This window comes from Doryrhamphus excisus, chromosome 3 (assembly GCF_030265055.1).
Source record: "Doryrhamphus excisus isolate RoL2022-K1 chromosome 3, RoL_Dexc_1.0, whole genome shotgun sequence".
NCBI lineage: Eukaryota > Metazoa > Chordata > Actinopteri > Syngnathiformes > Syngnathidae > Doryrhamphus > Doryrhamphus excisus.
In genome coordinates, this window is record NC_080468.1 from 3,625,553 (window position 1) to 3,693,548 (window position 67,996).

A 67,996-nucleotide genomic window follows, 5' to 3' on the forward strand; every position below is an offset into this window, starting at 1 on the left:
TCACTCACCTCGCTCCCACGCGAAGATGCATTCAGGTGTCTGTGTCAGCCTCAGTGGGTCAGTTCCTGCAGCTGATCGGTGCGAGAGCATGTGACGTCACAGACGCGCTGTACGTCCCAGACATTGCTAGATCTTTCCGCATCGAGAACCGTTTGCTTTTGTGCTTTCCAACACACGTAACGTTACTGGCATATAAACATGGACATGACTTCCACAAACAACATATTAATAAGGCACCCTGCACAATAATAATTCAATAAACAAGACTAGAAACGTGCACACTTTCATGATATTCATGCTGCACGTCTTAACTATATAATATTGCAGATATACCTATCTATATATATGCATATGCAATATAATCACTCATGTTTCAAGTTCGAGTGACCAACGTATTCGCCAATCTGCTTCTAACCGTGTATAGTTTACATTGTCGCCCCCTGCTGGTTAAAAGGGCAAACATATGTGAAGGTGTCAAATGTGTCAATGACTATAGGGCTTTAATTAAAACTGTACGACAGTACCCTCTAGCGGCCAACAGGCGCGATGGCAGGGCTGTTGTACGGTAAATGTACACTTTGATGAAAAATCTGGATAAGAGTTGTCATGTACACTGTATGAATATGTATTGTTCATCAAGCAATATGAAAATGTTTTTCTTATTAATAGAGCTTAGTTTCTTTAAATATGTGGACTTGTTATATATTCCATTCACTTACAGTATAAGGACTAAGTAAAGAAGGATGTTGAGTTCCTTTGTGTTGCCCTTCCCTGTTTACAACCTTCATATATTTGATTTGCTCAACAGGTGTACGGCTTTCTCTTCTTTTATTGACTTGACACCTGCCGGAAAACATCTCATGTTGTCTTGAAAAATGCTTTCAAATGCGTGTTTTGCTTTCTTTATAGACCTGACCCCAAACCGAGCTGCTGCCACTGCCCCCACTCAACATATGCCTGCTACAACAGAAAGTGCCCGAACAATCAAACACAGTAATTCAGTAATTTGGCAAAGTTCTGCTCTAGAATCAGTGACATAATGAGAAAAACATAATAATAGTTGCTGCTGTGTACTTGTTTTACTTTTTAATATGTATTTTATTTATAATTTTATATGACATATTATTTATTTTTGTGTGTACACTTTATTGTCATTATTGATATAGATTTTTTCCAATCTTATTGATTGCTTAGATAACTTCCGTTATTACATATATTAATTTAAAAGTTGGTATTTGCCGCATCATTTTTGTCGAAGTAATATATACATACTATACACATATATTTTTTTATTTAGTAAAAAATGCAAATGCATTACAAATAATGTATATAAACGTTTGTTATTGTTAATAAGAAGTACTGGCAAACATTCAGCAGCAACATGTTGCTATCACGAGCCTGGGAACGCGACGGCATGCCAATGCGCATGCGCACCGCTTGACATTTTGAAGTGGCTCCTCCGGGGTGTTTGAACAGGAAGGCGGACATGTTGGCCAGCTTATGGAAGAAAATTGGGCATCGTCTACTGTTTCCCTTCAACTATAGCAACTAAAATACATCTTACGTCCAGTTCACAGGAGACAGAGCTGGGGGATAACGCCGTTTTGGACTTGGAAGCTGTCGACAGTCGACGACACCGCAGAAAGGGGCTGCACCAGAACCGTTAAACGGCGTACACACTTGGCGTTTGAACTGAAATTTGCAAGAAGCAGAAGTTTTTTTTCTGCTCCACTTCCACCACTTCTTCTTTTGAGCTGTCAGATTACTTTGTCTCTTTCCCTGCAAAGACCTGGAACAAAAATGGGAACAGGCCTGGACTAACTGTGACGCAAAGTGTGTCTACAAAGTGCGATGTTTTAACTGCATGTTTTGTTTGAATGCAACATTTTATTCGAAGTTGTTGTTATCCCGTGTGGCCATCCTGTGGAGGCTGACGAGTCTGTCGCTGCATTGACAATTTTTGCCCACTCAAGTTTGTTTGCCAGCCACGTTGGGAAGTATCTTTCACACCAAAAAAGCCCCAACAAAAAATGTGGCTTTTGTACATCCAGCGGAACCTCCAACGTTTTATTGTATGTGAACCATCCAGGAGAACGATGTGTTTTCTTTAAGTTGACGCGGAAAAGTTGACACGAAGAAAAAAAAGAACATTTGGCTAGCTAGCTGGCTAGCTAGCTATCCGTTGGCTTGCTAACGCTAGCTAGCCTCGCTAGTGTTGAGCTCCTTGTTGTTTTTTTTTTTTGTTCCCAACAAGACATAATCTGGACTTCGTTCAAAGGCGAAGATGTCTTCCAGGGAAAGTATGGAGGCTCGATTTGAGAAGATCGATGCCATGCTGCAGGACCCCAAGTCGGAAATAAACACGGATTGTCTTCTGGTAAGTTTGTAGCTTGTTAGCCGGTTAAGTGGCTAGCGAGCTGGCCTAACTCTGAGCCTAAAGTCTGTACAGCATGTAACACAATAATGCCATATGAGTCATATATGATTTCCATTAGTATCTTATTTTCTTTTAGCTTTAATCAAAACATCCAGTTGTACTGTTATAGTTAAACAAACACTCGCAGGCAAACATGGCTCATACAAAACTTCCATAAAAAAACAAGCATGATTTTAATGTATTGGTGTCAAAATGCCTCGGTAATATCAACCTAGCAGATGCATGGGTGTTACCTACAGTGGAAAGGCATATAATAGCGTTTGATTGCACATTGGGGAGGAAAAACAAATCACCAGCACTCAATGCTACTAACTGATAGTGCTATGTGATGTCATCATAATGCCCGGAAGCTCTGAAGATGTGGTTGCTATTTTGTCTGTTTTTTCTCCAAACTTTATTTTAAGTGATTCTCATTGATGGAACCTACAAGTTGTGTCACTACACCTGTTGAACTGGCCATTGATGTAAACGTAGAAAGATGATCCGCATGTATCCCACTGTGGACAAGTGGGGAAAAAGGACACTTTCATCAACCCCTTTGAAGTTATGCCTATATTTGGACACTAAAGTATTGCTATGAAGCCACACAATATAACAATGTTATTACAGAGTAGTCAATGTACAGCTTGTAGAGCAGTATTACTATCCACTGAAAATGAGTCAACACAGCCACTGTTGTCTAAACACACAAAACAAGTGAGTACACCTCAAAGTGAACATACCAAAATTGTGTCCGTGGTGTGGATATTAACCGTGAGCACCACTGTTATCTAGCACTGCAATCTTGGGCATGGATTTACCAAATCGACACATGTTGTCACTGGAATCCTCTTCCACTCCTCCATGATGACTTCACTGTTAAGACACCTCACACTCCTCCACCATCTTTCCTTCCTTCCTCCACCTTTTTGGGTTTCGGTCTGGAGGAGACATACTTGTCCACTCCATCACCTTCACCTTCAGCCTCATCATGTTATGGGGTCATTAGCATGTTGAGGACAAGTTTCCCAAGGGACGGGATCATTTTCTGCTTCACAGTGTCACAGTTCATGTTGGAACTTATCTTTCTCATCAGTGAACCACAACTCTCCAGTGTGGGCAGCACTCGTGCAAATCCAAACTGATGCTACGACCACCATGCTTCACTCTATGCAAGACACAGTTATTTTGCCAGATATGTAGAAAAAAATGGCTATGCTGGTTGTGTGTGTGTATGTGTATATACACACTGCTATACAAGCGGCACCCTGACTCCTTTAAAGTACAGTATATTTAAGTTTACTTTCTATAATATTGTCTTTTGAGAACAAATGCTGTCCAATAATGCCTGCTGAAATGTGAGGACTGTACTTTCCTTTTTGATGAAACACAGCTATTGTAGTAGATAGTGTACTTTTGTATGGTTGCACTCATGACAAAGGCTTTAATTATGATTGTAGTGAATGCTTATGTAACCTCTTGAGTTATCACAGACAGTGCAGGTCAATTCTGATTTTTGTGACCTGTATCTGATTTTTTTTTCCATGTCAGTGTGAAGAGCACAATTCAGTCTTTTTTTTCTTCCCCCAAATGCGACTCAAGCTTCATTCAGAAGATACATATCTGATATGCATGCAATGCTACTGCAGTCTGAACGGTTAGTTCGCATATACTGTCATCAAAAGGCGTGTTTTGCTGTGCTTGACGAGACTTGTATAAAGGTACTCTCCAATGAAGGCAAAAGCCCTTTTTGGCAGCCAAAAAAATATTTTTGAAAAGTGTCAGCAAGTGCCTCAACCAAGCTCCGACATCCAATCTACTCCCACTCTCTCGCAGCAGATGTCGCAGCGAGTTCTTCACAAACTGCCATAGCCCAAACTATTGCCCTCTTTGTTCTTAATCTGTTACACAGGATCATTTAGCTAAGAGAATATTGACTCCCATTGCACAAAATCCGCAGGGCATGCTGGAGCCTATCCCAGCTGTCTTCGGGCGAGAGGCGGGGTACACCCTGGACTGGTCGCCAGCCAATCACAGGGCACATATAGACAAACAACCATTCACATTCATACTTATGGACAATTTGGAGTCGCCAATTAACCTAGCATGTTTTTGGAATGTGGGCGGAAACCGGAGTTCCCGGAGAAAACCCACGCATGCACGGGGGAACATGCAAACTCCACACAGAGATGCCAGAGCGGGGAATCAAACCCAGTCTCTCCTAGCTGTGTGGCCTAACCACTCGTACACCGTGCAACCAAAAGCTAAAACAGATTTTAACATAAAATCCAAATTGAGGATCATGCCCCTGCAGTGTGCACATAGCTGCAGTGCCATTGACTCTTCATTGACTGGGCTTAATTAGGCTAATAGTGCCAAGCAGAAGGCACCACAGCAACAACCCGCTGCCCCGCTCACTTGTCTTGCCGTATTGGTGTATGGGTGACTGTAGATGGCAGCCCCACTTAGTCTTGGTGACCTCCCTTCTTGTTGCAGACAGAGTCAATTAAACTCATGTAAAAGTGCACACACACATGCATTTTTAATGGCCCAAACGTTGCGGGGACTGCTCCTGCTGGCAGCCTCATACACACAAGCTTGTTGTTCCTTTTTTCCCCCTCCACCCTCACCACAATCTCCCTTGCCTTGATCAATGAATGGCGGCCTTTTCCCTGAGTCCCCCTCCTCTCGTCTCTTGCCACCACGCGACTCCACCCACCGTTTAATAAAATTCCATCCTAATCAAATAACCTCTTGTCTTTTGACTGGGTTCTCTCGCTCTCTCTTAGCACTGGTGTGTCCCAAAGCTCATTCTGCTGGAGAGAGTTGAGACAATGCAGGCAGCTCTGAGGTAGCAGGGTGTGGGCGCCGCTCTCTTAGCCATAAACCAAAATTATGTGCACTGAAGACTCATGTTTCTGACGGCAGCGAAACAGGACATTAGGCTCATAAAGCAGCCGGCGTAATAGGTTCCATCAGAATGCTCAATGCAAGTGTTTTAGCCTCCCGTGCTTCTTTACCTCGTCTCTTTTTCTCTTGTTCTTCGTGTTTAGACTTTTCCTCTCATTGTATTTTTCTTGCACCTTACCACTGGACTGTGCCTATCAAGGCCTGGATTGCAACCTTGTCAGCCTTTATCTTCTAACCCTCCCCCGTCCCTTAAATAAATCCCACATAGATGGGTGGAAGCCTTATCTGGATGGGCTGCCTGCCCCTCCTCAATCACACTCTGGGCACCCTCCTAAAAGAGAGACAGAATTCCTGACATTGTGATGTGAAAGCGCCCTGACATTAGGGCATCTGATCATTGTCCACTTGTTGCTTTTGGAAACAGCTGATAGCTCGCAACGCAGCTTGTCCAGTGGATTGATGTAGCGCATGACGGCAACACGACAAAATGAGATTTTACTCTGTCCTTTTTGTAAAAAATGTACAGTTGTCAATCATTCAAACATATTTAGGAATAAATGATGCTGTTTTGTGGTTGAATACAGCCTGTTCGTAAAAAAACGCGCATTTGTGTAAATTGTACATGTTTTTTTTTTTGTTACAGAAATTTGTCCCGAATAAAGAGTATAAATGTATAGTCCAGGGTAACGGTAGCATAGGTGTAGCCAACTTACAGCGTTATTAAATCTGCTCTGACAAAAAGGAAGGAGAGGTGAGCTATTTTATGTCACTGCCAATATTTAATTACAGTTTGTTTACAAATTACATCTCCACTCAGTGTGCTCATTAGTCATTAAATACATGTTTGAATAAAACACTACTAAGAGGTGCAACACGTTTTTGGCGGTGCGCTACTATAAAATGTATATATATTTTATATATGTATATAATTTTCTTTTCTCCATTCCCACATAGTATCAGCATTACGGAGCAAACACGAAGTGAGAGAAAAGGTTAAAAATACAATATAGTAATTAAACTGTGTGAATTTCTCTCAGAGAAATAGACGAGAATACAACATTTAGAGGTCAGAAAAGTGGAAAAAAACACAATGTCCCCTTTAACAGAATATTTAAGCGGTGTGTCAGTTCAAATGTTCTATTTCTGAATGAGAAAGAGGTGGAAAAAATCCAACTAATTGATTAATAGACAAAATAATCGACAATCGGTTATTAAAATAATAGCCCTACCCAGAAGTGTTCCCGTGTGGACAGGGCCTAAGAATTTTAATGATGGGAAATTCTCCAAATTTTAATTGCTACCACGTGAATCTTGATGATCAAATTCCAACACCTTCAGGAGATCAGGTTTCTTTTTTAGTGTTGACCCAAATAAGGATTGTTTGTTTTTCTGCTTTGAGTGCCGCCACTCTTGCATTAGAACTGGTTGTACGTGTACCTCATTTGATTGTTATACTGGCTTCATGACACGTCTTTGATCGTGTTCACATTTGTTTTGCATTCTCTTATCTTTTATCCTGTCTTGATGTTCTTTAGACTTTAAAGAGCACATTTATTTTTAAAATGAGTCATATTAGTTAGTTATTAGTTATAACTCAAGTTCTGTACTGAGGAATGCATTTTTGTCGATGTGTCACTGCAGTCGAAAGCACCTGCTTGAAACCTCCACCACATCCTTTGCAGGATTATGCAAGTAATTACAAACTGCCTGATTCTCATTCTGGCTTTTGTAAAAGAGTGTAGCATAATCTAAAAACACCCACCGCCATCACATATGAGCAAAGATTTATGTAACGCAAGATATTTTTGCATACATTTAGGACACTGACTACACACCTTATTATAGTATGCTTTGGAATGTGGCAAAGTATTGTGAGACACTCTGCAAATTAACTTCCACAGTATGACTGGCATAGCTTGTGTGTATATTACCTCCGGGTTAATATCTTTCACAGATATGTGTAGTGGATGCTTATTATTTGCACATGCGTATGACATCGGGTGGATTTGCCCGTGTGAAAATGTTAGTCTCCAGAACTATTTTGCTATGGAAACAGCTACAGCGTTTTTTGTGCATTTTCAATACTCCGTAATTCACAGTCAGATGTTATTGGGATAGTTTGTGTTTTTTTTTATATGAAGTTGTATGTAGGAATGGTCCAACCGATCAATATCAATTTCCTTAAAATAGTTGACAGCTCTAATGATGAAAGTTGGAGACCCCTGTTTTTAAATGTATTTATTTGTATTCATTTTTATTATTCAAGTTGAGTTGATTTTTATAATAAATATATTTAGTTTTATGATTTTATTCTGTCAATTTGTTATCTTGAGCTAAAAATAATTATTCAACAGTTTTATTTCCCCTACTTTGTACTGTGACAAACTTCTTGGCAGTTTTTGGTGTTAAAGGAAGCCATTCCGGTTAGTTGGCTGGGGTCACAAAAGTAGAGCGTTTTGCGTCTCAAAAGTATGTGTTCAATCGTCAATCAATTCAAATCTGATCTGTTAATGATATTGAAGCTGTGAATACGTATCAACTGAAACCGATGGCAGGCTGATATCAGCACAAATCATAGACTTATTTTGTAGTGTGGCGAAAAAGCTTGATCAAGTTATATTACTCTGAGAACAATAATCAGCAACAATAGGTATGAGAATAACTGACGTCTGTGGTATAGTTTAATTTTTTATGTACAAGCGGCTAGGCATTGTTTAGCAAGGTTTGAGATGCTGAATTACTAGTTTAAACCCGACTTTACTCACCACTGAAGGGGTATCTTTTATAGCTAATGAGGTCTTGTTGTCCAGTGAGAATATATCGTCTAACTTTGCTTCAAATGTGCAATTATTTTGGTCGTGTTAAACTTTCCTGGTTCTGTGCCACCATGGGACACTCGTGCATGACAAGTTTTGCACTCAGCTGCAACATAATTTTTGGTATTTAATGGAAAATCTACAAAGCTGACATCACTCCTGCTCTTTGCTGAACACCCCCTAGCACAGGCTGCTGCTGTGAGTATGTGGGCTCTATCCTATAGACGTGCTTTGGTGGAGTTTGGAATAAACTGCTTGTATCGCAGTGCCAATATCCGACATTTTAGATTAAGGCGAATACTTGATATATGATACTTGCTGTTATATGATATCAATATTGGTCAGGATACACTTAGTGTTCAAAAGAGTAAGACATATTCATATTCATTCATTATATTCAACAGTCACTTTGCAATTGATCTTCTATGGTGAAGTGGAGGCGTGGAAAGGGTGTAACTTGAGGCGGAGTTGCATACACACACTTCTCAAGGTGGAATTTATGAACCACAAATTGCGTGAATGTGTGCATACGCCACTTTTTATAGGGCATGTAGGAAAGTAATTGTCCTCACTGAAGTGTGCTCTACACACACAGAGCTGTTGCATCCTCGCCACTTTGGTTCCCACTTTACAGCCAATGGCAAGAAGCCAAAGTTGTCTAATAGCAATCTCTGTGACAGAAAAGATGGACTATATAGAGCCAGTACAATACCATTTATAGATATTTGTAAAGACTGAAACAGGTGATGGAAACAGTTGACAGGTAGAGACGTGCAGTGTGTATTCTTGTGTGTTCTTGTGCGTCTTGTGTGTTCTCTTTATCCATGTCTATCACTCATTTCTATGTTTTCCTGTATGGCTTTTCCGTGTCACTTGTTTCGCTTCTCTTCTCTTTGGTCTGTTTCTGTTCTGTTAAAATACTTTTTAGGTCTTGGTTTGTATTAGAAGCCCACCAGTTGTGTTTGGGTTGTTTTGTGTGTCCGTTCTCACTGTCGTCTGTGTTTAAAGCTGCAACAGTTAATCAAATATATTTATAAAGTGTCCTCTGATTTCAGCCTCTCAGATTATTATTTTTTAATTTCCTTAGTCATCAATGAAAACAAAACTATTATATTTGAGTTTTAGGCGCACAGCTTTGACTGTGGGTAACGGTGATCAACACCTCCAAAAATGTTTTTTCCCAAAACAATTTTTGCGGTGGAGTGGCTAGCACGCAGACCTCACAGCTAGGAGACCAGGGTTCAATTCCACCCTCAGCCATCTGTGTGTGGAGTTTACATGTTCTACCCGTGCATGCATGGGTTTTCTCCGGGTACTCCGGTTTCCTCCCACATTCCAAAAACATGCTAGGTTAATTGGCGACTCCAAATTGTCCGTAGGTATGAATGTGAATGTGAATGGTTGTTTGTCTGTGCCCTGTGATTGGCTGGCGACCAGTCCAGGGTGTACCCCACCTCTCTCCCAAAGACAGTTGAGATAGGCTCCAGCATACCCGCGACCCTAGTGAGGATAAGCAGCATAGAAAATGGATGGATGAAGTTATTTGACAAATATTTAGATTTGTCATTATTTTACCTTAATTTAACAGAATATTCATGCGGCAATCTGGTGTTTGTGCACACAATAAAGAGGAGGCAATTAAAAATGTGGTGTTTTTTATGGAATTTGATTCATTGAAAAAGCAATTGACCGATTAATTGGTTATTAAAAACATTAGTTGCAGCCCTTGTTGCATCTCTTTTTGTGTTTGTGCAAACGGGGCAGTGTGGCCTATATGTGCATCTACGTTTAGCAAGTGTCGCATTTGATGGGGGCCCAAACAATTCATCCACTATGTGTGACTTTCAATAGATCTCTCCAAGTATAAAAAAACACCTATTTGTAGTCTCAGCCAGAGACCTTGCCCCATTTTTTTTTAGTTCAGACTCAGTGCTGTCTGTTGCAAACGGCTCCCTTAAGCCCCTCATGCCTGGGGGGGAAAAACAATTGTCAGAGCAATTTGTCGCTTTGCAGTCCCTCAACTGACCGATGATGTGCAGGAATGCATACTGACATGATAGAGGCTCCCAATAATGGAGCAAATCTTGGCTTGGATTTGCCAAATGAACTTTGAATGGGATAATGTTCAGTCAGATCGACTCTCACTGCACAGACCCCTTGACCTCAATGTCGGGAAGATAGTCAGAGCTAGCAGTGTGATAAGTTGACTATCTGTGTAGAAACACTTGAGAATGGCATGTTCAGTCAGTGCTCTTCCATGTTGGGAGTAGCCAAATTATATTTGGACGTGACAGCGTCTGTGACGGGGATTCTGTCTGGCCAGGAACTCGTAAGGAAAAGGAATGCTCCTGTTTTGCCACCTCTAGTTTCACTGTCACTACTGTTTATCCAGAGTGTAAGCTATGCAGTCTTTTTAGGCAAGCTGGATTTCCGTCAGTTGTTATCATCTGCAGTCTGAGAGTGATTAAACTAAAACCTTATGATTTAGGCGGCTCGTTTATGGGATCTGACTTTACCTGAGACAGACAGACAAGTCTGTGCACCGGCTGACATGTGGAAAACATATTGTCTTGAAGAGGTGGCAGAGAAGGAAGTGACAAGTTGGGCTGGATGCGGAAATGGGATGATGTGGCTGAATCTCTCATGGAAACTTGCACTCAGACTTTTAAATGTCTGGAAAAGAGCTTGCGTTGCGTGTGGATTCTTCCCTCCTGAAGCTTAGAAGAAATAATTACCATATGTAATGTCAACCGCTTAATATTGCATTCTGCGCTGATATTCACATTTTTTGCATCTCACTTTAGCACCACATTGCATTTATGGCAAAATTGTGTTTCTTTTGAAACCATCAAACATTTAATCACCCGAAAAGATGTCGCCTCAAGATGTAGAGAATGGAACAGGGGGTGCTGAAAGCTCTTGGTATGTTTTCCCACAGATGTCTGTGGCCTAGTACTCGATGCTGGTGTAGCGCCAAAGTAAAGCTTGGGTCGCTTTCTTTAACATATCAGTATATGGAGTAAAATTATGGAGCAGATTGAGCAAGGAAGTCAAGCAATGTACCAAAATGAGTCACTTTAAGAAACAGTACGGGCATGTTTAAAGGGGAACTGCCCTTTTCTTTTTCAATTTTGCCCATCATTCACAATTCTTATATGAAACATGAACACATTTTTTTATTTCCCTTTTCTGCGCAATCTAGCACAAGAAAACGAGTTAATGCGAGCTAGCTAACAATGGACGTCAATGCTCGATGTGAAGTATTTATATCAAACGTTAAAAGGCTGTTAAAAGTTTTTTCTTAGAGGGCTTTGTAGTCAAAATGCATTCATCCCAATGACGTGCATTGTTATCTAGTTCATATTAACTTGTTTTCTGGCATTATAATGCACAGAAAAGGGAAATAAATATGTGTTCATGTTTCACATAAGGATTGTGAATGATGGGCAAAATTCCAAAAAAAGGGCAGTTCCCCTTTAAGGTACAATGTGGAAGTAGAATGCTGACAACCATGGTGTGTAATAGCATTATCCATTTATCATTCTGACAAGTGGGTCCACACTGCTGTATGTACTGTACTGCATAGTATGATGTGGATTTTTTGTTAAAAGTGGATCTTTTTATGTAGTCGTTCACAGATGACTGCAGTGTAATTTGTTTGTAATGTGCCTTCAGATTAATCGACGAAGAAAAGGATAATGATAGTGTTTTTTTTGGTGTACATTATTGATTTACTGAAGCTATTTGAGAAACAAATATTTTGTTTTTGAAAACAAAGGTTTTCTTGGGTTATTGAGTCCTTAACTGAGGCAAGTGAGGCCAGCAGTTCTTTTGCTATTGCTGTGGGGTCTTTTGTGACTTCTTGCATGAGTTGTCGCTGTGCTGTTGGGGTAATTTTGGTTCACTGGCCACTCCTGGGAAGGTTCACCACTGTTCCATAACCTTTTCCAGAGTGATAATGGTGGTGACAATATGCGTTACAATTTGAGAGAGTATTTCATTATATGGGTTAAGGTTTGTAGCTTTTCATACAAGACTCTGCTGAATTAAAATTTCATATAGTTTTATATCATATTGTGGTACATCCTTAAAAATATTGTGATGTATACTAAGGTCCATATCGCCCAACCCTACTGCTGAAACAAATGTCCTTAAAAAACTAATGATTGTAGTGACACAAGCCCAACCTAAAGACTTTGAACCACTGCTGCTCAAAGTCTTGAGTCTTTGTGTTATTGGGCAATACTCTCCTCGCAAAATACCTGTTTCTTTAGGCAGTTTCTTTGTTTTTTCCTTCATTTGTTCTCCCACTGGACCCACATACACAGTCCTTTGCTCCCTCCTCTTTTCCGTCGCTGCATTAAAAGCAGTAGTGCTGACTGAAAACAAGCCTCACTATATGCAACTTTTTTCTCTCCCCTTCTTATTCTCCCCTTCCTTCACTTTTTTTGTTGAGAACTTGTTTGGCCACATACCTAAAATAGCTCTCTGACGTGTACAGTCCTGTTATGGAATGTTACTGTGGCTGTCCAGAGTTCTCTGCGGCAGGAAGTTATGCAAACACACTCTGCCGAGCACAGAGCCTTGTGATTAGGCTCCTGAAGGAGGACTTGGTTCTCCTCTTCTATGTCCCCCCCCAAATAATCCAACGTGTACCACATCATGTCATGAGGCTCTTATTGATAATGTGGCTGCTAACATTGCTAACAAGATCATTTTGAGGTACAGTGGAACCTCGGTTAATGTCAGTAATTAGTTCCAGAAGGTCAGAAACGTACACTAACTGAATCAACATTTCCATAAGAAATAACACAAATACGTTTTTGTTATACCTCGCCACATTATGGCTTGAATTTTGCAGCTGCACTTTAACACGTTTTTTCCAAAATAAATTTATTCATAAGCCATGCTGTGTGGTTGAACAGGGCTTATTAGTTAAAAAATGCTAATGTAGGCAAATTGTATGTACTTTTTGCCTAAACTAAGCATTAATTGAGTAAATGATGACAGATACCAATATAAAGCATCAATCCCAGACAAGTATTAAAGAGGAGTCAAAGATCCTGTATATGACAGGAGCGCTGTGCTGTTTTTAGTACTCAAAATGTTTGTCACTACCAACCAATTTGTGGTCCAGGCTAATATGACCTGCAGATTTCCATTTGAATAACCCTGTTCTCTTTACTAAAATGACATTGTTCCGAAATGGTAAATGCCATAGTTTTCAATTGAAGGTGAAAATCTATACTTGATTCACATCTTGTTTCAAATCCATTTTGGTGCTGTTGAAAGGCAATATCTATCATTGTCCATATACTTGTGGGCCAAACTGTATGTTATTTTGCTTGGTGTTGTCCCCACATTTTCCCCATCTTCTTGGGCTCACCTACCCAACCACCCACTTACCCCTCATGCTTGTTTTGTCTCCTAGTGTGGGGGGTATGGGCCTGATCTCCTGTGTGGAGCTATTTAAATGGCTTCCTTGTTTTGTCTGAGCCGCTGGTGCACAGCGGCATCACTGGTTCTCCTCTGTCTTTAAGTCACTTACAGGCTACCAAAATGCAAGATAGTAAGCCCAGATATGACAAATACTTAGTGAAATGTATGCATTTGTCAACGTAGCAGGATGTAGTGCTCCCAAGTGTTGGTGTGCCTACTGTATCTCGTTTCAGTCATTCTGGATTATGGAAGATTAGACTAAATCCCGCCTGTGACATTTATGGTCATGACTCGTCTGAGACAGGATAGCCCTCTTTTTTTTTTTTTTATTTGTGGTGGCCCAAATTATTTCTTTGTTTGTAGTGAGATTGTTCCTAATTATTGTCAGGAAGTGTTGATGTGGGAACAGCTTCTGTAATTCCTCTGTGTCGCAACTCGCTGTTTTACAGTCCATACTGACTGTAATGGCTATTGAGAGCCGCCACCCTGCTAAAATGTACTTAGTTGCTGCTTCACATGCTTTAATTGGAAAATCAAGCCTTGAGTCGTTTTGTTCCCCAATTAATCAGCCACATGATTCTTAATGCATGCATCTATTAAATGTTATCTTCCACCTAGTCATGGGTGTCAACATTTTTGGGCCATCATGCGAGATGACAAATTCCACTGACTGGATTCCATATCCTTTCGGCACTTTTGCTGAATTATGTTTTTAAAGAGGAGTTGCTTCAGATGTCTTGTTAAGTGATGGTCTTGTAATAATAATAAACATTTTATCAAGAACTGTATTGTCTGATAAACCTTTCTCTTCTGCCCCGCAGGACGGTCTGGATGCGCTTGTGTACGACCTGGACTTTCCTGCCCTGAGGAAAAACAAGAGTATTGACAACTTCTTGAATAGATGTGAGTAGTCCTGGTCATGCTTTTTTCTATTAACCACTGATGCTTATATATGTGTACAAGCCCTGGGCTCAGAAAAGAAGGCTGTTTTGGGGTCACTGCTTCTGTGCAGGCTTGGACACAATAGGTGTCTGCTGCTTAGTGTCCCCAACAAAGGGGCTTTCATAAATGGCTGGTGACCCACATGATGCCAGGGATGGCGTGGTCGTGGTGGGGGACTGATAATATTATAACTATGTATTTGTATATTAACTGACCTGCCTTTGCTTAACTCCTTCATTTGTTGATTGACTGCCTCCTCACCACTCTGACAATGTCCGGGTAGTTGTTACCATACAATCTATACCCTTAATGATGGTTGCAACCGTCCAGTGTTGACAGTAATGTAGCTATATATATATATGGTAACCGGTCCATGCCTACTTGAGAACAATGTATGGCGGAAAAATACATTACATGTAGCTCAAGCATAGCTACATTACTGTCAACACTGGACGGTTGCAACCATCATTAAGGGTATAGATTGTATGGTAACAACTACCCGGACATTGTCAGAGTGGCGAGGAGGCAGTCAATCAACAATCTCTTTAATGCCAAAACAAAAGAGGCTACTGTCGGCTGCACCACACCAAAACAACATTGGCGGTCCTCCTGCCCACACACACACACACACACACACACACACACACACACACACAGTAAGGACAGGTCATGTTCAAAGAGATTTGGAAATCACCAAATTCTTGAACACCTCACATAATTTGCAGGTTTCTACAGTGTCTTTGAGCATGAGCAGGACCACATCAATTGCAGAAAGCAATTGCGTTACTGCAAACAGCCTGAACCCATCTCCTCACTCAAAGGCGGAGAGAAGCCCTCACCGGGTTAACGTATAGGCCACGAGCTGGGGTGCAATTGCCACCCCTGCCCGAGTGGTAGAAAGCCTAGCCCCTCTCAAAGACTGGTTCCAGAGCTCTTGCTGTGCATCAAGCTGAGGCTTCTTCTCCCCAGAGGTGACATTCCACGTGCCGAGAGGTATCTTCAGCAGTTGAGGATCGGATCGCTATGGTCCCGATACATTCACAGTATATGTCCAATATTCTTTTATTTGAATTATAAAAAAACAAAATACTGTTTCTGTGTACCACCAGCGGCACTGTATACTGTATAACAGTTTGGGAATGGATGCCTTTACCACAAGACGTCCATCTCATGCCCTTGTGACTATTTTATGAACTCCCATTTGAATATTGAACTAAGATTCTGTAAGCCCTCAGGCAGAAACTGCCATTAGCCATACCACCAGTGCTTCTTACGCCAGCACAGTTGTATGCAGCCGAGTGTACTGGCGGCATCATTCATGGATATGGACTAATGGACTGGTCTTATGAAGCACTGGACTCGGCAGCAGCTGTGTTGCCTAAGGGGTGGCTTTCTTCTATTAACTCCCTTCCTCTTTTTTCCTCACTTATCACATTAGTGTGATTGGTGTATTCAATGCTGTTTTGGCCTTACTGGAAATACCTTTCATTCAACACCACACACACATTGAATGTATTTCCTGTAACACATTCTCAGCATGTTGGTGTTTACCTGCTGGGATTTCACAAACGACGGGAAATGAGTCATTTTAATATATTTTTATATACTGACCGAGACCTTTGTTTTTATATGTATAATGCTCGGATACCTTGCAGCCCAATTTCCATTCATTGCAAGCTGAGACTTATAAAAACGACTTTTCTTCAGCCAACTTGGCTCTACAGTACAAGGCGTTTCTCCTCTTGCAGCTAGCATTTAGCATTGTAAATACATGTCTGCCAGTTTCCCCCATTCTGCTTGATGCCAGCATTTTTTTTTTCCATTTCTGTTGATGCCAATCTTTGCTTCTTTTTCCCAGATAAAGATACTATTAGTAAAATTCGGGACCTGCGTATGAAAGCGGAAGACTATGAAGTGGTCAAGGTCATTGGGAGAGGTGCATTTGGGGAGGTGCAGCTGGTAGGTTTGGACTACATCGTACTAAAATCTGCAGATTTTATTCTGAGCTGATGTTTTTGCCCATCCAAAATGTCACTATTATCTCCACCAGGTGAGACACAAAGCCACAAGCAAAGTGTACGCCATGAAGCTGCTAAGTAAGTTTGAGATGATCAAAAGGTCGGACTCTGCTTTCTTCTGGGAGGAGAGAGACATCATGGCCTTTGCCGACAGCTCCTGGGTGGTCCAGGTAGGTCCGACTTGTACCAGCATCATGGATTTACTGTATACACCTTCATACTCCCAAATACACACCTTTTCATCCTCTTTGCAGCTATTTTTTGCATTTCAAGACGATCGCTACCTCTACATGGTGATGGAGTACATGCCCGGCGGAGACTTAGTCAACCTGATGAGCAATTACGACGTGCCGGAGAAGTGGGCTCGCTTTTACACAGCAGAAGTGGTGCTGGCTCTGGATGGTATCCACGCCATGGGCTTCATTCACAGGTAACAGCCTAGTCACTGTATTGTGTGAATGCGTGCCATTGCACTGACTATTAATACGGCCTTTCTTTGCTGATTGGCTGAGAGAAATGACATGATTCCACTACCTTATAGAGATGCAAGTCGCTTTCATTCTTTCTATAAAGAGTTACTGATGGGAAAATTGAACTTAATTTTCTCCAGAAGGTCTTGTGAAAGGTTTTTTTTTTTTTTACCTTTGCAGGGACGTAAAGCCTGATAACATGTTGCTGGACAAAGCAGGCCACTTAAAACTGGCAGATTTTGGGACCTGCATGAAAATGAACAAGGTACTGCATTCGGTGTCTTTCATCATTCATAAACGTTTTACACATCTTTTATGTGGGGGGTTGTGGTATTAAAAGAGTGACGTAATCTTTTTAGGACGGTATGGTACGATGCGACACAGCAGTGGGAACGCCGGACTACATTTCGCCGGAGGTACTGAAATCCCAAGGAGGGGACGGCTATTATGGCAGAGAGTGCGACTGGTGGTCAGTGGGAGTGTTCCTGTACGAAATGCTAGTTGGTAAGTCTTTCTGTGCCTCTTAGTAGTTATTACCATAATAAACATTGTCAAGTCTTGGTGTCAAATACAAAAGTTAGTATTGTTTGCCTTAATTTGAAAATATAACAATTTTAAAAAGTCACCTGTTGTGAAATTCAGCTCCCTCTTAGAGGACAAGTTGTGCAAAGTGGTCAAATTATAACCTGCGTAGGTACCTCATTTATGGTGGTTAATTGGTTCCAGACCCTACCACGATAAGTGAAATTCCATGAAGTAGGATTCAATCTTATAAGTGGAATGTTATTGTAGCCACAGCATAGAAAATCTTTTTATGACTTCGTAAATATGTTTTTTTCAAACATTATTAGAGCCCTGTAGACATGAAGTAACACCCCTAAACTCAACTATACACTCCTATCTTTTGTTGTTTTTGCCACATTGCACAGGCTACAGGATTACAGCATAGACATAATATATTTACACTCTCCAATTTGCTCATTCCAAGCCTCAGTGTTATAAAAGGAGTGGGAGTGGGGTCTTCACACTGCAGACTACAGTACCTAATGTCATGTCTCATCAATATAACATTACTGACGCCAGTGACCAGTACGCTACACATGTCACTTGTTTTGCAATAGCCATAGAATACAATATTCGGTGTGCCTTGGAAAAAACAGTCGGAATCGTCTAAAATGGCTTGTACTGAAGTGGTTGTCTTTTGAAAAATGGCTGGGATTGAATGAGTACATACATTTTTTGAAACCACAATTGAGCGAGCGATCGATGTGAGGTATAGAAGCGATGTGAGGGCCGACTTGGAGTAATTTGATTCTGGAATTTCACCAAAAATCCCCATATCCCTAACTTGTGCATAGTGTTGAATAGCTCTGCTTTGTATAAAGACCTCACTCTCTGTCGATTGTCCTCAGGCGACACGCCGTTTTATGCTGACTCGCTGGTCGGCACCTACAGCAAAATCATGAACCATAAGAATGCTCTGACCTTTCCCGATGACAGCGACATCTCCAACGACGCCAAGAACCTTATCTGTGCCTTCTTGACGGACAGGTAACATCGCGCCAGGACTCGGGAGTGTTCTGCGACTAATTTTGGACAAATTAAGTGTGTTTTTTCCCCTTCATTCAACAGGGACATCCGCCTGGGTAGGAATGGTGTCGATGAAATCAAGAGGCATCCTTTCTTCAAGAATGATCAGTGGACATGGGAGAACATTAGAGAAAGTAAGAGCTGTGTGTACACTGTTCCTTTAATTGGCTTGCCATTAATATTGATAATTCCAGCTCAGACTGATCCTTGGCAGCACTAAGGCCAACAAAGCGCAGGCAATACGTTAATGCTCCTGGACTGACACCAGAGCAAGCAAGGCGGGCAGGCAGAGATTAGAAATGTGGCAAATCCTGCAGCTATAGTTTGCTCTTAACCGGGTTTATATTTTAATACGTAACTCGGCTAAAGTCAGCACTTTAGTGTGGGCCACTGCTGCACTTCCAAAAGCCTGACCCGGGCTCCGCTCGCTGGCAGCTTTCTTCTCATTCTCAAGGGGATTTTTATCGAGATGTGTGGTCCTGAACAATGTTGTACTGCACTGAAAAAAAAAAAAACTTGTTAAATCTTAGCTCATGTACCTTCATGAAATAAAACATGGTACATGCACTATATATATATTTTTTCTTTCCATCCTCCTAAACCTTCTGTTTTTGTCTCATGCAGCGGCGGCCCCTGTGGTGCCTGAGCTGAGCAGCGACATTGACACCAGTAACTTTGATGACATAGAAGAGGACCGTGGTGAAGAAGAGACATTCCCAATACCAAAGGCCTTTGTGGGCAACCAGCTCCCCTTTGTGGGCTTCACTTACTACAGCAATCAGCAGTAAGTCCACCAGAAACAGCCTCTGGTGTTTATTATCTCCTCTTGCATTGCTGAATTAACACTTGTTTTGTTTTGCAGTCTTTTGCGCAGCTCTACTGCAGCCACAAAGACAAGTGACAAACGTAGCAGTTCAAAAAAGGAGGACAAAAGTCATGTGAGTTGTTCGTCCACATTTGTGACCTCTTGTACTCCCAAATAGAACATACTGTGATTTATTTCTACTATTTTCTGTTTAGCTGGAGAACTTGCAGAAAAGAGTCTACCAGCTGGAGGAGCAGCTTCACAGTGAGATGCAGCAGAAGGATGAGTTGGAACAGAAATGCAGGCATGCAATCAGAATATTTCTCATCCATTATGGCTAATATGGCTAATTGCCAACCCGCTGATGTTTTTGTAATCGTGCTTTCCCCTCAGGACCTCCAACACCAAGATTGAGAAGATTATGAAAGAACTGGATGAAGAGGTTAAATCATGCTGCTTGTTTTCTCAGTGTGCTTTTCGTCAGCTCATTTTCACAAGATTAGCGACTTTGTATTTGTAATTGGACACCGCGATTTGTCTCCTTTCCTTTCCATCATAGCTGCACTTTGTTTTCCACAGGCAAACTTGAGGAAAAGCGTGGAGGCAAGCATGTCTCTGCTGGAGAAGGACAAGATCATGCTGCAGCACAGATTCACAGAGTCCCAAAGAAAAGCTGATCAAGAGGCAGAAAAAAGACGCAATTTGGAAAATGAAGGTGAAGGCAGGGGAAAGTGCATTATGGAGATGTAATGTAGTTGGCATTTGAATCTTAACAGCATTTTCCCCTATCATATTGTGTCTTTTCTAGTGTCCACTTTAAAGGAGCAACTTGAAGACATGAGGAAGATTAGCCAGAACTCGCAGGCTTCAAATGACAAGATTGCACAGCTGCAGAGTCAGGTATTGCACCGCATCTTTGAAGGAGTTTTCCTGCAACAGAAATTTGAGTGCTGATAGTCGAAACTGTCAGGAAAAAACATGTTTAAAATATTGTTTTTTCCCCCCTCTGGTTTTAGTTGGAAGAGGCCAACGACTTGCTCCGGGCAGAGTCGGACACTGCGGCGAGGCTGAGGAAGAACCACACCGAGATGGCAAAGTCCATGAGCCAGCTGGAGAGCTTGAACCGGGAGCTACAGGAGAGGAGCCGCGCTGCTGATGGGGAAAAGGCGCAGTTGGACAAGGAGCTCCTGCTTCTTCAGAGCACATTGGACTCTGAGAGGAGGAACTACAGCCTGGGCTCAGAGGAGATCCGGGACCTGCAAGGTGACCCACTGTGGAAATTACTCAGTCTGTTAACTTGTTGTACACGGTGACTTAAAACTCTATTTAAAACTCTTGTAGCAAGGATGGCAGGACTTCAGGAGGACAACAAAAACTTAAAGCTCACCGTCTCCAAAGTGGAGGCAGAGCGCAAACAGGCCCAGGAGAGAAGCAATAACTTGGAGAAGGTAAACAAGCACCACATAAACTACAGTGGACCCTGTAGTTGAATACATTCCTGTGCTTTGGGGAAGCATGACAGAAAATAATTGAGAACTGCTGACGTAAATGGACTACTTTTTCTTAAAAGTGACCTTTGGGTCTCAAATTTTATGCCAACAAAAGTGGGCGACCATGTATATTGACTTAGACGGGTTCCTCTGCAGAATATTCATAGAATTGTTCCAAATCTGTAATTCCTGAATTTGATTGTTTTGCTTCTCCACCTTGTAGGACAAGAACAACCTGGAAATAGACCTGAACTACAAACTAAAGACCATGCAGCAACGTCTGGAGCAGGAGCAGACTGAGCACGGGGTGACACGTGCACAGTTGACTGACAAATACGAGTCCATCGAAGAGGCTAAATCGGCAGCCATGAATGGTATGACGATTCTAGTGTTGTTATCATTGTCATATGAGGTGGTTGCTTTTCGCTAAATATACTTCTATCACTGGCCCTCAGCTGTCCAGGTGAAGATGTCAGAAGAGAATGGAGCAAGGATGCGAGCAGAGAGTCGCGTGGTGGAGGTGGAGAAGCAGTGCTCCATGTTGGAGTTTGACCTCAAGCAGTCCGTGCAGAAAATGGAACAGCTGATGAAGCAGAAGGAAAGGCTGGAGGATGACGTGAGTGAACGCTCTCTCGACATGGCTCTTTTAATAAGTTGATTTGTGAAAAGTGCCATATCTTTCTGGTTCAGCTGAAGAATCTGAGGATACAAGTGGAGCAGGAGTCCAGCAAGCGCGTCCTGGCCCAGAATGAGCTGAAGACCAGGATGCAGGAGGTCGATCGGCTACGGTGTTCAGAGAAGCAGCTCAAACAGGAGATCAACACGGCGCTGGAAAGCAAACGCTCGCTGGAGTTTCAACTGGCGCAGCTGACAAAGTGAGTGCTCGTAAAGTTTGTTGTCAAATTAGTTGAGAATTCAGGTTATTTACATGTTTTTATATTCTGTTTATACTGCCCTGGCTGTAATGCTCTTTGCAAGTCAAGCTGTCAATTGCCCATTTTTTCCAAATAAATGCTATTATTCCGGTTTAACGTGAAACACCACTAAAGCTGTTCTGCAACAGCATTCACTCCATCAGGATTAGACTTTTTAATCCGAGTGCAGCTACTCTATTGCTAATCCCTTAGCTGCTTTGTGATGCCAGCCTTTAATTGTGACTGTGGCTCACTAATTTAGTTGTGTTAATGTGTTCCCAGACAATACAGAGGCAACGAAGGACAGATGAGGGAGCTGCAGGACCAGCTTGAGGCTGAACAGTATTTTTCTGTGAGTGTCTGCTCCCTCCCACCACTTATTTCTGCGTGGAAAAACCACAAACTGAGCTGTCTCTCCCTGTCTCACACCGCTTCTCTGTCTCTTTTCAATCAGACGCTTTACAAAACTCAGGTTAAAGAGCTGAAAGAGGAAATAGAGGAAAGGAACCGGCAGGTACAAGAAACTCATAAAAAAGTGCAGGAGCTGTGCAGTGAAAGGTAAAGACATCACTCTTATGCTTGGAAACGCTCCCTGATGGTAGTAGAGTAATAAATATTGATTGGTTCTTTCCTGTGCAAAGGGAGTCCCTGTCTGCTCAGCTGGATCTGACCGTGACGAAGGCGGAGTCGGAACAGCTGGCCCGGGCACTTCAGGAGGAGCAGTACTTTGAGCTCAGTCAAGAGAGCAAGAAGACGGTCACGAGACACAAGCAGGAGATTTTAGACAAGGAAGCGACTATTGCAAGAGTAAGCAAACCTGAGTGTTGTTATACTGTGGAAAAGGTGATTTTTACATTTGAATTTCCTTTCAGCTTGAGGATTCCTATAAAACTCTGACCAAAGATGTGGAGAATCTCACCAAAGAGAAGGCAGAGTTAAATGAGAAGCTAAGCACTCAGGAGGAGGGTAATTTTCTTTTCTTATTACCTTAATCTTTTATAGTTGTTTTGTCTCCATTAATTGGCTTTTTCTTTCAGAATATGCAGCTCAGAAGGAGGAGATTGCAAATACAATTAAAGCCAACTATGAGAAGATCCTCAACACAGAGCGCACTCTGAAGACCCAGGTAAGGCTCTACCTTACTGGGTCACCTGCAGTCACTTGCATACTCCCAACACGTTTGCTGACCTTGCTCCTTCAGGCGGTGAACAAGCTGGCCGAGATAATGAACCGAAAGGACATGAAGCTGGACCAGAAGAAAAAGGGCAGCACTGCTGACCTGCGGAAGAAAGAGAAGGAGAACCGAAAGCTGCAGCTGGAGCTCAACCAGGAGAAGGAGAAGTTTAACCACATGGCCATCAAGTATCAGAAGGAGCTGAGTGAGATGCAGGCGGTAAGTTCATATTTTGACCCCGGCTGAATGGAAATGGAACGTTCTACCAGATTGACCATGACACCATAATGTTGTACATTTTTAAAATGCATTTGAATGTGGTTAGATGGCTCACACTCTCCCTGATACCAATAGCAACTGGCAGAGGAGTGCACGTACCGCAACGAGCTTCAGATGCAGCTGGACAGTAAGGAGAGTGACATTGAGCAGCTGCGGGAGAAACTCAACGATCTGCAACAGCGCATGGACAATTCCAGCATCACCAGCCTGCTGACGGATGAGACAGATAGCAACATTGCAGGTATAAACGCAGTGACAAGCTACCTGCCTCTTAGTGCTGCTAATATAAGAAGTGTCATAGATATTGTTTTCAATAACAATTCAGACCTTATCTAGCCTCTTTTACACACAGATTTTGAAAAAAAAAATGGTGCCGCAGAGTAACAGAAAATCGGGCGTTGAAATGGCTATAGTCACAACTCTGTGCATTACACAGTGACACGGCATCACACAATCATAGTTTGAATGTTTAAAGTTGGTGAAATCACTTTCAACACAATGAAACTTTACACCCTTGTTTTCCCTAACACAGGTGACTTCAATACAGGTGGTCCTCAGTTTACGGTGTAGAGAGTTTTGGTGTTTTGTGTTTATATACACAGATAAATGAAAAATAGAATTTTGGGCCATATATATAGTATACGACAAGTAATTCGTTGCAGAAGAATACACTGCACAGTCACACTACTCTCAACAATGCACTTTTGCAGCCATCGTTAATGATTAAAAATAAAATTTTAATGTCATTTTAATTTGGATGTTGGAAGGTTGAAGAGGAGACGACCGGTCAATAAAAACAAAACAGGCTACTGTAAGCACGCCAGAACAATATCAGCAAATTCAACTGTTATCTCTGCATGCACCTGTCCTCCTACTGCACATGTGCACCATCACAGCTGTTAGAAAATCACAAAATGAAGACTAAACATAACTGCCAGGTCGCTACAGTATATTTTTGATACATCCTTTTGATAGCAACAGTAATAACAAGGCAGAATAGTGGTCTTCTTATTGAGATGGATTGGATTTTTGGATTGTATTACTTTTACTGTTACATTTAACTCATATAGTGTTCATTCAATTAAAACAGTTAATGTTAATAATCCTAATATGCTTTCCAATATAATGATGGCATACAGGTCTAATTGGTAATGACAGCTCATATGTTAAATCATTCTCTTTCTATTTCCCCCTCATGTCTAGTCCTTGCTCTTCCGCTCTTTGTAACTTCTCCTATTCCTTTCCCTCTGTGAGTAACCGAGCGGACGAGTTCCTTTTTGCCTGGCCTGTGCTGCAACTGCTGTTCTGTTGTGTTTTTTGGTTTCCCGCGTCTAGTTTTGGGGACACTTTTGATTGACGCCTGATAGTAAAATACATTCTGACCACCAAGCTAAAATAGGTGGGATGTTCCTTTTTAAGTGATAAAGACCGGCACCCATCAGTAAAGTCACCCCGATATTAAGTTCTCTTCAGTATCTTAGACAGCTACCTGGATGAGGCTTGCTGCTGTTCATTTTTTTCAATCAATTGCACTGTGTGTTTCACGCGCTTAACAATATTTTGTTTGCATGCTTGAGCAGAAATGTTGCTTGGACTGGAGGATCTGTGTCACATTGTCACATTTAACAACTAATTCAGCTGCATGCACTTATTTAAAATATGATTTTAACACTTTACCACAGGAGTGATCAAGCCAGTCAAGTGAAATTGTATGCTAATAATAACAAAACTAGCCTTTGTTGCCATGCTGTATCTATGAAGGACTCACTCAATGTCTCATGGAGAATGAAGCATCATCATAGTGTCCTAACGCTTCTTGACACCTCTTCTCAGGCTAAAAGCTCAAGGCTGACCATCACCTGATGGTTCACTCGCTGTGACCTTTTGTTTTGGTTTCTTTTCTTCCCCACTGGTTGGATGTATTCTCTGCATGCCCCCCGCTTCAACTTCACCCCCAATCCACAATTTTGCCAAACTCCTATTTATGCTGGAATTTCTCTTTCATACAGAATCCAGACTGGAGGGCTGGTTGTCCATTCCTAACCGCACTAATATTAAGCGATACGGATGGAAGAAGCAGGTATTTATTATATGGCCTCAGTCCTGTCACTCTCCTGCTCTAATTGTTTCAATGTTTTTTTGCAGTATGTTGTGGTAAGCAGCAAGAAGATCTTGTTCTACAATGATGAGCAAGATAAAGAGCAGTCCAACCCTTCTATGGTACTAGATATCGAGTGAGTATTTTTTTTTGTCAATGAATTGGAAGAATACATGTTAGTTACAACTAGTGTTCTGTTTACATGCTGATCGTGCACCTTCCCTGCAGCAAACTGTTCCACGTGAGACCAGTGACACAAGGAGACGTGTACCGAGCTGAGACTGAAGAGATTCCCAGAATATTCCAGGTTGGAGGCTTTTCTTATATGCAGTCAGTTGTCAACCTGGTCTCTCGCTCCATGACATAACTACGGTCTCCTTTTCAGATCCTGTACGCCAACGAGGGCGAGTGCAGGAAAGAGGCAGACATCGAGGCGGTCCCCCAGGGAGACAAGGCCAACTGTCTCCCACACAAAGGCCACGAGTTTATCCCCACCTTATATCACTTCCCTTCCAACTGTGAGGCCTGCTCCAAGCCGCTGTGGCACGTTTTCAAGCCGCCACCGGCCCTTGAGTGCCGCCGCTGCCATGTCAAGTGCCACAAGGACCACCTGGACAAGAAGGAGGATGTCATCGCTCCTTGCAAAGGTAAGGTGAACAGATACGTTTTGACTGACTTTCATGGTCCTGAAACTGAATGCTTTTGGGGTTTCTCAGTTAACTACGACGTGACCTCTGCCCGGGACATGCTCCTGCTGGCCTTGACCCAAGACGAGCAGAAGAAGTGGATTGGCCATCTTGGAAAGAAGATACCCAAAACCCCTCCCACCACATTTTCGAGAGCCTCACCTCGATCCATGTCCACTCGCCCCGGGCCCAACCAGTCCTTCCGCAAAAACCCTAAAAGCAATACAGCAAAACTGAGGTAACTTTTGGACCTATTTTTAGATGTTTTGTAGATGAATCCACTTTTATGAGCATGATAAATATGAATATAGAATATAGAAAGTACACTATGTTCCCTAATGGTACCAATATTGGACACAAACCAGAATATTTTGATGTATTTCCCCATGTAGTTATTAAGGCCGTTTTGACACCCCATGCAGAGAGTAGGGATAAAGTAGGGTTTTATAGGGATCAACACATTTTATTTGCACAAATAAATATCTATATATTATAATATTACAATATGAATATTTCCAATAATAGTGAAACATTGTATAACTAATGTTAATTACATCCACACATTATAGGAGTGTGTATTTAAGCTGTGACATTTATTCTAATACTCACTCTTGATTGATCAATTAATTGGGGTATGGCGTCTGATAGAGTGGAGGTTTAACTACCCTGTATGTTGGGAAATAATACATTCTACTATCAAAATTAGTAATTGCGGCTAGAGAAAATGTCTAATATATCAATATAATAGCCATGATTCCTTTTTGCTATTGATCATGATGGCTGATCATTACATTGGGGAGGAAATAATACCATATCATTGAAACACCACCAAAATAAATAGCTAGAAAAAATGGATTTCGTCAAGGTCCATAATAGCTTTATGCTATTATTCCTGATCATGATGAATTCAGGGATTTGAATGATCAGGCTCTAGCTATTGCATTGCGCTAGATTCTATGACATAAACTGTTTATATGTATGCATTGGATCAGCGTGTGCTGGGCTGTGATGCGCTGGCCTGTCAGTCACATGACCTGCTGTCTGTCTCCTGTGTTGTAGCAGAGCGCAGTCCAGCCTCCACGCAGCAGACACAACATCCAGCACTTGTTGACAGGAGATGCTTCGTCAGAAAAGTGCTGATGTCTTTTATAGCGTTACCTATTTATTATTATTAACTGGGTGTTTCTAACACGAGACACTTGGTGGCTGGCTGTTTGGTTGTCACGTGGGATTCTTCTCTGGCTAATGTTTTGTTTGGATCCATGACTAACTTACTGTGAAACACACCAAGGGGTTTTCTTATGTCACCTTTGCAGTGATATGCAAAGAGATGTTCAGGGTGTCGCATTTGTCACGTTTCTTCTCGTACGGTCTACTAACCAAGCTCAAGGCATTTGTGTTGTCTCTCTTTCACTGGACACATGTCTTTGTTTCTTTCAGCTAACCGTCTCAACCGTTGGATTTGTTGTTTCTGGACTGTTCCTATACTTTCCCTCCCTCCCCTCCTTCCTCATGCATTGTGTTGAGCACCGTATTAGCAAATAAGCAAGACACAAAGGCGTGATGGACTTTGAGAGAGGCCTGAATAACCCACCCAACCCCAACATCCTGCAAGTCCATCACTGTCTCGCAGCTCTACATTTCTACCAGAAGAGGGCACCATCGTCCTGAAGGCCAAACTTGAATGAAACGTCAAGCTGGACAGGACACGCGGAGACAGTCTTTTTGAAATACCTGACACTTGTGGTGGACAGTTGGACAGAAAGGGGTGTTTGCTGGGACTTTAAGGTACTGTCATCCAGGGATTACAGTGATTGTATCTCAGGGGTGGACAAATGGAATAACACGCCTGACAAGATCCTGGCGTTAAATGCAAACTAACTTCCGTTCAACAAACATGACTGATGCCTTCATCTATAATTCTCTCTCTGGCCTTTTTAAAAAAATTTGTACCACTCTCCAAGTCAAGTTTTTTTCAGATTTGGAACAGAGTATTTGGGACGTGAGTATTAGATGTTTTTTGCGTGAGGAGCATGTAAGATCATCATTTAAATCTATGCATTATTTTATTCTAATTATTTTTATTGCTCCAAGCCATAAATAAGGAAGCTTCCATTGTAATGGCATATAGGAGTCCTAAAACTTCCATCACTTTTTGTTTATTTGGTACATTGTCTTGTGATATGTATTTTTTTTTCATGTTTTTTTTTTTTTGTAATGTATTGCCTTACATTGACTCATAGATAAATGGTTCAAAAAGGAAAGCGTTAAGTTAACAAATGTAAAACTGCACTGTTTGAATTGTAAATTATTTGAAGAAGACTAAACAGGTGTAGCATTTGACCCACCTAGTGCCTTATTAGCCTTTCGGATATTGATTTTACTGCCATATCTTTTTTTTTCTCCCCTCGTCCAAAACGAGACAAATCATAACGCTTCCATCTTGTTACTTTTTTTTTTTTAACTGCCATACATGTGTGGTTTTATTGTAATTTGCTTTCTCTGGTTTGAGTATATAAAATATATATATATATTAGATTACCTCGTTTTGGACACATTGCAATGAAATTATATAATTATAAAAAGGCCCAAGACTCCATTCATATCATGATTAGGGGATGGTCTACTTAAAAAGAAGCCACATTGTCTTTATTAACACGCTAAGGTCCTGTTAATGCAAAACACCCCCTCTGTGTAAATAATGAAAGAGAGAGACATATGGATTATGGGATTTACCTCCACATAAAAAAAAACTTTTTGTTCAGTTAAAAGAGAAGAAAAAAGCACTGGAACTCTGATCTACTCTGGTCTTGGATAATTAAGTTGCATGGTTTATTTGCATTGGAGTCCGCACTGATGGATATGTCAATAAACATATCTTTATCATTCACTGTAGACTCATAGTTTCCATATATGTTCAAAAAAATATGAGGTCCTTAAGCGTTCTGTATCTTATTAGTTTTTAATGTATTTTTAAATATATATTGTATTTTTTTACATTAAATAGTATTTCCAGTCTTACTTTGGTTTTGAATGCTGTCATTAAATGAACACTGACCAGCATGGTGTATGTCATATGCGCCAGGCCTGGCTAGTAAATTTCGGAGCTCATCGATAAGTCCAACGTGTTGTTTGCAGCGTCATTCTATTTGAATGAAGTTCACACTAGTAACAACTAGCCAAGTCATTCGCGCCCCGGTGGACTGAAAACAGGAAGACGCATACAAAAGAGCTTGCCAAATATGCCGGTTTTTTCAGGTATGGGCTCGTTGTTAACGAGGCTTATTTAACGACAATGTGTGAAAGTTTTGTAAGAAGACTGCATTCGTAGGCAGCGCGGTAACGTTGTTTAGCGTGTTAGCTTAATGTGCGGTTAGCGAGCTAACTGTTACTGGCTTGTCTTTTAGCCCTTAGCTTGTCACCTAACGCGTTTATGCAAAAAATTACACCAATCGATAAATGTATACCCGTGTGACGGTTAACTCTTAACATACAATTTTCGCAGAAAGTGACTTTTTAGTCGAGCCGGTCGCTTAGTGTAACTGGCAACCCTGGTAGCCGTTTAAGCTAACTCGGCTAGTTGGGCTAACGGGTGGTTAGTGGTTTTCATTTTTAAAGATGTCGTTCGTCAAAACGAACAAGAGCGTTTTAAGCTTGCTCTTTATATATGACTTCATTGCATCCGAAATAGGACATGTTTAATCTAACATAATGGCCTCACTCTGTTACACAGGTGCAAGCGCTAACAATGCTAGCTAAACCTCGAGTCCACTGCTCTCGGAGGATTTGTTTGCCTATTTGTTTTAAATTACACAAATGCGGAATTGATAACTCAAAAAGCACGTTTAATATGTCACTATCAAAATAAAGGAAAAGCTTGGCATGCACTTTCCTCGCAGTGCACTGTCAACAGCTACCGTTGCTACTTAGCCAGGTAATTTAGCTAACTTTTCTGCTGTGTCATACATTATAGGGGTGCACTTGTGCATGTTTTGGTGATGTTCACATTCTCTTTCGTAGTAAATGTGAAATGGGGCAAAGAAAAGTTTGACGCCGTGGAGCTGAACACCGAGGAGCCGCCCATGGTGTTCAAGGCTCAACTTTTTGCCCTGACAGGAGTGCAGCCCGACAGGCAAAAAGTGATGGTGAAGGGAGGCACCCTCAAGGTAAAAACACATGGATGTAGATTGGATATTGTTTACATGTCATCCGATACCGGAGCCGGTAGTGTTTACACGATGCGAGTGACGAGGATGGCTGCCGTGCATTTGTTTTTGCTGAAACTCTTTTGGCTACGTTTGCTGAAAACATTAAAAACGATGTTATGAGATGTGCCTGTGGCAATGTCTCCAAGTGTGTGGGAAGTGGGTTTGTTTTTGCCACAAGATTTGACAGCAAGATGAACCCCTCAGGCCTTGGAGTTGTCAACCGCCCCTTGAGAAACGGAATTGTCCTGTATTTAGCCTAAAAATGTCTTGTGAGATTAGCGTCAGAATGAAAAATAGTAAATGTAAATTGATTAATTGACAGGGCACATTTTATGGCACACTTATTCTTTCATCAATAAGATATTTGGCAGAAGATACCACCATCATTGTTATTATTATTGGTGGTGTCATGGCAAACCTCCATGACTTTTGAAGCAGAGAGTATGAGTTGGATCCCTGGCCAGACTTGTGCCAGAAAGCTTATAAAGTATAAATATATTTGTATCATTCAGTTATTTTCCTGAAGTGATAGGAAAACATTACACAACCTACCATATCATCGTACTATGCTACGATATCAGCAAAATGTACACACACATTTTATTTACGTCGAGAAATTTTGCTATCAATAAAGCACAGACATGACTCTCAAATTGGAAATCTCCACAGGTCGTATCTGCCGTTTCTAACACTTGAATGGCATCTGCATCGGGACCTCTCATTTCTATGCCACTAAATTAATTTAGCACCAATATATACCTAGTGTGGTTGCTACTGTTTCCGTCAGTGTCTGTACTATTATGGTACAGCATTCGGTACTCATCCCACGATCAAATGGTGTGTTATTTTTCAAATCCAAGCCTCAAACGCTCAATCCATTTCTCCCGTATGTTTTAGGATGATGAGTGGGGGAATATAAAGCTGAAAAATGTAAGTATTCACTTCATACCGATTGAGACAACTACTGCAATATTTTTTATTGCTGATTGCCTCTTGGTTGGTTGTTGGTTTTAGGGAATGACTCTGCTGATGATGGGATCAGCCGAAGCTCTGCCCGAGGAGCCTGCTGTTAGGCCTATGTTTGTAGAAGACATGACTGAAGAGCAGCTGGCCTCAGCCGTGAGTACCCAATTTGCAGTTTCGTAAGCCCTATTGGTTATCAGGGTCTTGGTGTGTCTGTAGCTTTAAGGATAATGAGCTTTGTTTGCTTGGGCATGTCTCAAAAGTGTGAGGCGACAAGCACTTTTTTTGTACTTTATTCACTTTTTACATACACACTGCAACTCTGGATTTCCCAATGTAATAGATGCCATATATCACCTACAACAACGTAAACAATGTTTTATCAGCAACATCATGCTAGTTTAGCCCATCCGCTGAAGAAAAACAAATGATAAACCTCATACATCGCGCAGGTATGTAGCTATGTAACTGATGGAGTTGTCAGGGAATTAGCTGTCTTGTCACTACGCCGGCCCCTCAGCTTGCATCCTGATCCTGTTATTGCTCTTTCGTACTTGTGCTTGTTTTGTACTTATGCTTGTCTGCACGAAAACAACTCTCTTTGACGAGCTATTTAGCACCTCATATAGTAGTAAACAATGGGGTTTGAAGCAACATCCAGATGGTTGTCAGAGCTGGACCTAGTGTGTATCTACTTTTATTGTACATGTTGCTCTGAAACAGATTGTACTTATATCATACATATTCATAAACAGTAACCGGTCATATAGCGTATTGCATTTTTCTTCACTTCAATTTGCATTCTTTAGGCCTGTCATGATAATCGATGATAATCGATAATTGTGCTATTTACTATCAGTGATATTCCATAATATCCTTAAAAAAACGTTATGATTAAGATTATCATTCAAATGTCATTGTGTCATGTCACATTTGCACCATTAGATGGTACTCACGTGCAGTGAAACTGTCACTCATACCAAATTATGAATTGCGGGTCATCATCACTTCACACACACCAATCCTACTCGCGGTACTAAAAGAACTACGCACAGCATCGTAATAGGTGGATAAAAACACACAAGACACTACCTCTGTATATTGAAAAATATGAACCAACAATTATGTGAGCTCTAACCATGTATTTTCTGGCCATTTACAAAAGCTGTACCACAAAGCACTCTGGGGAAAAGGAAGTGTTCCCAGCGACGCTATATAAATCGTTTCTGTTAAGAAAAAAAATCAATAAAAACGACACACAGTTATATAGTTTATTGTTAAACTATGACGATGGGTGTCATACTTGAGCTGTGTAAAATAATGGATATGACAGACAGCATGACTTGCGTGAGGTTGGATGGTAACCATCTTTTTATATCCTAATCTACAACTTCACACCTTCCACACAAGCTATGGCACATCAGGAGGGACATCACTGCTTCGTGGACACACACTGTACGTCACAGGATGAGTGGACTAAAATGCAATGCTGCTGATTTGTCCTTTTTTTACACACTACTAACATGTCCCCAAACGTATGGAAAGCTTACATTTCACTTGTTATGCAGCGATGCATCAACGAGATGCAACTGTTAAAATGTCCCCCATTATCTCATTATTATACAGTGAAATAAAAATACATTCAAGCTGTTAACTCCCATGTCCATCATTAATATAAGAGCACTGTTCATACACAGTATAATGTTTATGCTGTGTATATCAATGTTTTTATAGCGGACAAAAGTACATTTTGCCTTCACTGGATGTCGTGGGGTTGCTGAGGGGTAGTGAAGTCTGTGAAAATGTTGGAATTTGAGTGTGTGTCTGTGGAGGCATTTCTATGGTCCACGGCATTTGAGTCATGAATTTGTCATCTGCTAGATGGAGCTTCCTTGTGGGCTAACCAATCTGGGCAACACGTGCTACATGAACGCCACGGTGCAGTGTCTGCGCTCCGTACCCGAGCTCAAGACTGCTCTCAGAAAGTAAGCACATGTCAGCAAGTGCTACTTTTCTTTATTTTGGCCAATAAAGCCAAGGTCTGCCATGTTGGTGTTGCTGTCTCTAGGATATTGTTGACTGTAGGTGTGTCTCTACAGGTATTCAGGTGCTCTGCGATCCTCAGGCGCCAGTGCACCATCACAATACATCACAGCAGGTAGGAAGTACACGGCTTACTGTTGGTACTCCAGTGGGAAGTGCCGTCTTATGTTTGGACAGTGCAAGAGATGTTTATTTGATGTATATTGGTACGATCAGCTCTGCGTGATTTATATGAGACAATGGACAAGACCTCCTCCAGCCTGCCCCCAATCATCCTGCTGCAGTTCCTCCACATGGCCTTTCCACAGTTCGCCGAGAAGGGAGAACAGGGACAGTACCTCCAACAGGTTAGGAAGGAAGATGTTAAATCCTGTTGTCATCCCAACAGGATATCTTTGACCCATATTGTCTGAATCTTCTTTTTGTTGCCAGGATGCTAATGAATGCTGGCTGCAGATGATGAGAGTTCTTCAGCAGAAGCTGGAGCCACTAGAAGCAGAGACTCCCATGGAGGTAGAACCTATGTCTTCACCGGACTTTGCATTCATAACAACTCACTCATTTCTTCCTGTGCTTAGACCGACACTGACAGCGCCTCCGCCTCCGCCAAGAAGAACTTCATCGACCAGTACTTTGGAGTAGAATTTGAAACAACGTATCCTTTGTGGAGTATCTCGTCAATATCTGACTAGTACGGTTCAAGACGTTTTTTCCTCAAGTCCTCTTCAGTATGAAATGCACAGAGTCGGACGAGGAGGAGCCAATCAAAGGCAAAGAGAGTCAACTTCAGCTCAGCTGCTTCATCAATCAAGAAGTCAAGTATCTCGCCACGGGACTGAGGCTGGTATGTACTTGAATGCATCACCAGTGGCCATCCAATACAATCCAGTCTGGGATTCATTTACAAACCATTATCCACTCATAGTGATAAGAATCTGTTCCAGGGTCAAACTGTGGCCATTAATATAATTAACTGTCAAGTACGGCACTTTTTGTATCGCCTGCTTCAAGATGCCATAGATCAGTCACGTCTTCAGGGATCCTTTTTCAGCCATTTTGAGCTGATTTCCATTAATACCTGTTTTCTCTCTATCTCTCTCTCCAGAGACTCCAGGAAGAAATCACCAAAATGTCCACAAGCTTGGAAAGAAATGCTCTTTATATCAAATCTGTAAGAGTCGGAATAAAATAACTTTAAGATGATGATGCCAACTCCTGACATGTATCATCTTCTTGTCGTGTCAGTCTAAGCTGAGCCGCCTCCCGGCCTACCTGACCGTGCAGATGGTTCGTTTTTACTACAAAGAGAAAGAGTCGGTCAACGCCAAAGTCCTCAAGGTGAATCACCTTCATGCCCATCTAGGCCGGTACTAGCTCTTTTGTGTGAACGTGTTGGCGTTGTTTGTGTGACAGGATGTCAAATTCCCCCTCATGCTGGACGTGTACGAGCTCTGCACGGCCGAACTGCAGGAGAACATGCTGCCCCTCAGGTCAAAGTTCAAAGAGGTGGAGGACAAGAAGCTGGAGAAGCAGCAGCAGAAGGTGAAGAAATGGATGCCGTCAATTCGACTGAAGTATAACCTGGAAGTTGACATTTCAACCAATGTTGTCGTCCAAACAGCCAACAAAGAAAGCAGGTGCAGTCCAGGAAGTGAAATACCAACCTTTCTCCTTCCCTGATGGTAAGTACTCACATCTGACTTGTACTTGACCGCAAATATCAAACTTGAACATTTTTTAATATGGTATTTAAATACAATTTGTGTATGGATTTATTTACTAATACAAACTTTATTTCAAGTTATATCATTGATCTGCTTTTTTTGATGCATGTTAGATATTCATTGTGCATGTCTTATTGCACATGTACAGTAAGTATTCTGTTATAAGACAATCAATTGTGCCTACAGATGTCGGTTCCAACAACAGCGGTTACTACGACCTTCAGGCCGTGTTGACACATCAAGGTCGCTCCAGCTCATCAGGCCACTATGTGGGCTGGGTCAAGAGGAAAGAAGGTGGGTGCTGTTGGCTTTTTAATGTCGCAACAAAGAAACATTAAGTGTCGCCGCTGTGATGACAGACGAGTGGGTGAAGTTTGATGACGACAAGGTGAGCGTAGTTTCTCCAGAGGACATCCTGAGACTGTCTGGCGGCGGCGACTGGCACATAGCGTATGTTCTACTCTATGGCCCGCGACGACTGGAAATACTGGAGGAGCAACAATAGCGTCCTGTCTGGCTGGTGAGGAGGGGGAACGACACAAATTGTCACTGTCTGCTTTACATGTCACCTCAACTTCCTGTAAACAACTCAAACCTTGGTGAGCTTCAAAACATGGACTGGATCCAAGAAGCTGCAAATGTTTTCTACGCTGTCTATTTTTAAAGCCTTTCACCAGGTGCTCGCCATCCATAGCTACGCCTTTTGCTCATGTCCTCTCCTGCTCTTTTCTGCCAAATACAAGCAGCAGTCAGCTGTGAAGCTTGCAAGTCTTACTGTGTAAAAAAAAAAAATATTGGTTCACTTTGTCTAAGCAGCAATTTTCACTCATCTCCACTCTGTAAGTTATTGACTGATGGCTTTTCATAAGTGCTGAAAATAAAGAGTATGCCACTGTGTAGCAAAACTTTCTTTAATGTCAGCTTGGAAACTAAAACCTTTCTACACTTTTTCCACATCTCATGCCCTACAAAAAACAGGTTTTGGTCTTAACACACATAAAAAAAAAAACAGTTTTCTTCAGGCCTCACTGAGGCTGTCAGCCATCTTGGAAAAGCCAGCAGCATTGAGGGCTGCCACCAGGTTTTCCACTGTAGCCTGGGCCCCTTCACGGTCCTGCCAGGTGACCAACAGCAGTTTGGCCTGAATGTCTACATCGTCACTTTCTGCCTCAATCTCACGCAGCTCAGCCGCACTCATGTCCAAGTGAGATGCTAGCGTCTTCCAGCGAGCTCCCATCTTGGAGGCAATGTCGTCCATTTGCCCATTGTTCACAATTTTGCTGGGCATGCTTGGACCTGCACAAAAGTATTTCAAATTTGAGATTAAAAATATATATTTCTGTAAAGTCATAATTTAAGTAGCAGGTGATTATAATTAGCTATTCAACTCACTGTCATTGCTGTCTTTGAGCAGATTGTCTCCGTTGTCGTCGTCATCATCTTCACCCGTTTTAATCTCCTCAGAGGGGATGTCCTTCTGTGTAGGGGGAAAAAACATGAGCATATGTAACCGTTTATGCCCTCACTGTGGAACTTAATATGTAGGATGCTTACAGGCAGCTCCTTGGCCAGCTTGCTGACCATGCTGTCCAAATAGTCAGCCAGGCTGTTGAACTTCTGGTTGGTGGGCTGAAAGAAGTGAGGACTTCTTCTGGACAACAACCTCAGCGCTCGCCAGCCATAATTTGGATTACGAACAACTCTGCGCCACAAAGACAACAAATAAGCCTTGAAGAAATCCAACAAGAAAAGGCACCTGGGGAAATTTGGGCGAATTTTGCACATCATCCACAATCTTTACGTGTCTCTCTTTTACATAAAAGATGCTAAAGAATGCACGTAATGGGAAACACTTATTCCGCCCATAAAGCCTAAAAAAGTCCCACAAACCACCAACAAGGCTACATCTACATGACACCTTGCCACACCACATCAGCTAGTGCCTAGCTTCACCACGCTCACAAGTCTCTGACCACTACAAAGAAAGGTAAGGCTACATATCGTAGCTGCCAAAACTGCCGCGTTTTTAATTCTCACTTTGGAAATTTCTATGTTGCAATGTGAAATCAATGCACACAAGAAGTAATACTGGTAATACTTAAAATTACTAAAATACTGTAATAATGACGTTATAATGAATGTACCCGTTACTACATGGCTACAGTATGTATATAAAACTTGTTGGAAGTGTTTTAATAGCAGCCTTTGTAGGCAGTATTGGTATGTCGCATTGTGTGGTAATGAGGTGTCTCTTTTATCTGTTTTTATGTCTTTATAAACACACAGAAAAGAGAATGATGCGTTCATGTCTCTCCTAAGGATTGTGGACAATGGGCAAAGTTCCAACAAAGTGTCGTTTTCCTTTAAGTTAGATTTTTCCATCTTACTTGTACTCATCCTCCACCATGTTGACAGGGTCAGCCTGCTCGATAGCCTCAGCAAAGAATTCATCCAGTGAAGGCATGAACTCCCTGCATCATCAACAACTTTAAGACATGCATCACATCTATAGGATGTCATTTTATCTTTTTACCTGCTATCCGACCTGCAGGCATCCAGGTTGTCCAAGTTGAGGTTCCACAGACGAGTCAACTCATCACTGATGCAAAAGCAAACATAAGTCACTTAATCATACCAGGAGCCATAGAGAGGATCTTTGGAAGGGTTGATGAGTTCTACTGTTTGTTCTCAATGTGCAGGTTGGCAGTTATTAACGTGGAGGAGGAATGATGTCATCGTTTTCAGCTTTGTGTGAGGTAGTATGTGTGCCATGGACTTTAACTTTTTTGTGTATATTTCCATTGTGCAAGGTATAGAAAAAGATAAAGATAATCCTTACTTCCCCATGAAGATCTTTCTGTCGGGTCCTTTGCCGAGGAAGTCTTCTGGAGCCGGTCGTTTCCGGGTGGGCCTCTTGGGTTTGTCATCTGTCGGCCTGGTGAGGACAAAAAAAAAAAAACATACAGCGAAATTTTGGTAAGAAAATATCAAAACGAGCTGCCAATACTGCGCTTTACCGTACCGATCTTTCACAAAGCTGGGACAGCCTTCATTTTTCCAAGCGTTCCAGTTCTCTTCCGTGTTGAGGATGTGCTGTCATGAATGAAGCCTTCAGTTATTTCATGGACTCTTAGCTTTAGTGGCAGCATTGTTTGGAATTGTTGTAAACAACTTACTTCCACCATGGTGGCAAACTTGTCCCCATCAGGAGGAATCTCACTGAGAAGCTAAGAAAGGTCAGAGGTCAGGACCACAAACTCATGATTGAAAATACTGCAGTATTAACATGTACAGTTACCTGGTAAACCAGCTTAGTGGTTTCCTCAATCCATGCAGCCTGATCGTCATTCAGCATGCAGCTGGAGCTGTCATCATCATCATCATCATCATCATCATCATACAAACAAAATTGATACAGTCATTCAAGTCTTCCTGTTACCTTTTGAATTTGACTTGGGCTTTGAGGTACTGGAAGAGGATTAAGTACTGCAGCAGGATGTGACGTCTGAAGTTACTGTCGCTCAGCTGCAAGTCCATCAGCTGCAAGCCAACACAAACCACTTAGCAAAAAGCTAAAAAATGTACGGCACATTTATTGAGCCGAGTACACACCTATACAAATTGTACAATTTGTTGCTGCTTAATGTAACACGTACCCGTGAATTGTCTACCTTTATATGGAAACATAAAAACGTGACAAAATCTGGCAATTAACCCAATTAAGCCCCAGTCCCAAACCGTCACAGTTGCAAGGGTGTGCTGTCTAGTGCACTTTTAGTGCAGGAGGAATGTTCACTGCGTTGGGGCGGCATCGGCTATGGATTCATGTGACGCGTGTGCCCTCCAATGAGCACACAGTGCACTGACTCCATGATAGGTGTGCCATCCATGCTTACACGGTACTTCCCCAGTTTGACTGTCCAATGAGCAAGCAGAACTCATCCGGACCGTAGTAACTCAGCATGTTGTGCCCACTGCTTTCTGCAGTAAAGCCAAGCTAACAGATGAGTGCCAACATATTGTCAGGGTTGAGCTGCCTCTGCAGGTCAAAAGGTAGTGGGGGTACGGCTAGAGAGGCCAGACAGGACGGGTTGAGGAAGAGGAGAGGGCCAGAGAAGAAGAGGAGTGAAGAGGAGTCAGATGGTGACGCCATACAGTCTGATCATGAGGAGGTGCTGCCACTTGAAGCTGTGCTTGCAGCATGAGAACCCGAAGAACCAACCCGGAGAACCCAGACTCTGCGGTGGAATGGGCGGCATATTAAGGCACCAACAGCAGGGACATCTGGAGAACCTCGTAAGATCATCCTACGTGTGGTGGTGTGTGGGCCACATGCTTACACTTTTTACACCGTACGACTGACCATGAAAAAAAACAGACTAAAAACATGCATTGTGGGTTGTGACCAGGAATTTAGTCAATTTTCCATATAAATACCTGACATTTTAAAAACAAAGTATCTGATTACTAATAATCATCCCTAAAAAATGTAAATATAATTTCATAATAAATTACAAACCATACAAAATAATAAAACTATAAAAATGAAAGCCAAAAAATTGCTAAACTCCAGTATTAAACGTATAAAACACCAGTGTGAATGTGAAAAGAAAAAAACAAACAATGAGCCCACCTTCTCGCTGGTGAGGAACTTAGCAAAGTAGACATGTTCTCCACTGGATGCTCGAAGCTCCTCCAGCTTCCTCTTAGACGCCTGCATGTCATCCAGCTTGAAGCTCTTGAACACCGCCAAGGTCTCATCCGAGTACTGCAGCAGTCGGAGGTGACCAACAATACCTGCTTCACCACCCAACCACCATCAAGCCACATTTAAATACCTTGAGAAAGGTCATCCAGGAGACTTTGTCGTAGCACTGCACTGGGTTCCTGAAGTAGTCCTGCAGTGTCCAGAACTTTCTGTACAAGTTGTAGTCGATGGGAATTGAACTGGAAGCACAAATGCATGAGTGACAAGTGCTTCATCAAAAGTATTTTTCAGTAGTTTACTCACCACGATGCTGGTGCATCATCCTCGCCCATTTCTCCTTCCTCGACCTCCATGCCATCTTCCTTCTCTTCTGTGTGCTACAAGGACACAAAACAACACAGCTACTTGAAGAAAACATACACGCACGTACTGCAAAGTGGAGCTCCTTTTACTTTTTGCCCAAAAGTGCTTTCGCCTTCATTTTTGTTGAATACGGTTATGTTGTCCAGGTTGAACTGGCTCTGTAGATTCAGACCTGCCACACAGCACAAAACACACATGGTCAAGGTTAGGGTTAGCATACGGTTATTGGCAGCATGGTGGACAACGGCAACACATAATCAGATAAGAAATTCAAAACAATCAATGCACAAAATACTACAATAAGTAAACATCCCTCCCCACATTGTGGCTGGAATTTCACAACTTAAGTTTTTCAAAAATATATTCATGAATAAATCATTGTTGTTTGGTGGTTGACTAAAGACAATTATTAGTTAAAAATATGCATGTTAAAGTAATTGTCTATATTTCTGGTCTAAATTGAGCATATGCAAGCATAAAAAATACTAAATGAACGTACAAATATAAAACACAAAATGCATTGAAATACACAAATATGTAGTATTCTACACTGGTCACTAGGTGTCAGTAATGTTTCATTAGCAACCATGAGAAGGCCTGGATGTAAAAAAAACAAAAACAAAATACCAAGACAGAACTATCCCAACTTGTGCAGTTTTCTGTATTTTCGAAAAACAAAAAAAAACAAGTTGGCCGAGGATATTGGAGCCTAATAAGGCTACAATATCAAAATAAGTAAAATGAATTAATGAGCAAGTCAAAAATCATTAATCATTCGAATTATAACGGCTGCACATTTTTGATGAAGTTTGCTTGAGACTTATTGTCTAGTCACTATACTTACCAGATTTTTCAGACAAAGGGAAGAGACGAGCCAGAAAAAGCTGGATTCTCCCACAGAATACTGTATTCTGAGACTTGGACAGGCGCCGTAAAAGATCTACAAGACAGACAAGATAAGTGAGTAACTTTAATAAATATATGAAGATATGAATAAGAACAAACAATTGCTTACCATTACACATCCTCAACAAGTAGTTCTTGCCAGCAGTGTAGAATGAGCTCTACGAGAGAGTGCATGTTTAAATATTTTTTTTTAGGTTTTAAGCATTTAAGTATAAAGGACACAGGGCCTTATTTACTGATGTCCAGGTAGAGACGTTCTCCTCAACGAAGGAGAAGATCTTGTCACACTGATCAAGAGGAAGACAGTCCAGGACGTCTCCCAGCAGGATGAAAGGAGTCGTAGCGGAGCAGATCCCTGCATTGAAACAATACTGTATTATTGTGAGGGTTGTTTACAGTAGTGTACAGTTGTTTTGTAGTTTAAGGAAGGGTTAAGTGAAGAGGAGGAATGTGAGAATAGTATATATTATATATATAAATATATAGTATATATATAGTATATTAGGAGTGCTCCAATCGACCGGCAACCTATCAATATCAGCCGATTTCCATAAAAAAAAAGTAACATGATTTGCATACGCCAAGAAACGGCTTTCAAAGCTGATCACAAAAACCAATCGCGTGCAGAGGCAAATCCTACTTGTCTGCTGTGTAATGTAGTGTTGCCCACAAAACGGTGCATCCCATATTAAACTTGCCACAGGTAACTCCAATTGATGCCAGTTTGTTTGCTCCCTCCCTGACCAAACCTCTCTGTTCAACTGTTCTTGCATCTTTGTTTACACGCTTTGCCTAGCTGTTACTGGCTGTAACTAGAATTAACTGTAACTAGAGCTAACTAGAGATATTAGCGTAGCATCCCTAGCATACAGCACGTATGTAATATAATATGTGAACATACCCTCAGTAACCACATCTATACTCGTGTAAATGAGAGACAGATAGTCGTCACAGTTTCTCGTCTGGTCGACCTGCAAATACAAATATTGCTTGAGCTCACATATTCAACACACTCGAATGAACTAAACAATTTGAAGTGGTGTCTTACAATCTGCTCTCCAAGGCTTCCCCTAAAAGCTTGGTCCAGTGTGGTCTTCTTTTCTGTCTCACTGATTAGCAGGAAAACAAGCGGTTAACTAGACGTTCTTGTTTTGTGTTTAATGTTGAATGAATGTCGATACTTACTTTCCAGGGATTTGATTAAAGGAGTTAAGTATTGGTTTGCTGCTTTTCCCGGTGTGTGCTTGTTTGATGGACGCCTATGAAAAGAATATGTATAAAACATTAGCATTAGCTACGTGCTAGGTAACGTAGGTTAGCAAACATGAAGAAAAACAGTGCTAATGGTCCCCCGCTCGCAGAATGGCGTAGTTTGTAAACACAAAATACAGGGTTAAATAATATACAAGTGTGTAAATTGGGTAAAGCCATTTATAGACGATTTCCGCACCGTAAACTTGTCTTTAGCTTCGACAAAATTGAACAGGGCAGGCGACATCTTTACGCCCCGAAAACCGGAAACCACGTTAAACTGCTTCCGGGTCGAGTACTAGTGAGGTGAAGGACTATTTAGTGTGTTTGTATTTTCGTGGCAAAATTAAAATTAAAAAAACTAAACTACGTAATACACCAATATGTTTCAATGTATCATGGTCGTAGAGCCATTGACCTAAATATAAATTAAATAAAAAATAAAAAATTGAATAAAATATATTCCAAGTAATAAAAATATACAATACCATCATATAACTAATATTGTACAATATTCATTTTAATAATATTCAATATTAATATAATACAACAATATTCTGTAATGTGATTTGCAAATTAACCCTTGGCTTGCAAAAGTGCACGCAGAACTAGTTCAGGCCTGTAGGTAGCAGTGTTGCACATTATATTTACAGCATGTTACACATTACAGTTAATGTTTACGGTCACCTGTAAAGAGCATAATGCTCCAGTTATTTCTAAAACTCATCTTTTTGTCTGATAGAGTGATTGGATCAGATACTTCTTTGTCACTTCTTTGGTTATTTTATGACTTTAATGGGTCAACTGAAAATGTGAACACATTTTTCATTAGAACATGCATCAGATTCCAATTGAGTGCATCACATAATCAGTTCACAGTTCCACATGTCCAAAAGGAGTAGGAAGAAGCAAAGCAATCTATCACCTGCCATGGAGAGAAAATTGGTCAGGAGGGTGAAGAGTCAACCGAGAACCACCAAATAGCAGATCTACCAAGAACTAGAAGCTGCTGGAACACAGGTGTCAGTGTCAATAGTCAAGCTTGTTTTGCATCCCCATGGACTGAGAGGCTGCCTTGCAGGAAGGAAGCGGCGCCTTAAGGTTCAACTGAAGTTTGCTGCTGAACAACATAGACCAGGACAAAGATCGACATAGACAAATATCTTTGCGGGGAAGGTTCTGTGGTCGGTTCTGTACTTGGCCAGCAATATCTTTGGAGGAGGAAAGGTGAGGCCTTTAACCCCAACACCACCATGTGGTATTATTACGCTGTGGGGGGTGTTTTGATGCCAGCAGTGGAACTGGTGCTTTACAGAGAGTATTTGGGATAATGAAGGAGGAGGATTTCCTTCAAATTCTTCACGATAACCTAAAATCATCAGCCCTGAAAGTTGGGTCTTGGGTGCAGTTCAGTGTTCCAACAGGACAATGACCCCAAACACGCATCAAAAGTGGTAATGCAATGTCTAAATCACGCTAGAATTAAGATTTTAGAAAAACCTTCCCAAAGACCTGACTTAGACCCCATTGAGAACATGTGGACAATTCTGATACGCCAACAAATTTAACTGAACTACACCAATTCTGTCAAGAGGAGTGGCCATTGATTCAACCAGAAGTTTGTGTATATCAAACAAATCAACCTCTCAAAAATTGCTCACTAAAAATTCAGCATCATAACAATTTTAAAATAATATCATTCCTGTGTACATTCTTGTGCAAGAGCACATTTTATTCAGTGTGCTGCGGTGATGCAATGAATTCTTTAAAAGGACCAACAATGTCAAACAGCACATTAAAACTACTGAAGCAATACGTTGCACTATTAATTATTAAAAGGTTCAACATCAGGCAAATCTTCACTCCCTAATCATGAAAATATTTGATATGTAATTTATTAGCTACAAACTGCAAAATGCACTTTTTAATTTACATTCATTTTGGTTTGTCTTTGACCAAAGTGTGTTTGCAGGTTAGTGCCTCGCTGAAGCAGCTTGCAGGCCATTGACCTTCTCTATGATCAACAAGTGTTTATGGTCCTTTAATGCATCGTGCTAGGATAAAAACCGCAGTATAGTGCCTCGCATCCACCACAGAGAACCATTTTTCTTCATTGTTTATTGAACCTTTGCCATAAAGTGATGAAGGGCAGAGTGGGAGTAAGGGTGGTGAGTTACAAATTGCTTCACAGATAATCACTCACAATGTGCTGAGGAGGCTCTGTGGGGTTTGAAATGTCAGTGTGTTTTTCTGTCGGAGATGCAACCTTGATGTTGCAGCGGCTTCATTTTTTTGTTTTCTTCACTAGAACATCTGACCTTCCATCTTCCATCACAGTGCAAATATACTTGATATTTACCATTCAAGCTTGAGAGCACTGAGGCTCCACCTCAACCAGGGGTACCAGAAATTAAAACACCAGACATTTTTACTTCAATAACAAATACAATTATTTTAAGAGACATAGATGTATGAAATGATACAAATTCATTAAAAGGGACATATTATGCAAATTTTCGGCCCTTTGTATTGAGTTGTGGACTTCTATGGAGCAGCTACACACAATAACCCGCACAGAAAGCGTTCTAGATCTTCCAGAATCTGCACCTATTCTAGTTGTATTTCTTTGGCTTTCCAAAACGGTCTGTATTACTTTAGTAAACCCACTACTACTACTACTACGCAGTGATTGGTACCACTCAGCTTGTACCTGGGCACGCCCATATAAATATGGAGCCAGTGACTTTGCACAAGGCTCTCTGTGAAGTCAGTGTTAAAAAAAACTCTCTGAAACCAAGCTTTCAGAGCCATTCCAAATTTCTTTCAGGGCTCACTTCCAAAGGCACAAACCTTTTATCTTTTTTTTTTCGGACGCCGGTGCAATCTCTCGTCAAGCTTACGTGCTAAATAGGAAGTCAGATGCCTCAAGGTTGAAACTTTCGGTGCATTTCAAAATAAAATCAGTCTAAAAACATTGTATTATTTCTTTTTATTGCCTGTACACTGGAGTTACATCGGAAATGTAAACATGACATCATTACCGGTAACACAGGGTCATGAAGCATCATATTCGACAAAGGACGACGAGAGGCTCATCTAAGAAGTGGAAAACCACAGCATTTTGTATGACACAGAAATCTACGACACATCGGCTGTGCAGGCCTATTGTTTACAAGAACTTCCTGTTTACAAGACTACTTATCTCGTGAACATCTGCTCTTGCAAGTGTGGTTTGGCTTTTTGGCTCATTGTGGTAGTCCGGACTGGATCAGTCAGTGTGAGCCCGACATTAGGCTCTTCCTCTGTATGGGAAGTGCGTACCAGAAAGAAGGTCAACAATCATTTTGAAACAAACTAAGTCATATGTCATATTAGAGCCCACAATGTGTGCTTTCTGGATCTGCAAGTAGTTTGTCAATATGCTGCAATATGGTTCGGTAATGGCTAAAAAACACATATTTTTGCCTGGAAAAACTGAGTCTAGTTCTGGATTGTGTCTAAATCAGGTTGTTCAAGGCAGAACAGAGGTCTTTGTGTGTGTGTGTGTGTCATCCCACTGTTTTTTATTTCTAGCTTCATATAACAAGGAGCTTCCATGCCCGGGCTAAATCATTTGCGGAACGACACTCTAGGACAAAGCAACAAGAAGAGCATTGTGCCGCACTGTGTGGAGGACCGACTTGAAAACAACTTTGGCTCCACAATGCTGCCAGCGACCTGCCGGGTTAAGCACACAAGAGAGGAATTGGATTTTAGAACGGCTGCCATAAAACATCATCATGTGAAGACAATGTGTGCCATATAAAGGCGATAAAATGATTTAAATGTTATTGTGGACATACAATATTTCTAAAGTCCAAAGCAGTTTAGATTATGAGGAATGCGGCAAAATGAGGAAACAAACTTCATGCTGTGTCATTCATCAAAGTGTTTATTATTATTATAATTTTTATTTTGATTGTGGAACCAAATCTATCGTTTTGAGTAACTTTCCATTCAGTGGTTGAGAACAGTGAGGCAATAAATCGGAACGTGGACTTGGACACTCGACACAAAACGTCCTCATCCCTTCTTTTGTGACATGTTGTAAAATTATTTGGAGCACATACGTGTATGTTAATGATCATCTCGTACATGAAGCGGTGAGGATGTGCATCCAAGCACAGAGCACCTCAAGGTCCGGATTGGTGCACAAAAACACATGACAACGTGCATAGAGTTGACCTTGGATGCAGGGATTAACATCGGAGCACAATGTTGAGAAATGTTCACCAGAGTCATTTGATGGTTATTTAATCATTAGCCAAGCATGTGGAGGACACATCAAATAGTCACATAAACCATAAAAAAGGAAATGTGAAGGAGCTTTGGTGTGCAATGATGTTGGTGTTTGGTATCACGGGGACACAGTGACTTCAATACAATTCAAAACAAAGGATATCGAGACTGCTAGATGCCATGTTGGACCAGGCGATTAATTATTGTCACTTATATTGATTCCACCCTGAGAATCCTGAAGGGTATCATTCAATATACAGTGGTCCCTCACTATATTGCTGTTTTTCAAAAAATAATTCATATATTATCACTGTTTGTTGGCTGACTATGGGCCATTATTAGTCCAAAAATACGAAAGGACAAGTTATACTTTATGTAGTATTCTGACCATTATGCTTCAGTTATGTTATGAGACATGATGTTATATTACATAACCTTGTCACCCTGCATGGAGACCTGTTAATGAGCCAGCAGAGGTGAGCCGACATGCCACGGCTGCGATCGAGTTAAAAAAAAAAGTTTTCCTCATTCCGTGTGGAAGTGGTTAAAGATTTTTTTTAATGCAATTAAAAACACATATTTAAAAAGTCATAAACAGGGTTTCTATGCTCCAATTATGAAAATATTGAGTTTATTAATATTGAATTCTACTATGTGGAAATTCACTTATCGGAAATTCACAAAAATAAACAAGTGACGACAGTATAAAATCAAAAGTCAATTCACTATTCATTATTATGAATCAATAACAACAATAGGAATTACTATTGTTGTTTGGGTTTGACACAGACACAGTGCCTGTCAGTGATAAATAGAGAGACCTAGTGAGCAAGGGTAATCCTCAAAAGTCCACTTTGTATCGTCAGGAGATAGACCAAACTGACACAGTGCCTACCGGTTTCAGTGTGATTGGCACTTTGCGGCAAGATGGATTGGATCAGGACCTTCTCCACTTTCTGTATCTCTTCTCCCTGTAACCTCACTCTTCCACTTGGGTCCCTCTCATTCACACACATATACTCCATCGTGCTCAAATCAAATAATAAAACCCAAAACAACCAGCTGTATTACACATACACTATTACGCTAAAGGGCATTAGTGCATTTTGGGTATCCAACAGCAAGTTGATATACGTAGTATGCCTGATACAAATGAAAGTTCAGTTTTCCTGTATATACTAACCTGATGATTTGACTGTCAATAAGAATTCATATTAAAGTAAGGGTTAAAATATCGCTCTTCTGCAGTATAAAAAAGCATCCCTTTAATATTCTGCACCATAAAGCAGGAGGTCTAGGTAGTAAAGTTGTCGTGTGGAAATATACAGAAGGAAATATAAAGGAGCCAGGCCTTATTGTACGCGTGACATGAAAGTAAAAAGTGAATAGAAGCTTGATTTAGAGTCAAGTCTTTTTCTTACACTTTTAACGAGCCAGCTGTACGTCATCAATTGTACAGTAAATACACTGCAGCTCTTTAAAAGTGTGTACAAAGACATTGCAGATTTATGGGATTGTTTTGTTTTGTATGGATGCCCAAACGTGAGCAACTGAAGTGTCTTTGGAGCAGACAAAGAAGCAGCTGCAAGGAAGTGACATTCAGGACCTCAAATACCAAGATCATCATTTTTTTTTGGAAAGAATAAGTAAAGACGCCATCATATCAGCTTTGCAAACCTGATCAATTACAGGGACACAATATATCTTAATTTTTAGGAAATACTTTTGATAATTTGGTGCAAATTTAGTAACATAAAAAGACAAGTGCACTAAATATGCACAAAACCTCCAAAAAAAGGAGCTTAAGGAGGCCCTATCCTGCTTATTTCAGGGGCTTTTCAAATGATACTGGATCCCTGTGGGTAGGATTGGGCATTGTTTGAATTTGAATGATTCCAGTTCCGATTCAAGGCAAGTTTATTTATGGTGTGCAATTCATACACAAGTTAATTCAAAGTGTGTCACAGTTACAAAAGATGTGTATTTGTTTGAAAACCTCATGCACGAGTGCTTATGCATTGCATCGAGTGCTTCTTGGGCTTCGGCAGCGAGGGCAGGCTGTTATGCATGCCCAGAGAGGCTCTTTGGAAGGTGGGGAAAAATTGAGGAGGGCAAAGGATCCTGTCTGGAGTCCAATCATGGGCATAGAAAATTTGAACAGTCCCGGGAGAATCATAATGTTAGTCCTATTGATGCTTAAGGCTTGATGCCCGACCTTACCAGTGGAGAGATATAGTAAGTTTATTTAAGTACTTATAAATACTTAATACTATATTTAAGTACTTGCTGCACAGAGACGCTCCCCCCTCATAATGTATATGATACATCATAATGATAATGATAATGATAATGTGCCGCCCTGCTTTTATTCATGTTTTAACTGTGTATTAACGAAAGAATGTTGTATTTTGGTGTGTCTTCTACTCTGTTTACTTGCTTTTATTCAACTCCATTCTTCTGTAAAGTGTCTTTGAGTATTTTGAAAAGCGCTATACAAATATAATGTATTATTATTATTATTATTATTGTAATCAGCAAAAAGTAAAGGGGAACTGAAAATTGGATGAAATATGACAAGGAGAATCCGAAGTCGAACTGTGCTTTAACGGTTGCACCTGGCAACCTGTCATACTCATTCATTTTCTACCGCTTATCCTCACGAGGGTCGCGGGGGGTGCTGGAGCCTATCCCAGCTGTCTTCGGGCGAGAGGCGGTGCACACCTTGAAGTAGTCGCCAGCCAATCACAGGGCACATATAGACAAACAACCATTCACACTCACATTCATACCTATGGACAATTTGGAGTCGCCAATTAACCTAGCATGTTTTTGGAATGTGGGAGGAAACCGGAGTACCCGAAGAAAACCCACGCATGCACGGGGAGAACATGCACCTGTCATACTTGGACTTCATAATGTTCATAATGTAATACTATTTTTTCATGCTGAATTTAAATTGCTGCACATTTGGTATTCAATCTGCATTAAAACTGTGTTTACATTACAACGTCTTCAGCAAAGTTAGTTTAAATCAGAAAAAAAAATGACCGGAAAATGTATTTTATTATTAGATGTGCTTGTTGAGGATTTTGGGTATACTGCATACATAATTCTTTGATAAACAAAGGTAATACACTATACAATTCATTAATTAATGACATTTCGTTCAAAAAACAAATCAAGATTGACATATCAACAAGTTTAGACAGAAATTCTAAAGACACAAGAAAAACCTGACCTCCCTGGTGGAGGTGACACAGTAGCACTTGGCGTCAACTCCATCCTTCCTTAGCATTTTCTCCCATGCTGGCTCAGGCCTCCAAGGGAACATCAATCATATCATGCTGCTGTGAAGGAAATGGGAGAGTTCTGAATTCATGACAAGGAAACCTGCCTCCATTTGTCTTATTTAGAGATGGGGATGGGGGTCAAAAGGTCGATGCACCCCACGAAATTCCTGTCCAAGATTTTTTGGCAACACAAGTCTCACAAGATATTATTAATGTCATCTGTGTGGGTTTGTTTTTTTCATGTTTATGTTAAATTGTCAAAATATTATCACAGCCAATAAACAGCCAATAAAAAACAAACCACTGGTTGCTCTTTGAACCCCCCTGCACTAGACCCCATTGCTTTGTGTATTATACATTCAGGTAAGAATGCATAAAAAGGGTCAAACTGAGAAGAATGAATGCTTTTTGTTATTCTTGTCAGTTTTCTTTAAAAAAAAAAACAAAAAACAAACCAAGCCAAGTGTCTGGTAGGTAGCCTTTCCCTTGGGGTAGAGTGCTTTTTAATGCTTTTTACTTTCATTCAAAGCCTATGGAACCACCAGCATACATTCTCCACAAGACCCCGTAACAACTGAGAGATGTGTTGATGTATGATCCAGTACTCTAGGGGGCCAAAGTGCGTTGGCTCGGTTGAACTCCCTCCAATAGGAGTTCCGGAGCGAGGACCCCAAATGGGCTAATTAGGTGACCGCCCCTGCCTGAATGAAACACCTCCATGCTTCAGCCAACATCCTCTGATGTCATAAGGAAGCCTCAGAGTACAGCTCCTTGAATACGCCATAATGTGCCTGTGTGCAAAACACCCATCATGCAGTGGAGGTGTTCCCTTGCTTGCCTTGAAGAACACCTTGCTCCTGTGTGGGGGGGATCCTAATGGAAGACCATTAACAACACTTCCAGCCAAAAGAAATTGCAGGCTCCCCTCCAAAAAGCCTCTTCTCCATGCAGCAAGTGAGCCAAGAAGGACGCACATGGAGAGCATGAGTCAGAGAGAGACATTTTCTCTATGTGACGTTAGTTGCCAAAGCAGGAGGCCAACAATCAGATAGGAGAGGGGATGCTTGGAGGAAAACTCAAAAGCATCGCTCCAGTGGCAATAAAAAGAAGCAAGGCTAAGTTTGTTGGGATTCATTCTGAAAAGTAGAGTAAAATGTACTTTCTGTATTTAACTAAGATATCATGCCATGAAGGCTTGATAATTAATACCTCACATCAGAGCATATCATAGCAAACCCCACATACAGTGGAACCTCTAGCACAGGGGTGTCCAAGGGCCACAAACTGAAAAATGAAAGGACGCAAGGGCCACTTTGATATTTTGTAAAGCAACACATGCACGGTGACAAAAAAGTCATGAAAAAAGCCACATTTTTGTGCGACTTTAGAGGTATATTTCTCCAAAATTGTTGTCTTATTTTAAACTGTCTGACTTTCAAGGCGCCAGTGCTCTTCCGATGAGTTCTCTAGTGATTGTGGTGAAAACAAATTAGAATAAAACAGAACTACAAGAAAATCAATTAGAATAAAAGAGAAATTCCAAATCAAAGAGTATTATGAAATGTAAAAAGTTCAAAAACCTGATGTGATGACATTAGACTGAGATATAATCATGTTCAACAAAAATGTGATTTTGTTGTAGCACAATCTGTATGAAACTGAAATTTGAGTTTACATTATAATTAAACCAAAAACAGAATATTATCACTGTTTGTCTCTTGTTCAATTCAGTTCTCTAATTTATGCAACATGGCTTTAGCAATTCATTAACAGAGTTAAGTGTCCTGTAATGGACTGTTGATTATGGCTTCATTATCATTACCACAAGGACATTTTATCAGCAGGAGATAATCAATGTAGAGCAATCTTTCAAAGACAAGCCATTCATTCTGACTTTAAGAAGCAAATATGCATATATTCACAGTTTTGCAGCCTTATATGTTAGCCTATATGACACGTTGCAACATCTGTTACAGCGTATTAATGCTTAAATAAGTTCTTTTTATATAGACACTAAAAAGCAGCCCAAACAGAAGATGTGGATCCACTTGCAGTGTATTGTAGCAATGATGGCTGCATGCAATTCACAGAGAAGGGCATGAGAAACCCCAACTGCAACTCCTCCCCCCTCTGGGGGCCCCCTAAAGGGTTAATCTGTCCATTGATAAATTTGTCCTTCCAACTGGAAATATTCCAGGAAACCATTCCAGCATAACCAACAAAAGGACTGGCCTTGGAGAGCATAACAACAACAATAACAACTGTGTGCTTTTATTCTTTAAAAACATTTCAACATACAACCCACTGGAGATAAAACGTGATAAAGGCACGTACAATACAGGTATACAAAATAAAATGGCTCAACATATAGAATACTGATAATGGGAGATGGTTTCAACACACTACTGTGTGGGGTCAAAGCCGGGTGTGCGCTTCATACAGACACAAAGACGGCAGTGATAAAAACAGTGACGTGACTACGCTAAGACCAACAGCTCTCTTTATCAAGAGTATACACAAGAGTGAATACACCAGGGGTGTCCAAACCTTTCCACTGATGAAATGATGGGGAGGGTCATTTTCATACATTTTGTGCATTACATGTAGGTGCAAAAACCGATCCAGTCAATATATAAGCTAAGCTACACTTCCGGTCAAATGGTTGTTCAGAAAAGCTAATGTTACACTAAAAAATGTGCATTTCAGAATTATACAAAAAGGCCTCCTTCAGGGACCACAAAATGAGTCAAGAATTTGAAATCTGTTTTGCAGAATGGAGGTTCATTAATTCTTGGCAGTTGGTACTAATTCCCACCAGTGTTCCAAGTTCTGGAGTACTTACTACCTCCTTTGTCTGCATAAAAACAGTGTTTGGACCACACTATGGTACTATACTCTCGTGAACATAATTTGAACAGCAATGGAAAAGAAATGCCAATGGAAGAGAGACACACCACCAGAGAAATTGCAGTGTCCTAAAACTTTTGAGTATCTGAGTATCGGTAGTGTATCTGAACAAAACAACATATTGGCTTTTTGCCTTATAGGTAATTTCTAATTATGCATTTTGTTGATAATGAATGAATTTTACTTTTAAGATATGCTGAGGGCCAATAAAAAACAAGCTACGGGCCTCAAATAGCCCTTGGGCTGCACTTTGGACACCCCTGGTACAGCCAGTGCACTTCCACTTTTACTCTTACTACTTGGTTGCCATTTCCACAGTCGCTGTATCATTAGTGACGTCGTATTCACCCACTGGCCCGCTAACTAACACTTTCATGCGCTCGGGAAAGTCCTCGAATTTGGGCGAGAGGAGGAAATCGTAGACGACGGCTGCCGCCACACCACCACACATGGGCCCCACCCAGTATACCTGTGGTAGACGGAAGGGGTGGATAACCAGGATCAATGACAAGACATGCTGAGAAGGAACACATGTGATTGTACAAACTGTTGTACCCAGTGATCTGTGAAGTCATTCATGATCAAAGCTGGTCCAAAAGTGCGTGCGGGATTGATGCCGCAGCCAGTGTAGCTGATCTGGAATCAGTAAACACTTATTAGACCGACACATGAGAAAAACAATACATGTTGGGTGTCTCCAACTCACAGCCGCTAAGTGTCCCAAACAAACGGAGAGCCCGATGGCTAAGGGTGCTGAGCCGGTGACGTCACGTCGCCTTTTATCAGTGACGGCGATGACACACAGCACGAGCTGAAACGTCGCCAGCAGCTCGATGCCCACGCCCTGGCTGGGGGTGACGCCGCTGAGCTGTGGAAAAACAAGAGGGGCGCTTAGATGTTAGAATCATCCTTTGCTGCTTCCTGTGTGACCCTTTCTACTGGCATCGGAATTGATGTGGTCTTGGCAGACATTCTATAGGGTCACACTTGTAGGAGTACACAGTGCGTGTGGGTGTGGGTGTGCATGTGTGTGTGTGTGTGTGTGGAGTGAGCAGCTATCTCTCCATACCAGCTGAGGCTGCTGATATTAGTTGCTGCAGCAGCTCAACTGAAAGTGAAGTTATACACAAACACACACACACCCACACACACACACACACACACACACACACACACACAGAGGGACTTTAGCCCTTTTTTAGCTCATGCAAATCTAACCATTAACCTTGCGTGCATTTAAGCGTAGACCAGTAACTTTTTCTACTCACAGAGTTGAGTCCCAGTGCGTTAGTGGTGTTGGGCCGTGTACCGTACAAGATCCCGCTAGCCAAGGCCGAGCCCAGCAGCTGTGCCACCACATACATGACGGCCCGGAACACGCTAATCTGGCAGCTGGCCAGCATCCCCAAAGTGACAGCAGGGTTCAGGTGGGCGCCGCTGATGTGTCCGAGACTCTGCGCCAGAGTTGCAATAGCCAACCCGAAGGCCAGCGACACCTTGACCTCCTGGCCTGGGTCGCCCGGTTTACCGATGGCCGCCGCAATGCTGAGGAAAATGAACAGTGTCATGCCCACCAGCTCGGCCAGAACGGCCCTCCAGAATTCTTTGCTTTTGATCTCCCTCATGGTGGCTGCGGGTGCGAGAAGAAAAAAAAAGGTGCCGCGCTGGAAGAGTGTGTGCACTCACCGACAAAAGCAAGCGGTGGCGTATTTAAAGGCCCCGAGGGCTGATAATGGTCAGTGGGCGGGCTTTAAAAAAAAAGCTGAAAGAGAAGGCCAAACTGAATTAATGAGAAATTGAAAAGACTTGTCTGCCTCTTTTGCTTCCTCCTCCCACCCTCATCCTGCGGCCCCTCTCCCAGTACCTCCCAGTGCCTCCCAGTGCCTCCCAGTGCACAGCTCTTTAAACTTTTAAACATTTGATAGTGACAACCCGTAATGCAACAGGTGGTCGGCTTCACACCTTTCAGTCCAAAAACACTGCAAGGTTACACGGCGGTTGGTGAAATTCCTGGCAAGTTTTGTTTGCATGATAAAATAGCAAAGACTGACTATAAACCAGTGGCAAATGTATCCGTGTGTCGTGTTTTTAGCATGGAAATCAATGTTGTGTGGAGGAACAAAAGCACTGTCACTCATTAACCATGAGGATGTCCGCTCAGTTATCATTACATCTGTTGGTGGACTCACACGACTCAGACTCGAGTCGGTCTTGAGTCAATTTTGATAACTTTGGACTCGACTTTGGTCGGTTGTCTATATGTGCCCTGTGATTGGCTGGCGACCAGTCCAGGATGTACCGCTGACAGCTCGTGAGGATAAGCGTTAGAATAGAAAATGAATGAATAAATGGACTCGACTTGACAATATAATGAGTATCGACTTGACTTGGACATCAGTGACTATTTATATACATATTTTCAGTGAATGTGTTTAGTAAAATGTGTCCCCATTCAAAGTATTCAACTAACATGAACGTTATTGTCATTTCAAATATTTTCTAAATGCTATGTCAGCACTCTTTTTCTGTGATTAAATCTTGTCTTATTTTATTTTAAAATAAAACAAACATTATTTCAGCATTTTTGCCAAAGTAATATATTGTCACATTGTTAAAATAGCATTTTATTTGGGGGGACATTTTCGCTTATGACTTGTAAAAACTAAAAAATTTGGACTAGCCTATGACCTGTCTTGACTTGACTCTTCTGTCTTTATTTGTGACTTAACTAGAGACTTGTGTTTAAAGACATGAGACTTACAAAACACTGACTGGTTCCCACCTCTGACACAAAGTGAAACTGTGATCAACTGTGAGAAATGAGCAGCCTGTTCCACCTGGACCCTGAAGAGCTCCCTAGCTAGGTAGAAAGGAGGGAGAGTGGCCACCAGACATGGAATTTAAGAAATGAATGAATACGTCATGGAATGTTTTTCTTGTTATATCAAGTGGGTCACATGTAATCAGACTATGTTTGATAAACTTGTACTCATCCGAGATAATATCGTGCCCATCCTGAACATTGAGGACACTTGGTGGTGGTTGTACTGGGAAGGGGGGGCAATGACAGATACTAGCCGTCCATTTTAAAGAGACAGATACAGTCTTCCCTAGATATTTTTTGTCTGAATGAATCATTTCTCAGCATAAAAACAGAAAAAGAGCCGTTGATGTAATAGTACAATATTCACTAGGTGTACTATAATGTTCGGTGAGACACGCGAGCGTCGGACTGGCTTTTATGTCGCCATTTGAATGATCTCACATCAAGGGCAATAATCCCTAATAAAAATATGTAAGATGAAACACAACTGACATCACTTCCTGTCCGCCATTCATTTGTCTCCTTTGGAACACGTTTATAACAAGTCATATTTATATCTTAAATGGCTTATTTGCTGTTATTATGTCTACTGTATTGAGTAATATGTATATGTATATATATTGTGAAAGTGACTATGGGGTGCTATTTCATGTCTAAGGAGCTCTAACAATGTTACCAAAACATATTTAGAAGGTTGTAACAAGAAAATGTTTTGATACAATCAACTTGTTATGATATAATATGCACTCAAAACCTGCAGGGTTAAAAGTTAATATATTAGTGTAAGTGCATAGTGTAATGGAAATACATATACAAGCCAAACAAGCAGTGTGAATTATGTAGACGTGACTTGGAGAAACGACTTCTCTGACAACAAGCCTGATCAACCCAACAGCCTGCGGAAAATCAATCATCTTAAATGATTATTCGTTAATAGTGAGTACTTATACATTACGTATTTAGGGCTTGTGCTTCTATCCATTTAGCTTGTTAACATCCATCATCACAAATGAATAATATTCATTGAAGACAGTGGTGGAGGATTCTGGAGCTGGATTTTTATCTAATCATTACGACAGTCACTTTTATTGTAAATGTTGATCCAAAATTGCCAGAAAACATCAACGCCAGGCAAGCAGGGGGGTTTGTAGGGGGAGGAGCGTAACATACAGTGTCATCTACACGCAACTGCATAATCCAGGCTTTATTAGAGTGTAACAAATACACATTTTTATGAGCATAACAATTGTCTCAGAATGATCTACTGTAGTAAGAATTATATTTTTTTGGAGGAACACACACATACTGCAGCTGCATTTGTCAATATGAAGTCTAAAAGATCAGTTCAGATGTTTAAAAGCTACGGTAAATAATGAAAATGGTTTCAATAAACTGAGATGAGTAGATGATCTTTGGGCATCCTATACAGATGGATGCAGGAGCACTTCCTTGACTAGAGTTTTCCAGCACCAACTATCGAAAAAAAGCAAGCTCTGACCTGGAAAGTCACCACTTGGAAGAGTTTGGAAAGGCAGGAAAAAATATGGGCGGGAAGAGTGACTAAACGGCCCCGATGGCAACATTCACGGGTCAAGTGCCACTTGGTTTGGCAGACTGTGATCTGAGGTGATGGTTGGCCTTAGAAGGGTCACAAATATGAACTGATTCATTCTGTTTGCATCTTGCACAAAAAAAAAAACATTTTTGCTGCTACTTTTCACAGAGGGATAGGATTAAATTGTTTGAGACACTCGGGCCGCTGGCAGAGGAATGCGGAAAACTCTTTAAACATTCTAAACACGACAAGACGCTAGGTGTGAGTGATTTACATGAAAGATGAAATGCTCCTTTTCAACATGTTGGCCTAATGGAAGTGGAACAGTACCGTCATGTTGAGCGGAGGTCAAGGTCTCTGTTGGATATCATTAACACATGAACCATTTGGTATTTGGGGTGGGAGGTTGTGTGCAAAGGACTAGTTTTAGAAGCTTATAAAATGACACATCACCTACCCCTTCAGTCATCAGATCACATATGATATGATGGCAAAGTGAAGCTTGCTTTGGTCTGAGTGAACAGACCAAAGGGTTCAAGGCAGAGGAGGAACACTCGGAAATCCAGTGACCCGCAAAACCGCCTGTGACAAGCAGGGACTCATTTTGCTAATTGCTCAAATGTATTCCCCCGGCCAGGAGGCGTATAACAACAAATATATTGGCTCATGTTGGGAAAAATAAACCACAGACAATATCAAGAATGTATGTACAGTATGGCTAAATGTATGGAAAACAGATTCTTGCTCACCTTGTTGCTCAAAAATCATCAGAGTTAGTATAAAGTTTTCCAAGTGTGAGATGTGCCACAGGCAGCTTAAAGAAAAAAATGTTTCAAACCAGCGGAATTAAATTAAATTATGTCAAAGGCAAAATTAATTGATAAGCAGAGTCTGGAATGAGAAGAAAAGTCCACAAAATCACACATCCCATTTTTACCCATTTTGCCCCTTGTTCCTGGTGCCCTCCCGTTTTCATACTTTCCTGTATTTTAACCCCCGTGCAATAAAAGATAATCTTCTCGGGTTTGCTGGAGCAGCACAGCTGGCGCTTAGCAACACTTACAGTAGCAGTCCCCTGTTAGGATGCAAGGCAATTTCTGATGTGATCGGAATTTACTTTATTTTTCATGATCATTTCCCTTATTATGGCTGCACGGCGCTTGAGTGGTTAGCACGCAGGCCTCACAGCTGGAGACGCCAGTTCAATTCCACCCTCGGCCATCTCTGTGTGGAGTTTGCATGTTCTCCCCGTGCATGCGTGGGTTTTCTCCGGGTACTCCGGTTTCCTCCCACATTCCAAAAACATGCTAGGTTAATTGGCGACTCCAAATTGTCCATAGGTATGAATGTGAGTGTGAATGGTTGTTTGTCTATATGTGCCCTGTGATTGGCTGGTGACCAGTCCAGGGTGTACCCCGCCTCTCACCCGAAGACAGCTGGGATAGGCTCCAGCACCCCCGCGACCCTCGTGAGGATAAGCAGTTGAAAATGAATTTCCCTTATTTTAAAACGGAAATGCTGACTGGTATATTCAAAATATGAAGAATAAAATATTATTTATTTCCATAGCTTAACAACAGACTTTAATTATGGATGTAAGATTAGTTTCCTTGATTTTTTTATGTGTGCCTGTATCATTTGCCCAACATACTGTATCGTCAGGATTTAAAAAAATGTATGGGAACTACTACTTTTGTTCCTAAATGAGAAGAAATAGTGAATTAATCGCCGTATTGGCTGCATAGCAAAAGATGGAGGACTAATTTGAAAAGTGAAAAGGACAAAAGAGAAAAAAAAGACAAAATGAAAAATATTTAAATCACCATTTCTGGTAAGTGTGCAATGACAGCATTGAATTTTGAACAGCACAACACTGTGATTCAAAATTCAGTGTAAATAGTATTTTATTTTGCAGAGTCACACTTTTTTTTTCCATAGTCCTGCGATAGTTACCAGATAGTTACTTTATAGCGAAGTATATACAGTATATAATGTACTGCCTTGAAATTAAACGAGGGTTGTGATTGTTGTTTTGTATCAGCCACTGACTTATTAAATACACACCTACTGTATGATTTTCATTTGAAGGACTTTTTGAAAGGCATCATGTCACATAATCAAAAGGGTCTGAAGGGTTGATAACATTCTGACCTTTATTAAACAGATACCTTTTTATTGTATCTACATATTAAAAAAAAAAAAACTTCTTTAGCTTTAATTAATTTTCTTATTCCCAAAATAGTGTGTTTATAATACTGTATGTTTGGGAATATCAACAGTTCACTGATGAATGGAGTGAAAAAAGACCCCACAGAGGATGAATTTACGATCTTCAAGCGAGTCTAGATGCTGTCTGAGAGGGCTTGAACTCTGTTTTGCCTGCAGTTGGCTTGACAGTAGCCTTTCCGAAGACAATAGAATCATCCAGAGACTACACACATGTTTAACTTTGTGATGGATCCTCTTCCTGGCGGTGCTGCCTTTGGTCCAAGGAAGAGACAGGTGAATTATGGCAAGTTACTACGACTTCTGCGTCATTTCACTCTACTCTGGAAAAGATCCAAGCCTTAATGTTTTGTTGTGGTTTGAAGTATCAGGAATTCTGCTTTTCACGAATAAAAATAGGCTATGAACTTGTTTATTCTGGGAGCATCCTCAAGGAAGAGCATATTTCCTCACCTCTCCACATCATTCTAGCAACACTTTTTTTGTGAACTGAGCTGAATACCGCTTTACTATTCAAGGTCTCAGCCAGGATAAGAGAACTAAATCTCTTCAGTGGATCAAAGGACTTGACATAGAATCAAGAGTTTTACAATAGCTGGACCAGAATTCAAGGTTCTTATCGGCTGAGTCTTAAACATTAACCAATGTGTCTTTGAAGGGATTTTGCACTTAAAATGAAGCCTCGTCTGTTTGAAGGCTTCTGGAACATTAATAACTCGTTCCTAAAATATCAAGACTTTACATCTGCAGGACTACCAACTCACAGGGGGGCTTTCATAGGAGGGATCCCCCATCTGGCAATTGTTACATGTGCCTATTTATTAGCATCGTAAAATGCTGCAGCTCTACAAAAAGTAATATAAAAAACATTTGTGAAAAGGCTAGCCATGGGTCTGAGACACCATGACAACAGCCAGCTTCACAGACTGTCATGTTTTGGGCTTCTCCTTTGCGAGGTCACCGCGGAGACCCTGCTGAGCGTCCGGGGGGCTCATTGTCACCAAATTCCCAATCGGCTTAGCACAATTAACACCACGGAGGCCGGAATATGTTTCTTCCAAGTTTTTACGATGTTTTCACACGTCATAAAATCCCACTGCGCTGCATAGTATCACCACGTCACAACAATGAGATAATAAAAAGGAGTTGTTGCAAGATAACAACTGTGATTAGGTTTTTATGGCAAATTGCCATCCCCAAGGATCCTAGGATAAGATTAACCTCTTTGGAATTAAAAATATTTTATAAAAGAATAAAAAACTATATGCCAACTGATAAGCAAGGACTTTGTTCTGTCATTTGGTTATCCAGGCCAGTTTTAACTAGGCTTGTCAGGACACAATAGAAAAACAAAATCACATGTATACATGGGACTTCATTTCAATTGATTTAATTTAGCAATCTCTCCTTAACCATACAAATAAATGCCAATTTCTACGTCAGCAGCTGTCATATCCATGACTAGTTTCCCCATTTAGTGCATTTATTTTATTTATTAGTTATTTTAACCACTGGTTAACTCTTAACTAGTGGTTCAATTCTTAACCCAAAGCATTGTTAGCATTGTTAGCAAAGCATTGTTAGTCCTGATGCACTTGACATAAAAATGTTCAAATTGTATTCTGCAACAAATGAAACTAAATGTTCTCTGAATTAACCAGAAATTTATGAATGACAATTAAATACAAATATTTTGCTGCACAATCTGTTATAGTTTAGAAATATACAGTAAGTCAGTTCGCCTTCAAAGTAAGAGTCTTAGGGTTCAACCTAATATTGGTGCCAAGATGACAATAGATATAATAGCTCTTACTTTACAAAGGACATGTGAACAATATTTATCAGATGTATGTTTTATTTGTGGCTGCACAACGGATGAGTGGTTAGCACGCAGGCCTCACAGCTAGGAAACCTGAGTTCAATTCCACCCTCGGCCATCTCTGTGTGGAGTTTGCATGATCTCCCCATGCATGCGTGGGTTTTGACTTGACTTACATTGTTAACGTCATTCTTGTAACTTGAAAAGTGTCTTCAACGATACATTTATTGCCAGAATTAAAGTGACAAAGACACTTTGATGATAGAACGCAAACAAATGTGTTAAAAAAAAAACATGTAGAGATGTATTTATTCCATGGTGCGGTCAGTTCTGTACATACGTCAGGGGGATGGAGGTGTGTGTGTGAATAAGCTTTGATGCCCTCTGACAGGATGCGAGTGTACATCTGCCGTCATGTGTCGGTTACGGGGAGGGAAAAAAAACAAGAAGGACTGTCTATCAGCAAGCTCCACACAAAAGAGCATCATGTGACAAAAAGAGACAGGAAGTAATAAACCAGCAAGTGTCAACAATTTAAGCAAACCACTGGATGATGACCACAATTCATTATATACAATACAAAAAATAGTTTTATTTGGATGAATATGGATTTAGTACAAAATAATTAATATTTGTGTATTCCTAATAATATATTAGGTTTATTTTTATTATTATTTGATTAAAAAAACAAACAAACAATATGTAATTAATTAAGCGCTCGGAGTTTGAATCTCCACTAGTAAGCATCATTGGTATTCGTCAGGAAATGCATCCAGAATATAAAGTTCTCAAGTCAAAATCCGTATGCGGATCAGGAAATCCGTAATCACAAAAAAGGTGAAAGAAACATTCATTCATTCATTCATTTTCTACCGCTTATCCTCACGAGGGTCACGGGGAATGCTGGAGCCTATCCCAGCTGTCTTCGGGTGAGAGGCGGGGTACACCCTGGACTGGTGGCCAGCCAAACACAGGGCACATATAGACAAACAACCATTCACACTCACATTCATACCTATGGACAATTTGGAGTCGCCAATTAGCCTAGCATGTTTTTGGAATGTGGGAGGAAACCGGAGTACCCGGAGAAAACCCACGCATGCACGGGGAGAACATGCAAACTCCACACAGAGATGGTCGAGGGTGGACTTGAACTAGCTGTGTGGCCTGCGCGAAAACCACTCACCGTGCAGCCCCAATTTGTAATTTCATATGAATTAATACTAAATAATTTGAACATGATATATTTTTGGTTTATTATTATTACAAATTCTTTGAATGTTTTGATTTAACTTTGAGGATTCTGTTTGTTTAAAATGAGTCAGCTGTGAACTAGTTTGTCTAATCTGTGTGTGAAGAGGACTTTGAGGTTGTTCTGATGATTAAGGATAATGAAGTCATTTTGCCCATTAAATCTAAATCTAATGCGGTCCAGTAAAAGAGTAGTTTTGAAAAGATGTGACGGTGTTTGGAATGTATTCATTTAATGGTCAGCTTATTATTGAGGTTCTTGTCACTGCACCGCATTCTTTCTATTATTCAACAATTAAGTTAAAAAAAATCAACTTTATTCCACCTCGTTACTTCAACTAATCCACTGTATTCACAAATATTCATCTTGATGCTTTTTGAGCCGGAAGCAGAGAATCTCCATGAGATAGCATTTTAGTGAGTGTGAGGGGGGGAAATGAACAACAAAAAAAGACAATATGAGGAAGATGTTAATGATCAAATTGCACAATAGCGTATCACGTCAGAGCGTCATCCCATTGATTCCTCTTTTTCCCGACAGGGGATATCAAAGCGGAATATATTGGTGCCAAAACAAGCAGAATGCTTTTATTGATGGAACCTAGCTCATCACGAATTCAGTTTTGAAAAATTTACTTGCACATCTGCACAAATGCGATGGAAAACAAATAGACCCGAATAATGACGGCTAGGATGAAGGATTGTTTGTACTGGCTCTACACCATCAACGCCCTAGACAGGCTGCGGCGTCACCTTTGGCCTGAATGGTGTAATACTGTGTTACAAATGAGTTGCAGTGTTTCAGGACACGGTACCATCACTTGATGTACAGTAGGTGGTTGAAACGTTTTAACACGTAAGCGGCTCGTTGTCGAGCAGTCACTGTCTGTGAACCTATAGCTTGTTGTTCAACTCTCCTTCTTATGACACCTCATGTACACCTGCTGTGCCAGAGAATAAGAAGAAGCAGGAAGGATCAGTTCTGCCAATGTAGCGACCCCTCAGGTGACTAAAAATAAACCTTTTAATTTGTGCTGTGAAAGACATGTATGTACAGAGGCTATCTTACATTCAATTACATAAGTGACTCAAGTGTTTTTTATATAGGCGTCATTGTTATGTACCAAATCGGATAAAAACAAGCAATTATGACAACCTGCTCCTGTAAGAGACAATCATAAGGATTTCCTAAGTACACAAGTGTACAAGTGTCAGCATCTTGGAACACAAAGCCACATTAGCCACACAGATGACAATCATCAGAGGTGTTGGGAAGTTTGACCGGGAAGTCACAGAGGTCACGGTTGTAATGGCCTACAACAATGCAGGATCTTCTCACAGAGCGCCGCTCCCTAAGATGCAATGGGACTCTCCCGTCTCCTGTTCTCGCTGCCTTATTACAGGAAGGAGATAATCGGATAACCTGCTTCCCTGCATTGTGTGCAAACGTCCGCTCGGGTGCAAAGAGGAGGCCTTGTCCAGATATCATCATTGAGCTGCTCGGTGCTCTCGAGGAATACCCGCCGTTTTTATTCAAGAGAAGGGAAATTATGATGTTAATTAATTAAGATTGTAATTTAAAGCTGACTTAAAAGCCCCATCTTTATACAAATCACTTTTACCTGATGTAGGCGCCACATGAGTGGTGTAGCTGCATAGCAATAGCCTATGCCATTCACTTCCACTGGCAAAGGCCCATCATGGCCACTCGGGGTCCAGCTTGGAACAAAGACCGCCTCTCTACTGCTTCCACAGCGCCACTGGTCGTCCGCTTTATCATAACTTAACACTTCTAATAAAAAGCACTTTCTTTTCAAGATATGACCCACAACACTTCAGGGCATTTTAACACTGGATGACTCACAGGGAGAGTGTGCACAATGGCTGGCTGTTAAAGGGCTGAATGGTGAGCGCTGCATTAATGTCTTTCACTTAAGGACATCCTGGGCGGCTGTTCAGCTAGCTGACGGGAGAATGCGCTTTGCTACTGAACTTCTTTTTTATCCACCAGTCACAAGGTTCAAAGCAGGCACAGAGTTGAACATTTGGATGTTTCCAATAGGAGACAGAATAGGAGTGAATAGGAATAGAAATAATCAGTTCCAGGGTCAAATTGGGGCTATAATAAAACATTTTAGCGGCACAGGCATTTTTACAAGTTTAAAAATAACATCATTGTAGAACATGTAAATATTATGTAAAAAAAACATGTAAAAACTTACAAATTATGAATGAATTGTGGCGGTTTATTCCTCTTCCTCTCATAGCACTATTGTGTTGTGCAAATTAAGCACGTGTAACCAGGGTAATTTATCCCTGGTTTGATATTGTGTTACGTGTTACTATCACTTTAAATATGCCAAATATATGTGAACCTGTTGTGAACACAAGTCTTAGTGAGTGATCACTTTGTGTGTGTGATCTTTGTCTCCACTCATGCACAGCTCTGAGATGCGCTATGCTGTCCAAGGACACTAGACTAGAATAGTACTGTCAACTCGGCATCCACTTCCATAGTGGTCATGAGCGCCAAACAACACTGCTGAACCTAACAAGCCATTTCAGCAAACATGGTGCCCATAGTAGTTCATACGTTACACCAGGAGATGGCGGAACTTCTATAACTTTAATCTAAACTACATTTGCAGCAGTAATTTTGCAAAGCGTTAATAAACTTTTAACTACCGTGTATTAGCGGCAGCTAGTCCACCATCACTGTCCATAAGCAGCTTTCACCGCTGGTTTGCTTAACCATGGTTGAAGCTGCAGCCATGATGATGGCTGGGTTTGCTTGAGAGATGAGGAAGAGTATTACAAGTGGATCAGACATTTTGATAAGACGGTATCGTGGAGACAGGGATCTGTCAAATTCTGTTTGTGGTGATGTCATGTGATGTGATACTAATTACAGTATGCTTGCGTCTTTAACCATTTTCAAGCTACAACATTTCAAAACTGAAAAAAAAAAAGTTCCGTTGGGTGTAGTTTACGTGCCCAAACCAAGAAGGACACTTTCAGGGCTCACTTCCAAATGTGCAAACCTCATTATCTGAAATTTTGGCGTCGTTTAACACGAGAATACAACATTCTAACAACTTTTATAGTTTAGAAAAGTGGGAAAAAACAGCCTGCATCTCAGATTTGTCTTCTTGACACATAATGTTATTAATGTGAATCTTTTCTCCTTTTTGGCCACCATTAATTTAAGAGTTCTCTTGGTTGGTTCTGAGTTGTGACCGCGTGTATTTAATTTTAGTTAATACATTTCGATTTTAGATACCAACAAACAAATGAACACAAACCCACCACTCTGTGTGTTTTTGTTTTCAATTTTGTAACCAGTCCAATCTTAACAGGAGTCTGTGCTCTTGAGTGCAATTCTACTTGTTATTACGCATATGGATCTGAAGCCAATACACCCAAATAAAAGCACCGCCTTACCAGAAGTCAACTGCACAGGAGCCAAGACCTCCCCTTGATAGGCTTCATAGGTGTGTGCCCACTTGCTAAATGGGCTCGGAGTGACGCAAGCCATTAGTTTAATGTGGCATCATTTCACACAGCTCATCTCGCTAAAACATTTAACAAAAACTCACGGGTGACGGTGTCGCCAATATGGAAAGTGATATCTACTGGAGAGAAGCAATTGCCTTCAGTTCACCTTTACCCCCTTTTGACTGAGAGCGGGTCAAAATGTAAATATCACAAAGTGTAATTACAACGTTGCCTGGTATTTGAAAAGGTCGTCTCCACACATTCTTTTTTGGCTCCACTGATGAGGTGCTGGCTATATTGTCTTTAGACAGAGTATTCAAAGGAGCTCAAAAAAAGGGGGATCAGAAGGTTGTTTTAGACTAGGGTTGTCAAAATAAACATGCTAATGTGGATTAATTAATTAATATGATTAAAAGTTAATGCAATTAACCAAACTGCAGCCCAGAAGGACTCAAAATGAAAGGTGTCTGGCAACGCATTTTGGGCAGTAGTGGAGTTACAGTTGTGCGGGCATAAATGGGAGGTGGTCAACAAATTCAGGAGGTCATGACAAGGGTGGCGTTGCTGGCATGCAAACACCTTGGCACCTGGTTTGTTGTTAACATGAATATAATGCTGTGATTGGCTGGCGACCAGTCCAGGGCGTACCCCGCCTCTCGCCTGAAGGCAGCTGGGATAGGCTCCAGCACCCCCGCGACTCTTGTGAGGTGAAAAAGAAGTGGTAGAAAATGAATGAATGAATGAACATAATGTTCAAGTTAAAGTGAATATATATTCCCTTCTTCTTTCTGGGGTGTCTTTGCTCATGCAAAATGAAACATTAGTAATACATTTAAATACTTTATTAGTACATTAAAAATGGATGATTCAATTCAATTGTGATGAATCTTAAGACACAGCAACCTTGTGATTAATATGATTAAAAATTAAATTAAAATTGAACCAAAAATGCGTCACGGCGGGCGAGTGGTTAGCGCGCAGACCTCACAGCTAGGAGACCAGGGTTCAATTCCACCTTCGGCCATCTCTGTGTGGAGTTTGCATGTTCTCCCTGTGCATGCGTGGGTTTTCTCCGGGTACTCCGGTTTCCTCCCACATTCCAAAAACATGCTAGGTTAATTGGCGACTCCAAATTGTCCATAGGTATGAATGTGAGTGTGAATGGTTGTTTGTCTATACGTGCCCTGTGATTGTCTGGCGACCAGTCCAGGTTGTACCCCGCCTCTCGCCCGAAGACAGCTGGGATAGGCTCCAGCTTACCCTAATGAGGATAAGTTGCATAGAAAATGGGTGGATGGAAATGTGGTTAAAATATAACGGTAATGTTAGCATTGTAGCTTACATTGTTATTGTTAAAACATGCATGTTAGGTTAATTGGTGACTCCAAATTGTCCATAGGTATGAATGTGAGTGTGAATGGTTGTTTGTCTATATGTGCCCTGTGATTGGCTGGTGACCAGTCCAGGATGTACCCCGCCTCTCGCCCAAAGACAGCTGGGATAGGCTCCAGCACCCCAGCGACCCTCATGAGGAAAAAGCGGTAGAAAATGAATGAATGAATAAAGATTGCAATCCTATGATAGCACTATTAAAGGCATATTTTCTGTCTCTAAAGAGTTTCAAACTGTGGGATAGGATCTAAAACCCAGGAGATAAACAAAAAAAGCAATTCATTCAAGTCATGTCAAGTTTATTTAGATACCACAGGCAACAGAAGTTATCTCCGGCACTTTATACACATTGAGTAGATCTGGTATGACACTCCTCTTTCATCAAAGAAAAACAAATGATGCCGGGAACTTGAGCAAGCTCTTGGTAATGGAGGTAAATAAAAATTCCCTCTACGGAGGAAACCTTGAACAGAACCCAACTGTCAGATTGTTTCAATTTTATACAGGAATACAAGTATAGTTAGACTGGCCTGTCTGAGTCACCACCCATCTCTAGGAAATACATTTCTCAGTAAATAAGCATCACTCAATGAAGGTTCCCAAAAGATAACAGCAAGGAGATATAAACAGACACGGCTTTATCTCAACTCATCTCTCTTCTAACGCAGGACCACCAGCTATCTCATATTTATGCAATTCTCGCATCTCTTCAATGGTCATTTGTTGTAAGTAAAGAAGCAGGACGT

General features: G+C 41.1%; 4 protein-coding genes across 6 annotated transcripts; 2 read left to right on the forward strand and 2 right to left on the reverse strand.

Moving 5' to 3' along the window:
* The first annotated feature begins 1,322 nt into the window (after positions 1–1,322).
* Positions 1,323–28,937, forward strand: rock1 (Rho-associated, coiled-coil containing protein kinase 1). 2 transcript variants are annotated; one of them, XM_058069176.1, is made up of 33 exons: positions 1,323–2,377; positions 14,403–14,484; positions 16,382–16,482; positions 16,574–16,711; positions 16,796–16,971; positions 17,192–17,276; positions 17,371–17,515; positions 18,424–18,562; positions 18,644–18,735; positions 19,226–19,385; positions 19,464–19,539; positions 19,622–19,710; positions 19,800–19,848; positions 19,986–20,121; positions 20,215–20,306; positions 20,423–20,669; positions 20,748–20,854; positions 21,120–21,270; positions 21,352–21,512; positions 21,587–21,771; positions 22,093–22,162; positions 22,265–22,368; positions 22,452–22,617; positions 22,683–22,776; positions 22,848–22,936; positions 23,012–23,203; positions 23,339–23,504; positions 25,273–25,343; positions 25,409–25,497; positions 25,590–25,668; positions 25,747–26,008; positions 26,078–26,285; positions 27,107–28,937. In XM_058069176.1, exons 1-33 carry the CDS (start codon positions 2,285–2,287, stop codon positions 27,156–27,158), a joined length of 4,146 nt encoding a protein of 1,381 aa, XP_057925159.1. In that variant the 5' UTR covers positions 1,323–2,284; the 3' UTR covers positions 27,159–28,937. The 2 variants fall into 2 exon arrangements, with proteins under 2 accessions (XP_057925159.1, XP_057925160.1); XM_058069177.1 differs by having other exon boundaries at positions 1,325–2,377; positions 27,488–28,937.
* Positions 28,938–29,126: 189 nt separating this feature from the next.
* Positions 29,127–35,896, forward strand: usp14 (ubiquitin specific peptidase 14 (tRNA-guanine transglycosylase)). Of its 2 annotated transcripts, none has more exons than XM_058069179.1 (16): positions 29,127–29,305; positions 30,068–30,213; positions 31,153–31,185; positions 31,270–31,374; positions 33,100–33,203; positions 33,318–33,376; positions 33,478–33,608; positions 33,694–33,774; positions 33,840–33,916; positions 33,991–34,105; positions 34,367–34,432; positions 34,507–34,599; positions 34,675–34,803; positions 34,883–34,943; positions 35,172–35,279; positions 35,345–35,896. In XM_058069179.1, the coding sequence occupies exons 1-16, from the start codon at positions 29,290–29,292 to the stop codon at positions 35,488–35,490; spliced, it is 1,470 nt and encodes a 489-aa protein (XP_057925162.1). In that variant the 5' UTR covers positions 29,127–29,289; the 3' UTR covers positions 35,491–35,896. The 2 variants fall into 2 exon arrangements, with proteins under 2 accessions (XP_057925162.1, XP_057925163.1); XM_058069180.1 differs by lacking the exon at positions 29,127–29,305 and adding an exon at positions 29,392–29,981.
* Positions 35,879–42,493, reverse strand: thoc1 (THO complex 1). The gene is made up of 21 exons (XM_058069178.1): positions 42,413–42,493; positions 42,148–42,221; positions 42,011–42,071; positions 41,864–41,933; positions 41,199–41,317; positions 41,072–41,120; positions 40,901–40,996; positions 40,146–40,228; positions 39,997–40,070; positions 39,824–39,932; positions 39,619–39,753; positions 38,425–38,525; positions 38,284–38,350; positions 38,162–38,212; positions 38,008–38,078; positions 37,825–37,920; positions 37,519–37,584; positions 37,373–37,456; positions 36,540–36,687; positions 36,378–36,462; positions 35,879–36,281 (listed from the first exon to the last, which is right to left on the reverse strand). Exons 1-21 carry the CDS (start codon positions 42,458–42,460, stop codon positions 36,004–36,006), a joined length of 1,965 nt encoding a protein of 654 aa, XP_057925161.1. The 5' UTR covers positions 42,461–42,493; the 3' UTR covers positions 35,879–36,003.
* An 8,791-nt stretch (positions 42,494–51,284) lies between these two features.
* LOC131126304 (aquaporin FA-CHIP-like) lies at positions 51,285–54,412 on the reverse strand. The gene is made up of 4 exons (XM_058068671.1): positions 53,957–54,412; positions 53,395–53,556; positions 53,244–53,324; positions 51,285–53,157 (listed from the first exon to the last, which is right to left on the reverse strand). The coding sequence occupies exons 1-4, from the start codon at positions 54,311–54,313 to the stop codon at positions 52,984–52,986; spliced, it is 774 nt and encodes a 257-aa protein (XP_057924654.1). The 5' UTR covers positions 54,314–54,412; the 3' UTR covers positions 51,285–52,983.
* Positions 54,413–67,996: the final 13,584 nt, after the last annotated feature.

Coding starts and splice junctions, on each gene's coding strand:
- rock1 (XM_058069176.1), top strand. CDS start 2,285: ATGTCTTCCAGGGAAAGTATGGAGGCTCGATTTGAGAAGATCGATGCC. Junction 20,855..21,119: donor GAAGCAATAACTTGGAGAAG/GTAAACAAGCAC, acceptor TCCACCTTGTAG/GACAAGAACAACCTGGAAAT. Junction 23,505..25,272: donor GACAGATAGCAACATTGCAG/GTATAAACGCAG, acceptor TCTTTCATACAG/AATCCAGACTGGAGGGCTGG.
- usp14 (XM_058069179.1), top strand. Junction 33,775..33,839: donor AAGCAGAGACTCCCATGGAG/GTAGAACCTATG, acceptor TCCTGTGCTTAG/ACCGACACTGACAGCGCCTC. Junction 34,804..34,882: donor TGGAGAAGCAGCAGCAGAAG/GTGAAGAAATGG, acceptor TCGTCCAAACAG/CCAACAAAGAAAGCAGGTGC.
- thoc1 (XM_058069178.1), bottom strand. CDS start 42,460: ATGTCGCCTGCCCTGTTCAATTTTGTCGAAGCTAAAGACAAGTTTACG. Junction 38,351..38,424: donor GCCCAAGTCAAATTCAAAAG/GTAACAGGAAGA, acceptor TGATGATGACAG/CTCCAGCTGCATGCTGAATG. Junction 37,457..37,518: donor GCCTGCAGGTCGGATAGCAG/GTAAAAAGATAA, acceptor TTGATGATGCAG/GGAGTTCATGCCTTCACTGG.
- LOC131126304 (XM_058068671.1), bottom strand. CDS start 54,313: ATGAGGGAGATCAAAAGCAAAGAATTCTGGAGGGCCGTTCTGGCCGAG. Junction 53,557..53,956: donor ACGCACTGGGACTCAACTCT/GTGAGTAGAAAA, acceptor GTTTTTCCACAG/CTCAGCGGCGTCACCCCCAG. Junction 53,158..53,243: donor ATGACTTCACAGATCACTGG/GTACAACAGTTT, acceptor CGTCTACCACAG/GTATACTGGGTGGGGCCCAT.